The sequence below is a fragment of the Dermacentor silvarum genome, chromosome 9 (genome assembly GCF_013339745.2).
Source record: "Dermacentor silvarum isolate Dsil-2018 chromosome 9, BIME_Dsil_1.4, whole genome shotgun sequence".
NCBI lineage: Eukaryota > Metazoa > Arthropoda > Arachnida > Ixodida > Ixodidae > Dermacentor > Dermacentor silvarum.
In genome coordinates, this window is record NC_051162.1 from 82,522,830 (window position 1) to 82,589,188 (window position 66,359).

Below are 66,359 nucleotides of genomic sequence, written 5' to 3' on the forward strand. Positions count from 1 at the left end.
ACGAAAATCACTACCTTTGGTTGACAACAGCGCAAAAACTGTTCAGAGATCATGTGATCTCATAGACCTTCATACATTTTAGGCATGTTAGCCATGTCAATCCCATGATCAAAATAGGCTGAAATTCTTGCTGCTAACGGTCTTCCAGTTTCGCCATCAACTGCTCGTGTTCTCCGAAACTTCAAGGGATTTACACTCTCGCTAACTCACGAAAATCACTATCTTTGGTTGACAACAGCGCAAAAACTGTTCAGACGTCATGTGATCTCATAGACCTTCATACGTTTTAGGCATGTTAGCCATCTCAATCCCATGATCAAAATAGTCTGTATTTAGCTGGAGGATCTCACGCTGCCTCTCGTCAGCTAAGCGCGCTAATTCCGCAGCTTCCTTAATTGCCTCTCGCTCCGCAACTCTCTCGTTCCATTGTTTTGCCTGTTCAGCCTCAATCCATCTCAATTTCTGCGCCTGACAGTCCTAGTTGCAGTCCTATGGCGGCGAGTTTCGCTAAATCCCTGGTGCCGTCTACTAATGTGTCTGCGCTCAAGTGAAACTGCCCTCTTTCACTGAATTTACGAGTGAATCATGGCAGGCTCGCCAGTTTGTGATGTTATTGGGTGCAGGATCACTCCAGAAAGAGATTGAAGCAGCACGCAGCGCAAACAGACATCAGACTTGTATTCGACACACGTAATACGTTGAAACAGCACATACGCAACAGTTCCCCAAAATACGTTCTAGAAGATATGCAGCTAAGGTAGGTTAGTCAAATGTAGTCGGCCTACAGTTCATGTAGAAGCAGGTGTCGCCATGTCGGAGACGTCGGGGAACCGGTGTCGGACAGCAGTGTCAGACAGCTGTGTCGGACAATAGGGTCGGAAAGCAGGGTTGGTCAGCAGGGTCGAACTGCAGGGTCGGATCGCCTCGTGGAGCTCAGGAGGCCCTGTGCCACAGTCGATGTACCGGAGCCTCCGCATGCCCGGTTACCCGATGGCGGGGTTTGCGCCCCGAAGAACACTACGGCAGCCCGCTGGGTCACGTCCACAGCTGGCGTGGTAACCCTGTGGCCGCTCACCGGAACGCTCCATCAGCCAGGCTCAGGACCGCCAGCCCTCGTGAACCAGCTGCCCAGCGGAAGAACTCGACGACGTAGACCTGTGGCTGCTCACCCGAACGCTGGATCAGTCATGCTCAGGGCTGCCAGCCCTCCTGGACCAGTTGCCCAGCGAAAGACCTGGACGAGGTGACCTCTCAGCTAGTGATAGCTTTGATTCGGGTGCAGACGTAGTGAGGGGGTGGCCTATGGGCCGGACGCCCAGCGAGGACGCTCTGCCGTCGAACGCCGAACCTCGCGCACTGTTCACGCCACGAGCCACGCTTTTCGAGGCACCACTGTCGACGTTCAAAAATCGGTGTCGATGATGATGATGGCGACCCCAAAGGACATACCCACTCATGGGTATTGGCCAAGAATTGGTGTCCTCTTCGCCACCGCACGGCACACTGTCCTTCATCTCTTTGTTTGCCACTCCCGCGTGCAATATATTATCACAGGCCTCTACCTGCGATCTCCAATTACCACTGCCTTGCGCTAGCTGATTCCAGCTTGCGCCCGCAAATATCCTAAATTCATCACTCCACCTAGTTTTCTGCCGTCTTCGACTGCACTTCCCTTCTCTTGGTATCCATTCTGTAGCCATAATGGTCCACCCGTTATCCATCCTACACATTACATGGGCTGCCCAGCTACGTTTCTTCCTCTTAATGTCAACTAGAATATCAGGCTATCCCCGTGTGCTCTCTGATCCACACCGCTCTCTTCCTGTCTCTTAACGTTAGGCCTAACATTTTTCGTTCCATCGCTCTATGTGCGGACCTTATTATGTTCTAGAGATTCCTTACTAACTTCCAAGTTTCGGCACCTTTAGTTCGCACTGGTAGAATACAATGATTGTACAAATTTCCGGAGTCCTCCACTACGGCGTGCCTCATAATCAGATCGTGGTTTTGGCACGTGAAACCCCACAATTTTTGTATGCTTTTCTTTTCAACGACAGTGGTAAGCTCCCAGTCAGGATTTGGTAATGCCTGCAGTATGCACTCCAACCCAATTTTATTCTTCTGTAAATTTCCTTCTCATGATAAGGGTCCGCTGTGAGTAATTGGCCTAGATAAGCATACTCCTTCACAGATTCTAGAGGCTAACTGGCGATCCTGTATTCTTTTTCCCTTGCCAGGCTATTGAGGAATATCTTTGTTTTCTGTGTATTATACTTCAACCCCACTGCTTCTTCTAACCCTGAAGTGAATAGCACTGAAGAGGTTGTATCTGTTTGCCTGATCTCTTTCTTGATAGGCAACTTTCTACTTGTCTTGTAGTAATGGTTTTGGTGTTGCCCAAGGTTCCGGGATCCAACCTCGGCGGCGGCGACATCATGTTGATTGCGGCGAAATGCAAGAACACCCGTGTACCGTGCATCGGGTACATGCGCTTGGCGAATTGATCAGCATCACCATGCTGGTTGCCCATGCGTCAGGTTAAAGCGAAGCCAATTCTGTTGTGGTTTCATGCCGGAGAATCAAGCTAAAAAGACGAGAATCCTTGGGTTACTGAATGGTAATATTTTACGCGAACGTCATAAAGGGTGGGAATGTGTATAAGTTCATTTGATCATTTTCAACCTACATTGAAAACACATCAACAATGATCTAGAGTCTTTCTGTAGGACCATTTGGTTTAAATTGGTAAGCAGTCGTAAGGCCTTAAATACATTATCTGGGTGTCATGGCTTCTCGTACCAGCTGGGCAGCAAAGGCACCCAGGTAGCACTCAGTCTTCAAAACGTCTTATTAATGGATTTAACGTCTAAAACAGATTTTTGACCAAAATCGACGCTTTAAAAACGTCGCCGGCAGACAACTTAAAAACGAGGGGTGAATACGCCTTGAAAACGTTTTCATAAGACTAGCCGTATCTGTTCAATTACCTAGCGTACCGGGTTTTCGACGGCGCCGTATTTGGCGGGAGAATTCGTCATTTATCCAACCTTACGCAAGGTGGCAATACCGTCGGCAAATCGGTCACATGAACATGGCGTACATGTCCCTGCTTGTGGCCGTGGATGCCGGCTCCCGCGTGTAACCGGCCTGTGCATAGTTCCCTAATGGCGCTTCTGTTAGGCTGTCGTGTGTTTCTGCCTGTTTTCGGTTGTGCGGTCCTTTGTCATTGTGATGAGTGAAAGAAAACAATGACGACGAAGTGCGCCCGGGTTCTTTCGCGATTCGACCACGCTACCTACTGCCGCCCGATTCTTGGCCTATCCCCCTCAGTGGGTGCGAGCCATGATAAACGATCATCATCATCATAATCATCATCATCACGCATGTGAGTGATCTCGTCAAATCAGCGATGGCCCAGTGGTATTGGGCCATGTATGGCGAGCACGTGGCGAGACACGCCGCTAGTCAGCGGGAGACGGAAGGCAGCAGACCGACGTGTCGGACGCCGACAATCAAGGAACGCGGCCGTCCATGGAGTTGCCGCCCGACCGTTGCCCTTCGCCAAGGCGTTCGCCAGCGCGAGTACTGCAGCTCGGAGCGTGGCTTGGCCTGCTGTGCTACTACCTGCCGCGAGCATTGCGGATCGCGGGCAAGGAGCCTCCGTTGTCAGTTGTTCGCTGGAGCACCGTTCGTGGCCTAGCTAATGGCCGCATATGCACCGAGCACTGCGGCTCGGCGCAAGCTGTCCGCTGGGCAAGCTGACCATTCTTCCAACGTGTACTGCAGCTCGGATGCAGGCTGACCGATGAGCGCCAGTGAGCGGTCGTCTCCAGTTCGGTCGTCTCCGGTTCGGTCCGGTTCGGCTGCTCCGCATCGTCTCCAAAATCGAGGCGTGTCCGACGTCATCACATCATCGCCCCTCACTTCGGCAAGCCCTCGTCTGATGTACACCGTACCGTGTGCTCTCTTGACTGTTTCTTTCTCGGACTCCTATCAACCCTAGCTGTTCTAGCCTCGTATTTATGTCGTGTCATGTGGTGTAAGGTTCTGTGTGGTTGTAGTTTCATTTTATAGTTTTCGTAAATGTAGTTTTTTTTTAGTTTTCATATAGGTAGCTTGGATTTTGCCATCACGAGTTCGACTGTGTTGTTGCGTCCTTTTCCTCATCGCGCGGCACGACAAACAAGTGTAACGAATGTCCTCATGATTTCCTTTACACTCATGGAAGTATTGCAGTGTTGTGCTGTGTTATTCGACACTGCGTGTGCAGTGTTTTGTTTGTATTGTTTTAGTTTGTTGGGCAGCTTAGTTTTGCATTAAAGAGCGCCCAGTGAAGGGCACTAATTTGCTCTTCAATCTGATTCTCATGTCGCTATGGAGGAGCCTTTTCATTGATGTTGTATTTAAGGCGTCAAGCTCAGTATGAGGATATGAAGGTCAGAAGAAATGTTGCTTTTGTCTGCCTGGCATCGGGATCTGCCGTCAGGAGTGAAACTATCAAGTTTGGCAGGATGCAAAGAAAGGCAGCAATTGCTGTCCCTGCGCACTTTGCCTATATCTTCTAGACAGCTGTGATCGCGATATTTCAGTTCCCCATTTCGCAAGAATGTTGCAGACAAGAGAACTGATATACAGGCTCTTTTTTAATGATTCATTACGGGCATGGTAGCGCAATAGATTAGGTCAACTGCCCGTCCTATTCCCTTGCCTGTACCATGTGACATGCCCCCTTGAGCGCCGTGATTGCAGTGCACCCAAACGCTCCGCGTACAAACGAACATAGCATTTAGCGGGGTGTTGCCGCTTAAAAGGCGACAGGGCATTGACGCAGGCGTTGGCTGCGCGATTTACGCCAGCAACCGTTATCCCTTGCGCTGCGATAACGCTTGCCATGTCGCGTTTTAAGCGGCAGCACACCCTGCTAAATGTTATGTTCGTTTGTATGCGGAAAGTTTGGTAGCACTGCAACCACGGCGTGCATGCGAGCACGTCATGTGGTATTTTTTTTATTTCGCAGGCATCGGTAGTAAGAGGGATAAAAACTACTTAATAAATAGAAAGTTAGAAACTGTTCAATAGGATGGTTTGTAGACCGGTCTACAACTTAATAATTTGAATTTTGTTTGCTTCGTTGATTGAGAAGTTGATTATTTCATCATCATCATCATCAGCCTATATTCCAATTACCCCTGTCTTGCGCTAGCGTATTCCAACTTGCGCCTGCAAATTTCCTAACTTCATCATCCCATCTAGTTTTCTGCCGACCTCGACTGCGCTTCCCTTCTCTTGGTATCCATTCTGTAACCCTAATGGTCCACCGGTTATCCATCCTACGCATTACATGGCCTGCCCAGCTCCATTTCTTCGCTTAATGTCAAATAGAATATCGGCTATCCCCGTTTGTTCTCTGATCCACACCTTTTTCTTCCTGTCTCTTAACGTTAGTCCTAAGATTTTTCGTTCTATTGCTCTTTGTGCGGTCCTTAACTTGTTCTCGAGCTTCTTTGCTAACCTCCAAGTTTCTGCCCCATATGTTAGCACCGGTAGAGTGCAATGATTGTACACTTTTCTTTTCAATGTTGGTTATTTAATATCAGCTAATTATGCAATTGATCCGAATACAAAGGATAGTGTGATATACTGTAAACAATAGTCCGCAACATGCATTTGGTCGCGTCGTCTTAGTGTGCAGCGGCATATTTTTAACTCTAGCTAAAGTTAGCTGGGACACCCTGTATATGCCAGCGATAGTATGTGGGCAAGCCTTTCTGCAGAAGCCACTGCATTTGCATTCAAAACATTTCAACTACCAGCGTATTGCAGGATACGTGTCCACTTCGACAAAATGGAGCACCAGTGCAAATATGTGGGCGTACTTGTCCAGGGCAACAAGTTTGTCTACACATAAAACATTTCAAGTACCAGCATGTACACAGTTCCATTGCAAGAGGCACTGAATAATGTTAAGTGGTGCGCTCCCAAGCTGGTTATCAATGAAATTCTGCCTGGACTGTGTGCCAAATACTTTTGGATGTGAAAGTTGGGATTCTATCAACCATCGTCATCTTCCTCGGCCACATTTTATATATGGCGCGATCCGGCGCGTGCCTCGTGCGGCGAAGTTATAAAAAAAGGGAGGGAAATAAAAGCTTCTTCTGCTCCTGTCATCGGTCCGAACGGTTCTCAGATCTTCTGCTCGCTGACACACATTGTTGTAGTGGACCTAACTTCGGTCGCGATAACGTGGTCACCCGGACGTGAACGTACGACGAGCACCCCGTCATGGACGATGCAACTACCGAGAAACCAACGACCAGCGCAGAGGGCCTCGCCACGTTGGAGATTCACCTGCCATCCTTTTGGCCACAAAACCCTGCAACCAGATTAACTCAGGTGGAGGCCATATTCGACCTTCGGCACATTACCTCGCAGCGCGCATGGTTTTCTCCATGCTGTCTTGGTGCTCTCTACAGGCAGAGGTGGTTGAGGAGTTTCAAGAAGTTGTGTGACTCGCACCACGACACCACACCCTATTACCACTTCAAATCGACTATGGCGGATCGCAAGTCCGTGCCTGCACGCAGGCGGCTTCAGCAGCTTCTAAACCAACAGGAGCTTGTCGAGCGTCGGAACATCTATGTCATATACGGCGGCTTCTGAGTGACTAGGCTGGACGCAAACAGGCCGCTGCTGCGTGAACTGTTCCTTCAGCGCCTGCCGCAGAATCGGGTGGTAGCCTTGGCTTCCACACAAGAAGACTTGTCCGAGCTGGGCAACCGCATCGCTGACAATTCAGCAAGAGGTGCTGTAGCAACAACGACCATTCCGCTGTAGCACCTCGAAGATCGGCAGTCTCGCCTTCAGTAAAAGACCTGAGTACCGTTCGGACCGATGGCAGAAGCAGAAGGAGCTATCTTTGTTCTTCCTTTTTGAACCTTGCAGCACGAGACACACGCCCGAGTGCGCCGTATACAGACTCGACAGGGGAACAGCGCGAAAAGTCTAAGGACGAGAAAGCGAACACACATCAGCTCTGGTGTGTGTTCCTGTTTTTGTCCTTCGTCTTTTCGCGCTTTTCCTCTGTCGAGTATGTACCGACTAGCCCAAGCCTCTAGTTTCACTTAACTTGGGCCAAACTTCAAAAATGTGCAAAGGCTACGTAGCTGGACAGAACCAAGGTAATGTTTGCCGTCGCTTAGCGGTATTCAGATTATATTTTGCAGTCCGCCGAATTATATAATTGGTCTTGATTAATTATTCAACTGCTCAGTTACAGTTAAGTGTCAATGAGATAAGTGTCAAAATACACGCAAACTGGCTCGAGCGGCCAGTCGCGCGGCAGTTTTGAGTGTGTTCGGGGGCTTCTATCACATTCGGAAAAACGCTTTTAAGTAGCAGAATTGAGCAACAGAAAGCTGTATCGGGAGGTTTTCATGTTGCTCTACAATTTCCTCATTGACACTTATCTAATAAATGAAGACTAATTATCTAATTAGGAGGAATTCAAAAAATACTCTGATTATCTCCAAGCGGCGACAAACATTGCCTTGGTTCTATCCAGCTACGTGGTATTTGCATATTTAAAGTTTGGGCCAAGTTACGTGAAACACCCTGTATAAAAGCGGCTGAAGAAGATGACGATGGCTGCTAGAGGGCCAACTGGTAAAGCGTTTGCTCAGGGTTACATGTGCAAAAGCTTCTTGTCATTCAGAGTGCTTTTTTTACTTTAGGAAACAGGAGATGTGTGTTTTGGTTTGCAGATGATTCATTGCGACCTTATGATTGTTTTTTTTCCAAAGTGGCACATATGTGCCCCTTGTACAATGCATTTCATATAAACCAAGAATTACTTTCTTGGTTACTTGAATGAAGCTTCCAGTGCAATAGTTTTAATTTCCAGGTTTATATAAGTTTATAATATGAGGCTTATACATCCATCTCTCGTGTACTAGAATGCTAAGATTATTTTATTTATGTAGCATTTATTTATGTCTCATCGTACACTGCAATACAATGGTGCACACTTGTGACACTGATTTCCCCGTTTGAGTATTCTATACTATTTTTACATGATTATTGCTTTTTAGTTTTATGGTTAGCTTAATTGACACCACTACATTATTTGACGTATGCCAAAGGCAGTATTTTTTTATTTTAACACGTTCCCAGTGCTTGTTTTTGATACTAGGCGGCGCTAGTCCTTTTTGTGTTCTTTTCAAGCTTCTAGATTATTGGTAACATTTCTTGTAGGCAGCTACCATGCGATTGAATCTCACATTTCTCAGTGTGCTTCTTGCAGTTTCTGCGATATCAATCTCTAAATAACTCTAGTCTGTTCATCTGACTGCATGGGCTGTTTACTTTGCTAAATAAGAAACTTTACGAATTTTGTTTGTATATTGTAGTCATTGTTTATCAGTTTCTAGTTCATTAAGAATTGTATCTGCGAACTTTAATCATTGCTGGGGTACTTTTTATTTGATTTACTTTGTGTTTCTTATACATTTTGCTGAAATCTTGCACTTTTTTCAATAAACTTTTGCTTTGTCGTACTGTCCTCATTCCATGCGCACTTGGCGCAAGAGCCCTGGCCTGGACGCTCGGCAATACGCGCCCATTTTTTCTTAGCGGGATTTCATTCCCATTTTGGTTGTAAACATCGTTGCTGCATATCAAAGACAGTATTCTAGATTCATATTCGAAGACAGGTTCACTTTCATGTGACTTGGTAGAGTATGCGTCGGCGTCAATAGGCAACAGTGCTTGGCACTGCACCAGGAGCTCTTTTGCACTCGACACCGACGCTTCGACTCATCTGGAAATCCCGAAAATTAGCTTCACGTAATCGTAAACCTTTCCAGACCATTTCTAGATCAGATTTCTGATAACGTCTTAAAAGCGTTTAGAAATTGGATATGAATAGCTTTGGCAAAAGGCTTATTTGTTTCTTTCCCAATCCTATTTCTAGACGATCTTTTCGAATACCTCTTTAAGACATGTTACAGATGGTCTCCGAAAAGTAATTAAGCCGGACATTAGCCGATATATACGACGTTTTACCGACGAAGTTGTCTCACTGATGTCTTCTTTAAACCGCTTTTATCGTCTTGGAGAAACGCTACGAAAACGTTATGTATCTCTTTTGTGCTACATGGGCAGTAGACAGATGCACCGTGGTAGTGGAAAAAATCACGTACGAGTAAGCTAGAGAAGTTGCTAGCAGTAGCTCTTGAAGTGGCCTTATATTTCAGTGGCAGTTGAAATTGTCCATCGATGCTATAGGAGATACTTTTGGCAGCCGAAGACGTCGTACCAAGGATGACTATGCCAACCTGCTAATACGGTATCCCACCCGTATGGGTTTTCTATGCAGATTGTTGCTACAACAACGCAACAACCACTCTCCTCAGCTACATCACAGAATCTGTTATGAATTCTGTATACATGTATGATTTGAGTACCCATAATGAAAGTAAATTGGCACTGTGTGTACTAAAAAAGAAAGTATTGTTTTAGATTACGGAGCCTTTTCCAGGCCCCGTAACGCGAGATTTGTCCTTTCAGAAGCGGTCGAGGGAGCCTCGCCGCTCCTTAGGCGCTTGTTGCGCCGTCGGGATGGGTGTAGTGTCCATTGCCTCTTTTGAGGCGCCGGACACGCGCTCTTGCGAGCGAGAAATTTCGCGAGAAAGTCTCGCCGCGAAGGTCGAGACATTGGCGCCCACCAGCCCGGAGGTCGATGGGGCTGCCTTTGGGCCTGAGCTGCGCCGGCTGTTGCCAGCGGCAGCAGGGGCCGGTGAGGGTGAGACAGCCTTGACTGCATCCACCTTGGGAGCTGCTGGTCCCAAGGTCCCACTGCGAACCCACTGCGGGTTCGCTACGCGTAGCGCAGGCTGCCACCAAGGACTGTTGTGGTGCCGGCAACCCTAGGGTAACCGGGCCTGTTGGCTGGCTGGGTGGAGTAGACTTAGCTCCTTCCACCCTTGTGGCAGGAGCCACAAGTGACAGCTCGCTGCGCGCGGGCTGGGCAGGTGGCAGTAGCCGCTGCGACGCGGCCCCTTGACGCGCCGCATCAGCGTAGGTGCTGGTGTGGAATGGTGAGCACCTTTTGAGCGCTTCCCTGAACGATATGTTTTCACGGACTTTCAGTCTTATTATTTCTTTTTCTTTTTTCCAGCTTGGACAAGACCGGGCGTACGCTGGATGGTCACCATCGCAATTAACGAAGTGAGGTTTGGCCTCGCAATTGTCTGAGACATGACCTTGTTATCCACACTTAGCACAGGTGAGTCGACCACGGCAGCTCTGCGAGTCATGGCCGAATCTTTGACATTGGTAGCATCGCCTAGGATTAGGAATGTATGGTCTTATGGCTATCTTTGTGTAGCCTGTTTCAATGGTTTGTGGCAATACGCTCAATTCAAAGGTAAGTATCATGTGTTTCGTGGGAATTTCTTTGTTGTCCCGTCTCATAACAATGCGCTGCACATTCGTGACGTTTTGCTCCTTCCATGCTTCCAACAGTTCGGTTTCAGATAGGTCGATGAGGTCTGCTTCTGAAACTACCCCCCGTACTGTGTTCATGGACCGATGCGGTGAAACGGTAACTGGGACATCACCGAAAGTAACAACCTTACTGAGTCTATTGTATTGCTCCTTATCATGTAGCTCAAGGAGAAGGTCCCCGCTTGGCATTTTGTTGACCTTGTAGCGAGGGCCTAGCGTGTTGGTCAAGCTTTTTCCAACTACAAATGGGGATATGTTTCTTGCTAGTTTTTCGGTTCTTTCATTGTGGACTACTTGAAATCGTGGGAAAATGTCTTTAGGTCGGGTGAACAAATTTATAATCTCATTGGTGCGTCCCCTCTTCTGAGGGAGACGATCAAGAAGCCGAGGAAAAGCGGGTGTTCCCATAGCATTTTGGTGTAGTTCGGCAGCAATGGCAGCCGCCCACCACGGAGTCCAACATGGGGACGCTGCAGCACTTAATATGTAAGGGTGCAGGCGCCAGCCGTACATTGCCACTATAACCTTATAGATAAACCCAAGAGAGGGCACCTACACAAGGTTAACCCAAGCCGCCTATAAAGAGTGAGGAAGTAACAGAAGAGAAGAGGTGGCAGGACAGTGAGGACAGAAAAATAGAGAAGAAAAGATCAGAGAGGGGGACAGGAAAAAGTGACCGCCGATTTCCCCCGGGTGGGTCAGTTCCGGGGGTGCCGTCTATGTGAAGCAGAGGCCAAAGAGGTGTGTTGCCTCCGCCGGGGGGCCTTAAAGGTCCAAACACCTGGCATTAGCTCAACCTCCAGGATCATCCTTTTCCCAAACACGGCTAAGCCACGCACGGCAATGCGTGGGAGGGTCCAACCCCCCTGTGCTCAGGTACGTGGTGGCGCAACTCACCAAACGCCTGCTTGCGCAGACGCCCCTGTGGGGCCTCATAAAGTTATACAAAAGTCTAATATTATCACATCTTGACTACGGAGCAGTAGTCTATAATTCTGCAAAGCCTAGTGTTTTAATAATGTTAGATCCTATTCACCACTTAGGCATCCGCCTAACTACAGGTGCCTTCAGGACTAGTTCTGTACAAAGCCTGTACGTCGAATCAAACGTATGGTCTCTATTTTTCAAAAAGGACATATTTAAGCTTCTCCTATGCCTTGAAGGTAAAATCAGCAGTAGACCACCCATGTCACTTAATTATTCACGATTTGTCCACGGCCAGGCTCTTCCGTAACCGCACAGCCACTAGGCCTGCTTTGTCCCTCCGATTGGAAGCACTGTAAGAAGAAACAGGCGTCCCTCTTCTAGAAAATGTCCGAATTGTTCCTACTGGGATTTCACCGCCTTGGGAGTGGCAGACCATCCAGTACGATATCTCTTTCGTAGAAATATCAAAATGGGCACCTGAAGCACACATACATTCGCATATTCTTGAACTTCGGGAGTATTCTTGCAGTGAATTTTATACGGACGCCTGAAAATCGTTTACTGGTGTTGCTTACGCAGCTTTGGGACTGTCTTTTTCAGTGTCCAGGGCACTAAATCTGCATACAAGTATTTTTACAGCAGAAGCATACGCAATCCTTTTGGCACTCATACACATAAAACAAATAAATATTACAAAAGCAATTGTGTTCACTAACTCGTTGAGCGTCGTTAGAGCTCTAATGAGTCTAGAAAACACAAGAATTCAATTTATAACGAACTGTACAGCTTGCTATGCTCAGCTTACAAGGACAACCAAGTCGTGATAATATGCTCAGTACCTGGCCATAGAGGCAGTAAAGGCAACGTAGCTGCAGACGAAAGTGCCACTTCAGTAGTTTTAAACATACAAACACAAACATAGCCATCCCTTCGACTGATCTAAAGCCTTTCTTGCGACATGAATTACGGAAATATTCGCAAAGGCAGAGGGATAATGAAGTTTCAGATAAGTTACATGTAATCAAGCCAACAATTGGGAAATGTATATCTCAGAAAACAAAAGGACACAAGGAAGTGCTTCTTTGCAGGTTAAGGATAGGACATACCTGTGGAACACACTCATATCTCCATAGAGGAAATGATCCTCCTACATGTGATAGGTGTGGCGACATACTTACAGTTCTCTATGTTCTTATCCAGTGCCCTGAAATAGAAGCTCAGCGTAAAAAGTACTGTTATCCCGCGTATCGTGAGCACATCCCTCTTCACCCAGCATTCTTTCTTAGCCATGAGCCGCTTTTGGATTTTATAGCCGTCTTAAAGTTTTTAGCAGATGTAAACACATTACAAATCATCTGGCCAGGGTATCTGTAGCGCAGCCAAGACTTGCACGCTGCAGCTGCGGTGCAAAATCATTTTACAGCACGTGCCTCTCAGACCTTGATTTCAAGGACCTATTGAGGCAATTGTGCTATTGCATATACTTTTTTATGTCACTGCTTTGTAACGGAACTTTTATGCTCATAGCTCACATCATTAGTCTTTCTCATTATTTTAACACTCATATATTTTACGCAATTGATAGCGACTTGTTTAAGGCCTCTTTACAGCCACCTTTTATATACCACTTGATACCCACTGTCCACTCCATCCGTAACACATTCAGAACCCATCAATGTCATGGCGCTCTTTGGCCATAGCTGGCCCTTGCGCTATTAAACACTACACATCATGATCATCATCTTCATCATCATCTTGTTTTCTAATTCGGAACTCGAAACTCTCCAGTCAGATGTAAATAAATGCTCCGAATATTTAAAGACCTGGAGTGAGCTTAATTCATTGCAAATCAATGTCACTAAACCAAAAGCAGTGCTATCCTCACCAAAACGATATCGTGTGGTAATGACAAATAATGTCATTCTTGGTCACTCAACTATTCAGGTTTTAGATTTTATGAAACATTAGGCGTATATTTCCACAAATAGATCTTCTGGGGCCAACATATGAATCATGTAATCAAGAATCTTTCGAAATCAGTTGGTGACATGTCAAAACTTCATTCGTTGCTCCCGGCAAATATTAAAATGAAAATTTATAACACATTCTTCAATTCCAATTCATACCACTGTTCCTTAGTCTGGGGCACAACCACATTATCTAACCTGAATCTGTTGCACGTAATTAAAAAAAGACGGTTCTGCAAATATCTGGTGTACCTTACGAGTATAATGTGCACACAAAGGAGCTTTTCATTCCGTTAAATTTGCTTCAATTCCTAATCTTTACTCGTACATTCTGGGTATTAGGTATAAACAAAGCTTACAGAATAATGAACTGATGTTACTTTCTCTTGCAGAATTAAAAACCAGTACAGATGCAAGTGCATGCTACGCATGACACTGATTCTTGGGAAGTGCCTCTTTTTTCCATAAATAAATATCGCCAGCAGATCGTTCAATATAAGGTTCGAGTTTTGCCAAACTATTTTGTCAACAAGGCATTAACATTACTAACCTAAGAAAGATCAAAGTGCTCAATTAGTTTGCGTTGGTAAAATGAGAACACTTGATCAGCACTTTACGTTACATTGACCGGGATGGAATGCATTTTTATGCGTTCTGTTTGTTCCATTGTAATGTGGTATGTTTGCTTTTATGATTCTCATAGTAATGTTGTAGGACTGCTCTATGCAGTGGTTCGTTATATTTAACACATTGTGTGATCGGCGTACACTACATGTGTGTGTATGTATGGTATTATTGATATATACGTGTGCTTCTTATGTTTTTCTTTTTTATCGTTTGCTACTTCTGTAGCTTTTATTGTATGCACGGTATATATAAGATGCATGTACAAATATTCAATTAATTTTTTGTATATTCTGTGAAACTCTACACTGTATGACTCTGTAATTGGTGTACTTGCTGTATGCCTTGACAGGCATACAGCAATCTCTTTCAAGTGGAAATTTTTTCACTTTTTGTTCGGGCCTTCCTTCATTCGTATGGAAATAAAGTTAAACTGAAATAGATAATCGAGCATAATCTGAGCATCATGGAACATCGGTCATGAAAATGTTTCCAAGGGGGCCATGACAGGAATATTTCTGGTGTAGATTTTAGCCACTACTGGAATCATCGAGTCATAAACATATGGTTCCCAGCTCCGCAAGTATTGATTTTCACAAGTAATACATTTCAACGTACAAAAATGCCTGACATTTTCACTCACTTTCTCCACTACACATCTCGACGCTTCCGTTTTCTGCTGCTGTGATAATGGCCAGGAATGCTGCACAGAGGTTAGCGCTAAATATAACAACAATAAATTACCAAGGGCATATCAACGTTTCTTTACAAAGTTATAGCTTCTTGCATTCCTAAAGCAGATTTTGCAAGCCAATCAAACTGCTTCCTTTTGGGGAATATTGAAGCATACCCATTCGTGTGTGTGCATTTTGTGGGATCTCATAGTCACATTTGTACGTGCAGTTTGCATCAGAAAGTACTTGTCTAAGGAAATAGTGTATGCCAGCTGCTCCGTGCTCATGAGTGCGTGCTGCGTTTATATTGATAAATATTTCTTTTGAAATAATAAAGAGTGATGTGCCATTTTGTGCGACCCACTTGCCTGCTAGTACTGCAAGAGCAAGATGGCTGATTTGAACTTCATCTTAGCAAAGAATCTGACTTTGCTGCCCGCGTGGACGAGGGTAAATGTTCACATTCTATCCATTACAAAGCACAGTGTACAGACTAATCTTCTCCTCTGAACCTGCACTGTCACCTTATAAAATTAGCTGTGCTGTTCTAGGACGCGCTTTCAAGGTGGTGTTATCGCGGTTGCTTTTGTGCGGCATTCTGTATACAGGTCACTTGACGTAACGCATGCAGCTACCCCGTGTGGAACTATAGAGTTACACTGTGGGATGGTTACTAAGAGAGAATGGTAGTTTGACAAGGAAGTTCTGTACCATGGGGCTGTAAAACATAACTGCTTAAGCAATTCGTGTAGTGTGAAGAACCTTCATATTTGAAATAAGGCCGCAGATAAGGCGTTTCTCGCATAATGTAAACTGATGTAGGTTGCTCAGAACGATATTTCAGTATGTGTGTCATTCGCACAGCAGTCCTGATACATTGAGTAGCCTGCTATATTGAGCAGCGATATATTTCTGGATAGATCTATTTCGTACCATTGCTGTGAAGCTAGGTGAGGTACACTTCCCATTTACCATAATCATAAATGCAACACATTCTTTTTAACAATTAAGAACTCTCTCATTACAATATTCAAAGTAATGTGTTCACGCTATGCATAGATTTGGCACTCAATTAATTAAAACCTTGAGGGTAACACACCTATCTGAACCTAAAAAATATTTAAGGTAATACTAATAGCACAGTAACGCATCATACAGTGGATGCAGGAGTAAACATGTTGACTGCTCCGGAGATATAGGAACACCTACCCTAATTTACAGAAATTCCTGAATAAGGCCAAGTATGTGATCGCCCAACAGCAACAAGACTGATAAATACACAACAATGGTCCTTCTTTATATCTCTTCAGGCCGGAAGAAGAGGCGCACGTGGAGGAAAGGTCGACATAATTGGCAATGGGAGCAATGTGCCCGGGATAACGCTTATGCAGTGGGTGATCAAGGTATCTTACTTTGATTTAAAATGTAAAGTGATGCGTACGTACTTGCAGAAAAACATGCTCGTGAACAGGAAACCGGATAAATACTTTTTTTTCCTAAAGGCAAGCTAATTTTATATACAGGACACATTTGAAATGCACTCATGTTTTATGTAGCATTCGTCCGAGAAATACACATGGCATATCCGCTCGTGTGATTAGGCCTAGGGAGCATTTTATTGAAAATGCTGGGATAAGTGACGAAACTGTCTCAAGAAGCTGTGCTGCGATGCCAGAGAACTCCGACACAGAACTCACTCATGCCATAGCACACAGGAATGGAAATACGTTCCTCTTCACCGGTGCCCCGTACTACCCTTACAATACGTCATCCTCGAGCCGCTCAAGTAAACCTCTGAGGAACGTATAATCCTGGTTAAAACACTTTGCGTCGAACCTATAGCTCTTTAGAGCTCCTTTGTGAACATTAAAGGCAGAACGTCGTCGATCGGAGTTGCTGTTACTATCTGGACATGCTGGAGTTCAGCATCGCGTTGCCCTACTCAGACTTTATGTTCAGCAGAAAACAGCATGGCTTCGATTCTTGTGTGAATGGCATAGCAAAGACTGGAAGGGCCATGAAATTCCGATGCGAGTGTGGGTCGGAACAAACAGGCGGCGCATTGCTGCCCTGTGATAAAGAAATCAACGCTCTTGTGAGATTAGCGTTTGAATCGCTGTTTGTTTGGAGAAAACCACCACCCGGTGTTTCGCAGCAGAGATGCGCGGATTTTTCATACTCGATCCACCTGACTCGAGCGCAGCAAGTTCGCGAGAATCAGAGGTGAGAGTCGGAAAATGAATCTCGAATGCCGTCAATGCCGCGACCACAACGGCACCGCGAACCCGAGCATACGCCGAGATGATGATGAAGTAAACTTTAATTTACCAGACAGTGTACCCGAGCGTTTGACCTTTGGGTCACTCTAGGTGGGAGGGTATATCATTCCAGGAATCCTCTGGACGCGATAGTATCCCGGGCTCTGGAGACAAGATGTCGTTGGTCGTCCAGGGCCCAGCGGCATCGTTTTTTAGGAGAGGAAAGCAATGTTACGTAGCAAGCTAGCTAGCTAGAGGGACGGACGGACGGACAGAGGGAAAGATAGACAGATAGATAGATATATAGATAGATACGCTCAAATTGCCTGCAGTTGGCAAAAAGTGATTTACATTAGGATATTTCGTTTACCACTACAACAAATGCACATATTAAATCACCATTGAATCACAACGCATCACTTTGAAAACGTGTACATCACTTGTGCGTGCACTCACTCCGCTCATGGTAACGCGAGAAGGCGGTAAAATAAACATATATATATATATATATATATATATATATACTTGTAAGTATGTAAGAAACTTTTATGCTCAATTGACTTGCAAATTAGGGTACGCAAGTTGGCCCAAAAAATACCCGGCACCACGTTTGCTTTTTTTGCATGTTTCCTTTATATGATGGCGCTACGCAACGTCGTGCAGATCGTCAATGGACCTCTTGAATTATCCGTCCTTGACCGTCACGCTCTGGTTGGGACTGGCTTCCCGCGTTCCATTTTGTTCGTGCCACTTCGTCAGCTCCGTCCAACACTCCGAGAAATGTCAGAGCCCCCTTTGTTTTTCATGGACCATAAGTCCCGGAGCGCGCGCAGACTCTTGGAGCTGCCAGAAGATTTTTGCACGGACAGCTAGGCGACAACTCTGAGCTAGCAGACGATCAACCATGCGCATGAGCAGGTGGAGACTGCTGAGCGCTGACATTGAGGTCCACATGGAGAAAGTCAGTCAGTCGAAGGGCAAGAGAACCACGATCCTCTATCTTACGACGGCAGTGTGGCCATCTCGGAAGACCGCCTTCCTGTTTCAAGGGCAGAGCGCTTAAGGGGCCTGGGATGTCGTCCATCGTCGGTGGATGGAGATTAGATTATGGGGTTTTACGTGCCAAAACCACGATCTGATTATGAGGCACGCCGTAGTGGGGCACTACGGAAATGTGGACCACCTGGGGTTCTTTAACGTGCACCTAAACCCAAGTACACGGGTGTTTTCGCATTTCGCCCCCATAGAAATGCGGCCGCCCTGGCAGGGATTCGATCCCGCGACCTCTTGCTTAGCAGCCCAACACCATAGCCACTAAGCAACCACGGCGGCTTCTTCGTCGGTGGGTGCCACGCACAATACAAGGTCTACGTAACCATAAAATTCCCACAAAAAAGGATAAAAATAAACTACATCGTTATAAATTAGTATAAAACAAAGAAAACATGAATTAACGCATTCATTAACCCAAATCAACGAAAACTCTATCGAAAACGCCAACTAATAACGAAACTACTCAAGAAAGGGCGCCACAGCCTCACAAGTGGAAAGATTCCTCTAGGGCGCGCTGAAAGAGCCGTTCCCGCGCTCCGGGACGCTTTTTCCCGCCATAGACGCCAAGCCTTAAGCACGCTTGGAACGACAGCGGGCGCTCGCCTGTGACAGACAGCGCCGACGCCGGGCTGATAAGTGGTGCGCGCCCGAGAAGCTGAAATTGCTCGCCAGCGCAGGCAAACTAATCCGAACATTGTGAAAAGAATAGCTGAACACCAGATAAACACAGGATAAAACAAGATAAGCCCAAGGAAACACCGGCCAATCACTGGTCCGCACTTCACCAGCTTTCACGTTGAGTGCAACTGCATTACCGCCGAGTTTACCATTGCATTAGCGCCGAAATTTATAGCGTTACATCGCCGGCGCAGGCTAGTGTATACAAGCTTTGCTTGAAAAAGCAACGGAAGGAAATGCATTTCGTCGGCCACTTTCAAAATTAATACGTCAAAAGCGGTGCAGTCCTGAGAATTCGTTTCAAGTGGACATGCCTTGCGAAATCACTAGCTACAATTCGTAGATTAAAATCTATAACGTAATGAAATAATGAAGTTAGTTTTTGTATAGGAAGGAAGGTAAATTTTGTGAAAGGCGTTCGTTACCTATAAATTTGTGCATTTCCGAGATGCAATATGTCTTTTGAGCGGAATCCGCGCAAGCGTAATTTTTACTACGAAGAGTGTGCACTGTAAAGCTGACGCTGAACTGCTAGACGAAACAACTGAGGACCTCTCGCCTCGAAGCAAATTGCTGCGCCGGTAAAAGAGTACAAAAACTTCAAAGTTATTTTGCTGAAATCGGCTTCGGTGAATTGGTAACCTTGATGTGCATCACCAACGGTGAGATCCCGAGTCTCCCTGTAACATCTGTTCAAATCGAGCTGTGAAGCGTGCTTTAAAACGGCTTTTTATTAACCAGTCGAGCAGCAATGACGGCGGGTAACATGATCATGGGTGGGTTCCTGCGATTTTGTTATCACCTTTTGATAGGTATAAACGGACCGAATGAAAGGAGACATCGTGGTGCGTGTTCTTTTAAACAGTTACAACGTGTTCATGAAAAATTTCATTCCATTGCTTTTCCTTCAGTTACGTATTTTTTTTACATTTTTTAGGTAATGAACCATTTACAACTTCTTTGCGCAGCAACGATGACGTACAACCAACTCACAAGTGACATAACACAGCTGGTTGTACACCTTCGCGACCTTTGCCTCTGGCCAATCGGCGAGAAAAAGGAAACGCGCAGTAAATATCTCTCGTCGATTAGGTTCGTACAGCATGTTATTTTACAAGTGAACCTGCTGGATAGAGTACTCAAGAAACAAATCGGGAAAAGGCGAATAGACCATCAAGTGCACCTACCGCAGCATTATACAAGTACAACCGCAGAAAACGTTCGGCTTTCACTAAATCGTCAAAGTTTGTGATACCTTATAGCTCTTATTTTACGATTAGGCATAATCAGACTAAAGTGAGACACGAAAAATCAACTACTCGTAATCTCTTTATGATATGTAAAATTGTAAACACTGCTCACAACCTGTAAAACTTCAGACACTTTTTTACGTTGGCACCTGACACTGCAGATAGCGACTACACAGGATGCAATTATAGAGCACGTCTTCAGTTTCTCTGCCTCGAAAGCGACGGTTGAAACGCGAATTATTTTTAATGTTCTTATAATGGCATTCTCCAAATGCACACACTGTAGAAATGTGATATCTTGGCAACTCTAATAACTGGATTAAGATAATGCAGCCCTTAATTTTCAAGATCAGGTAATCCATTTTTCTGTGTATATGTTTCAATGAGGTGGGACGGCAGTACCGCGTTGTCCGTTCAAGATTAGCTTCGAATTCCATGTCGTTACGCCGTTCAATAAGAATGTAAGGGCTGTAAACTCAAATTTTGTAGGTGGCACTGCTGGTGAAAGATGTTGCCCCGGTTACCGGAGTTGCGCTGCTGATGGCGAAATCGAAATTCATCGAGCTAAGGAGCTTCATCGGCTCGCTTGGCAAATCGATCAGCATCGTCGGTGCTGGTCACCCATGCGTCAGGTTAAAGCATAGTCTATTGAAATGTGGTCTCACGCCAGAGAAGCAAGCCAAAAAGACGAGAACCCTGTGGTTCCTAAATGGCAGTATTTTACGCAAGTAGCAAAAAGCGTACCAGCGTGCGTCAGCTCATTTGATCATTCTCAATCTACATTGAAATCAGGTCAGCGGCGGTGTAGAGACTTTCTGTAGGAGCATTTGGTTTAAGTTGGCAAGCTGTTGTAAGGCCGCAAATACAGTATCTGAGTGTCATGGCTTCTCCTACAAGCCGGACAGCAAGGGCAGTAGCTCTCTCGTTAATAAGCATGACAGATGCACCGTGGCGGTGGAAAAAATCCCGTAGCAATAAGCTAGACAAGTTACTAGCAGTACCTATTTGAAGTCGACTTATATTTCAGTAGCGGTTGAAATTGTCCATAGCTGCTATACGACATACTTATTGCAGCCTAAGATGTCGAACCAAGGATGACTATGCCAACCTGCTAATACGGTATGCCACCCGTATGGGTTTTCTAAGCAGCTTATTGCTACAATAAGGCGAATCATAGTTTTACTCGTGCCACTGTCCTCAGCTACATCACAGCATCTGTTCTGGTTTATGTGTGTGTAGTTGCCAGGAAATGCAAGCATAGATAAGCGCGGTATTAACATGCTACATTAAATATTTGAAATATTGCTCGCTAAGCAGGATGGCAAGGGAGATTTCTATGTCACTGTGATAGTCTGAGATCAAGAAAGACCATTTTAAGAGCGTCGCTGCTCTGAAAGGAAAATACTTATTTCATAAATATTTAAAATCTTACTTCCTACTTTCGTTCTAACAAGTTCCTTATCCTGCATTTCCATATGCCACTTTACTAGATACCTCAAGTTTTACAGGTTATCATTAATTATTATCTTACTTTAGCCCTTTACTATGTCTCAATGAAAAAATGCATATCTAATACTTCGGCAATTTTCGAAATTCAGGAAAAGGGATTCATTGAAGGGTACTGAAAGAGAAAACTGAAAAAATTGGAGGAAGCAAGAGGACAGAAGAGAAAAATAAATAAGTTAGAAATGGTGATATGTCATTTGTTTGGTCTATTTGATATGTGCGAGGCTATTGGAATATTTTGGTGCAGCCCACCAGTGGGCGAAGATGTGGGGACTTTGTTCGTGAAGATGTACAACGACCGAGTGGTATTCAAAGGCTACCAAGTCCAGGATGATTCTTCGGTCGACCACCCTGTGGACCCAACAATGGGTGAGCTCCTAGGTCTTGTTCTGGATCGAGCTTCTAAGTCACCCGAAGAGCTTGTTAAACGAGGTTTGGCGAAGGTGAATACCCCAGTGGCCCTCTTTAACCAGCTGGTACTCGGAAGACCATTCGGTCGGGCAGCGTCATATGACGAGATATCAAACATTCTGCGAGCCATAGCGATGCAACAACCACAAATTACGCAACAGAATGCCTAGGCCTAAACTCTGTTGTCTGCTTTACGCCACAACAGAAACCACGCAGTTGAAATATTACGGCCTGAAACTTTTGACGGGTCTGCTGACAACCCAGAAAGATGGATCACTTTTTATGAGGCCGCAGCGAAATACAACGGCTGGCTGTCTGACCAAGACGGGGCCATAATCATGCGACAACTTCTCCGTGGTGTAGCGAGAAATTGGCATAAGTTGTGGTTCTTAGAGCATGTTTGCGAACCATGGTGCATGTGGAAAAAGAACTTCCTGTTTACATTCTAAACAAAATAACGTACAGCGATGGGACCAAGCACTCTTTAACCGTTTTCGGTCTGGTTCCCCGCTTGACTACTTTCTTGAAAAGCAGCAGTCATGTAGATCAGTCTTTGCGCTTGTAATTCGCGGTCTCCCAAGAGATTTACAACGGCATGCGCAAATAAAAGGGCCGGAAACTCTCGAAACCCTACTAGAGCTGCTACAAGTATACCCTCACTACTGGTCTGAGAGGAGCTGCAAGACACGGCCAGATCTTCACGAACAGCAGATTTTCAGTTCAGCAACTCGGATGCAAGGTCTCCACACCTTAGAGATAGTGAAAATGTTACACTTCATGCGGCCGACTAAGGACCCGCTGACGCCTTGCAGTCACCAGCTCTGTTCAAACAGAAACAAATGGCACGAAAACCTTGGTTTGTTCAAACGAAACGAAACAAAAGCATCTCACTGGTTATTTCAAGTTTACTTAACATACAACTTGAAGTGAACGGACAGAACATGCGAGCTCTTATCGACAGTGGAGCTTCAATATCAATACTCAAGAGAAGCATGGCAAATGCAGAAGATATATTGACAATCAGATCAGTCCTTGTACGGGGTTATAACGGTCGTGAAAAGGAGCACTGCGAATGGATAAGCTTAAGGTTAAAATATCAGTCGCAGTTCCCAGAAGTTCTTGCCTTGGTGATAGAAGGTGTTAAATGCCACTTCCTTCTCTATCGCCCGGACAAGAAATCGCTGAGGCTAAACATTAATTGGGACGACACTGTGTCTGTAGGCCCCGATGATGATAATTCCAAACCTTTTGACTAATGCAAACTGAATTCGCACGGCGTTAAAGGAGAGACTATTCCGAAAGTCTACCCAGAATTCTTCTGCTTGGGCGGCTAACTTCCTTGTATCACCAAGTTTGAAGTGACCTTTAAATTACGCGACACTACTATAGTCCGGCAAAAGGCCATAAATCTATCGAGAGAAAAGAAGATATGACTAAAAGAGGAGCTTTAAAAGCTGTTAGATGCTCGTATCATTCGTCCATCGCTATCGCTGTTTGCATCGCCAATCACCGTTGCCCCCCCAAAAAAAGAAGGTTGGCACTGACTATAGATTGAACAACCAGACGCATCTGATCTCATCTCCAATGCCTCGATTAGACAGCATCATTGACGAAACAGGCGGCTGTACCGGGATTTCCAGGATATATCTGTGCAGAGGCTTCTGGCAAATGCTATTTCAAGAGGAAACCAAGCAATATAGCGCCTTTGTAACTCCATTTGACATTTATGAATGTAATCGTCCTCGATTTAGTCGGAAAAAGTCATCCACTTGGTTTCAAATGATGGTGAATAAACTTCTAAACACTTTTATCGGTTGCTTCTGCAATGTATATGGAGACGAGGTCATTGTATACTCTAAGAGTAAGTATAAACATGAAGAATACCTTGGGCATGTTCTCACGGCCTTGTCCGAAGCCACGCTAAAGTGACATTTTGGGACGAGTATTGGATGGAACCACTAAGAATACCAAAGATGACTCCGTGGTGCGCATCGCTAAGGTCGTGAAGCCATGTGACGTCCATTTACTACGGGTGTTTTGGGGACTAGCCAGCCATTTCAAAGCATTTACTCGAGTCTATGCTATGAAGACATCGTGCTTAACAAGGTTGACTCAAGGAGATGTACCTTTTTAATGGACAGAAGAATGCGATTGTGCGTAAGAGCTGGTACAGATAGTTTCTTCTGGCCATATGCTTTGCCTTCTGGACTTTTCGCTTCCATTTGAACTAAATACAGATGCCTCGCATTCTGAAACGGCAGTAGTTGTTTATCAACCAGACTCTACCCTGGCAACCAATCAGAAAGTTCGCGTGGTGGGCTACAAAAGTTACACTTTCACCAAGATGGAAGTAAACTACACAACAACTGAGAAAGAAGCTCTCGCTGTCCTAAAGGTCATTGAGTACTTCGGCTCCTACATAAAAGGAAAAAGTCAAATTTTACACTGATGAAGCACTGAGACACTTTTTGAAGTTGGCGGACTTAAAAAAATAATCGCACGCTGGGTGAACAAGCTTCAGTAGTTTATTTTTGCAATTAGTTATCACCCGGGAGCTTCCATGAAAGACGTTGATAGTATGTCGAGGTTAGCAGTCATGCGTGTTGCATTTCACCAAGAAGCGATGAACACCGCAAAACTTTGGCAAGGAACTTAAACACTCCAACGAACAGTGACGGTGAAAGTTACAGTGCCTCCCACACTTGTGTCAAAAATCTTGCATTTCTATCATAATAGCCCTCATTCAGGCAGACATGATGAGTTTTGGAGAACCTACATGAAGCTCACAAGGCGATTTACACGTCCTCACAAGAAACCAGACGCGAAGATCTATGTGCAATCATGTTAAAAAAGTGAACTGATTAAGGTGAAATTCAAACATAGAACTCAACAAATGACATTGCCGAAACATTGAGGGACACCATTTCAAGTTGTCCACCTAGACTTCCCCGAACTCCGTAAGAAGTCGGAAGTTGTGAAGAAAACGCCAACGTTTGTTGTGTGCGTGGTTGAGTGGACAAGGATGCTGGTAGCGAAGCCAGGAAGAGAGGATGTCGACATCGTGATCTCATTGTTCAACCGCAAAATGTTTGACAAGGTGAGTTTTGGTATCGGGTAATGGTCCAGCTTTTCGAATACATAAACTGCAGGAATAGGCAGAACAACGTGGAGTTACACTGAGATTCACTGCCTCGTACCGTCCAGCAGATAATCGATTGGCGCAAAGAACTATTCGGGACCTGAAGCAATACATCACCATGTGCCCGAGTTTCCGAGGGGGATAGAAGTGCTGCCTTAAAGCAGCGGTATCTCACCATAACCAATCGCACACAACTGGTCTGGGATGTACACCACTCCTTGTTGTTACTGGATAACCAACTTATCTTTCCGCTGATGCATCCTTCGGAGTCGACAAAATGGTGCAGCTTACAGAAATAAGAAGGACAGAAGACAGCCATGAAAAATACCGGGAAAGAATGAAAAGAAACTTCGATATGAAGCAAAACACCACGTTACAGCCGTGGAGGTAGGAAGCAAGGCTCTCGTGAGAAGGGACTATCAAACACTGGCTCTGTCTACAAAGGACCATATCAAGTCTTGAAAAGCACAAGTCAGCAAGACACCTTAAAACGGTCAAGTATATCGGCATGAACAAAAATGAAGAATTGGCTTCCATAGCAAATTAGTTTAAATACCATCCCAGGAGGGATGAAGAAAAAAGGTGGGGGGATTGAAGCGTACCGAAAGAGAAGTCTGAGAACATCGGAGGGAGCGAAAAGATATAAGACAAGGACAAAGAAGTAAGAAATGCCAACATCACGGTTGTTTCATCTGTTTGATATGTGCGGGCTAATCAAATATTTTCTCTACTAATACTTATATAAAACGAGCATTTCATTCTGTACTGGTTCGGTTCAATTAAATGGGCTTGCCTAGGCAAAGAAATGGACTAGACAAAGGAAGCAACTCAGAATATGCATAACTGGTGTATGCTTTCTCAGAACAGTTTGTTGTCGATTCAATGGATTTATAATTCCTGCTTGCGATATGGTGGTAAATAAAATGTGTTTGAATAATATGCACGACAGTGATATGGTATCAATTAGTTGTCTGCTTGTGTTCTTTAGCACCTCGGAACAGTTTACAACAGTTTTAATACTGCACCCATATAGTTCCCATTAAATTCATTGTAGTCAATTTTATGAGAGGATCTGCCTTGCCATTTTTCCGGAAGCAGAGTCCATTGAACTTACACCACATTTATAACTTGTCATGCATATAAAAATAAATTAGCATTGAGAAAGATACTTACCCGTTTCCTGTTTTTGACAATGTGGTTCTTAAGCAGGTATCGCTTTAAAATTCAAATCACCATGACGTACCTTGCTCACCAAACAGCAAAAAAATATCCCGTGCACAGTGAATCCATTACCAACTGCGTATTCTCCACGTGCGTCTCTTCCGGACTAAGGGGAGATATAAAGAACACCCGTTGTGGTGCCTTAATCAGTCTTTTCAGCTGTTGCGCGTTCGAAGATTTAGCCCGATCCCTGCATTTCGTCTTTTCAGGTATAGTTTTCAAATCTCTCTGAGCAATTCACAAATTTTCTGGTGCATTCAATAGATAATTTACTACAAAGCATGTTTTTTCTATAATAAGTGTTTTATCTTCTGATATGTATGTTCCCCACAATGTTTTTGTTGCACGCACACAAAATGTTGGTATTGCTTCAAAACAATATTGAATATTTCAAAGAAAATGTTCTCAATTTGAAAAACAAGTATTGATTTCCTGATTATGATAGTTGGGAACAGTTCAATAATGAATGAGCTTGATGCGAAGTGTACGAAATAATCCTTGTCAGAAGTGTACGCATGAGATACGGCTGTTCCGTAAGCCACAAACCTATTACTTCTTGATTAAGCTGAATTGCCGCCCGATCATTTATATTTCCGGAATATATATCGTTCAAAACAACATTAAACAACACTGGCACACACCCTGATTAGTTCTTTACCGTCTAGCTTCCCATATAAAAGTAATTAGATTGCACAAATACCTTAAGCAATAGAGACTTTCCTTCGGAAGTTGCTGAACGCCAGTGTCGAACCACCATTCTTCGTCTTTTAACGATCGCACAGTATATTGCTACCTTTCGGCACGAGGTCGTTCCATTTCTCAAAGGCACGCTCCCGTAATTGGAATGCCCCTTATAAGCTACAGCGATGATGTAATTAGAAGTAGTGGCGGTGTAAAAAGACACACAGATTCCTAAAGTGGCAGCGCATGTTCGCATGGAAACTGAAGACGGAACTGGATCCTAAGTATTTTAACCCTTATAGAATTTTTAGACGCACATGACGTTCATTGCGTAGGGAATTTCTCTTTTTCATCACGGTACGCTTTGTTCTGTAAGGAACATAATATGAACATGTCTCTTCGTCCTCGCAGGAAACAAAGTCAGACTCATTAAGAATATGAAGTTTACCTCTGCCATTTTCATGATGGCGGTACTGGCAGGTAAGTGGTTTGCGTCAAGAGGCAATGCATTCCATATCTTTATAGCAATGCTGTTTTAATTATAAATTCAATACACCCTCTACAAAATGGGAGAGTGGGCACACACTACTGCCGCCTAGCACCACGTTCTGATAAAAATTCTAGCTACAAAAATTGCAATGAATGCGACTCTCTAAAGTACACACACACGATTGGAAATTGTCACTCCTCCTACGAAAGAATCGATTCCACAGGTTCGCAAAATATTCTTTAGCAATGGGTAAAATTATTGCTTCACAAAGAAACTTTGATATACCCTCGGTAATTTTTATGTTGTGCGTCTATCTGTGTGCAGTGTTCCTCGCCATGATGACTGCCGCGGAGGAGGGAACCGAGAACACGGGTGGTGGAGGCAGTAAGTGCAAACGTTACGCATGTTTGGGTGTTGTAATGAATGCTTTTCAAATCAATTCTTGCGCAGCGGACAGCTGTTGTTTCATGAAATGCTAAGTGTCATGGTGTCTATAACATACTCTAGAAAAGTCCCTGTCTTATCCGCCCCTATTACATTTTATATTACCCTTTTTGCCACGATTTGCACGTTGTGTCCGAGACTCAATGTCGGTTTTCAAGCCCTGGCATGATGAGCTATTGCAGAATGAAATACATGTGCGTCTTTCACATAACGTATAGCAGCAGAATGCATAAAATAACAGATACAGATGCTATCCACCCAATTCCTATGGTATTGGCACTCAGTGAAATGATACTTGCTGAAACATTTTTCTCGGAACAATGTATGATGTTTGCGGTAACGAGCCGTCACCATGTTATCGCGGACAATTGAAAATGTGTGATAGTGATGCTATTTTTTGCCTAAGTATAATCAAATCGATATGGACGGCAAATATTCCTCTACTAACATGAAGGACAGTTGTGCGAAAAATACCCTAAACATCGTTACATTTTTGTTTTTGTGTTACAAACTTGCACAGTAGTATTTATTATTTCTAGTATGCAAATAATATGGAATTTCGATAATGTGAAGATATTTTCAAGCAGACTTGTGGCTCTTCCTGGCCTTAGTCAAGAAGAGCCTTGTGGCTCTTCCTGATTGTGAGAACGTATGCAGTCTGCGCGAACATATATGCATTTTGGCTTATCTAAAAGAGCCATGGTAAATCAGTTTTAGAGAAACGCTGATTAGCTGCACCCTTCAAGCTGTTTTATTGCTATAGCAATTATATGGACACTCAAAAGCAGATTTCTGCCGTCGGCGTCGCCGTCGCCGTGAGGTTCCGTATGACGTCAATGGAGATGAAATCGTCGCGGCGCCGAACACTGTATGTGCCGTGAAAGGGCGCGAGGGACGCGCGCTTTCACGGGGAGTGAACCCACGGCGGAGAACAAACGCGCGTTGTGCGCTGTTCTGCGCGTTAAGGGCTGCAGAAGTAGGCGTCTCTTTCCTCCTTTACAATCACCATATGTGTAGAGCAAACGCGCCTTCTTCCGACGCGCGAAACGCCTGGGGGAGGGGGGGGGGGAAGGGAGGCGACGTTTAGCTGCGGCACCAAGTGCCTATTTATATCAGAGGCTCCGGCAACAGTCACCAACGCCGCACGCATTTTGTGCGAACGCGGGCAAAAAGCTGACGGCGTCGACAACAGTTCTGCGCGTTGCTGGTGCTGCTGCATGTCCAAATTTATACAGCTGATAAAACTACTATCCTCACTCCGTATAGCTCTCTACAAATTTGCTATCGCAATTGATGCTTCGCCTTTCAGGTGAAACTGCGACAACTTTTTTTTTTAAATCAGGGTGCATTGTCTGTAATATGTTTGATAGCGTCCCAATATGACAAAATATACCCACCGCGTTTTAAATCAATCACATTGTCTATGCATCCTGGATTAAATTAGGAAATGCTGAGCCTGCGATCAGAACACCCGCTGACACCGCGAAGCGTCGCGCCAGGTGCCACGTCACGCAGAATGGACTTCAGATTAAACAGAGCCAACTGAAAACATTCTACAATTGTTTCTTTTCAAGTCATTCTCTTGCATCGCATGATGGTTTTTGATATGTCTCCCAAAGCTCGTAAGGCTGTGACCTTATTTCGACCTATTAAACCAATTAGTTGTGACAGAGGCACAGAATTATACCCCAACCTTCACATCGAACGTTATCATGGATGTTCATAATCTGCGCTTTTTAACACGAAAGTGTTCTATGCCGGGGTCCACCAAGACTTCACTGACGTATTTCCGTCACGGAAATACGTCATACGGAAATACGGAATGACGTTCTTACAATGTACACGAACATAATACAAAGAAAGAAACTAGAAGAAAAAGTTCCACAAACATGCAAAATTTGGAAATCGAACCCACGACCTCTCGGTCCGCGACGATAGATCGCCGAGCGTTTAACCCATTGCGCCACAAACGCATTTGCAGAGAGCTACACAGACGCGCCTTATATATCTAACACTCCTCCGTGTACCCGCGCTCTTGCTCGGGGCGGTGCCGCCGCCTACGAGCAGAAAAGAGAAGTACTGCATTATGACACTAACGCGCACCGACAGTGAACGCTTCGGTGGTCTCAGCACTACGACGCCTCGATGCCAGCATTCGAAGGGACGCTGGCATCAAGAAGCACTACCAACGCCACCTAGGTGGCGTTCACCGTACTCAGCACAGCGGAGCGTGGCCTCCGAAATTAGCTCTGAAAATGTTTCTGAAGTTGATCGCGGAGGCTGCAATTACGACGCGCTGTACGCGCTGATTTGACTCGGTGACGATTCAGTTACGTGCTTTGTCTTGCGCGTTGTATTAGTGTGTCAGTTACGTGCTTCGTCTTTCGCGTTGTGCTAGCGTGTGCAGCGTAGTGCAGCTTCCATATGCACGACGGTTGCTCATGGTCATCGACGTTGGTAGTCGTGATGGAGGAGACGTGCCACCAGGCGTCAGCGTGGGTGCATCAACGCCTAAGGGCGCTTTAGCCACAAAACACCAATAGACATTATATATCAATGTGCAATAAACATTACACTACTTCTGTGAAGACACGTTTCACTTTCGTGTTCTATACCGATTCCTATATAAGAGGGATCAACCACATTTTTTTTGAGCCTTTAGAGCATACTCAGGGGGGTTGCTTTGTATCCCGCACTGTCAGGAAGTAGCGGTGTCTATGCGTGTTTTCTGGAGGCCGGAACAAACAGTATTATCGTGTGCAGGACGAGTTTGTGCGATTCACTAAGCATTTGTAAGTACAAATGTGGTATCTCGGCCTCAAGAACCTGTTACTGTTATGGTTAATAAGCACATAGCTAGGGTACTTTCTTACGTACCGAGGTTGCTCTTTCATAAGTTAGATATATTTTTGTGTCTATTAGCAATCTCTATGCACACATATTGAATAACATTTGGTTTTCACGAATAAGTTATTTGAGTGTGTTAGTTCATGATGCCTCCAAATTGCATTCCCGCTTTTTTTTTTCAGATCATGGCAGCGGATGCCCAGACGCCGATGAATGCACCAAAAGCTGCAAGAAAATGGGTTTCAGCGCAGGCATATGCCTCGAACCTCTGCTGGAGGTTTGCCTGTGCCTCTAATTTTCATTGAAGTCCATTATTGGCTGGCAATAAACCTCGGGTAGACGAGTGATCAATATATGTGTCATATTTACTACCTCACAATCAAACTTTTGTTCTCTCATTCTAATTATGCTCATAGACTGTAAGCATCTCTGCTTCCCCGCAAGGAACGATGCTGTAGTGCAACTGCTGAAGAATTATCAGACGCTTCTTTTACACGGTCTCAAACGTTTCGCTGAATATGATCCCATGCATCACACGTGGATATGAGACAGCACTAATAAATGTTACATTTAAAATCACAAATTACAATTTTTAGCATGCACGTCTGTTAATCGCTCCGATAGTGAACTCCAGATTTTAAGCTGAACGATACCAGAGCATACTGTATGAATATATTCTGTATGCTTCTCTCTGTTGCTTAATAGCGTCTATATAAAATATCGGATAAACTACAGCAGAGGAAGTCAACGTGAACCAAACTGTCGAACTATTGCGGACGATAACTTGCGGAGTCGGCATCTGTCGGATGCGCCTCGCTTGCGTTGTATGTGGGATAACGCGGTGCGCTACTCATAGGTTTGGCTGTCGGCGCTCAATAAATACAGCACGCGAGAGCCCTCCTGGCCATTTCCGTAAGTTCTTTCCAAACGAGGAATTGTCTTACGTTCAAAATAATATTCTTTGGCAAATCGAAAGCAGAGAATAGTTTACAGACGCGATCTCCTTACTTAATACCTACTGTGAAACCTCACTGCGCTTGGCCGCCGCGATGGATCTAGCGAACCGGCTAAATGCGTGAAATGTAGGCAACCGTTGAGAGTAACCTATGTGCAATATGTTCTTACACTGGGCTGTCTGTATAACCAAATTGAGCATAACAGAACGAAGCCTCAGTCCAGCGATCACACCGGTTCGCAGCGATCGACTGCGCATCTGCAATTAGGGCCGTGCACAATGTTTCGCTTTTGCTGCGAGCGCGTTTTCCCACCCTGGCGGAGGCTTCTGATGTGCCATCGCGATCATTTATTCTTTTTTTTTATGATAAGTTTTTGGGCGTTTCAACGTCGTTATTTCACAAGCTGCGTCGCACCGTATGTTTACCGGTCTCCTCAGCCAGCAATCTCCCGCTGCTTCTTTTTACTGCGTAAGCTGTTGTGGACTCATTCCAATAGCCGTTCTCGTTCACGATGGTGTACGCCTCCACCGCCGCCTCCGCGGCCGGTGGCTTGTGTCAGCTATCGCCGGAAATGCGAAAAATTTACCCGGTTCCCGCCGGTATCGATCCTGCGGCCACTGCACGGGAGAAATATACTCTGCCACTGAGCCACGCAAGCGCTTGGTATCAGGAAGCGGGAAAATTTCCTATAAATGCGCCATAGGCAAGCGCGCAGGCGCAGAAGACCAGATACGATTAAGACGAGGCGCGCAATCAACGCGATCCGAGCCTTCGCCAGTATGGAGGCGCCATTCAGTTAAGGCGCCTGCACACGCAGTGTGCTTGACATGCATGTCGCATATAGCAGTTGCATGGTGCATGTAACTGGACATAGTTAATTCAAGCAGGCTAGGTGACTATTTGTCACCAGTCCGTTTTGAAGATTCCAATAAAGGTTCATCATCATCATCAACAACAACAATGCACCGTGCCACAGGTCAAGGGATGTGAAATGTGCGCCACGTATTCTGGATACCTCTTCGGTACACGTTATGGCGTCTCCTCGCAAGGTACGAACCGTTGCTGAAGCAGCGAATCATAGAGCTATGTGCACGGCTACAACCAGGCATCATCGGGCTCAGCAAACTGCTCTGCAGAGAGCAATATAGGTCCCAGCTCGCTGTCGACGCCGGGCGGCAAGTCTCTTCGCCTCGTCAAAACGAGGCCGAGAAACTTTGCCGCGAAGACCCTGTTGAGCGTGCACGGTGCCTAAATTGGAGCTACCCTTGAACCACTCCACCAGCTTACGCTGCGTGCGCCGAGCAGGCCTGTGACTTTTCTTAGTCCAGTACATTCATTGCTTGGTGCTAATACAAACATGAGCAAATATCATGCCTTTTTTATTGTGCTACTTTCCCTTTCTTTTCCAATCCAGTGAACTTGCCAGTACGTAGCATGAACAAATTCATAGAACAAATCTTCATGACATTAGCTTGGCAGTGCGTTGGGCGAGCTTCTCAGTGCTCGCTTTCTGCTATTTGCCGAACATCGCAGCCGCGTAGCCATAGAAGAAATCTTCCCAGCGGAAGTACTTGCTACGCACCCGAGATGTAGCCGATGGCTGCTTGCCGGTTCTAAGTTGCGCGATCGAAGCTTCACACAGCTTCTTGTCCTGCTGGTACATGTGAAAGCTGACACAGGGATCCGCTGCGTACGCGTCCGGCACTGCGGCAACGAGCAGTAGAACCATGTTGGACGCCTACAAATGCGGCCACAACCTGTTATAGTGCTTTTAGGTGTGACAATTGTCAAGCAGACACCCGAAGCGGGAAAACCTCTGCATTTAATCAGAACCGCAGCGCAGGTGGGACATTAAACTTTCGCTTCCAGCTCGCTTTGGCGATTTCGAAGCAGTTGACGTCGCCGCTCTGTAAACGTGATCACTCATACCACGTCAAGCTGAAGGTTGCGCCAGCCTTTCCAGTGGTGGAGCTCGCCCCCAATAACCATAAGTGAACCAACCTTTGCAACAACTGAAATATACCCATAACATGCAGCGTAATATTCGAACTGTATCGCAAAGTGGGAAGCCGTGTAAAAATCTCAATTTTAACCACAAAATTCTGCAGATCCGTCGAGGTGTGGGAATCAATGTTATGCGAGATATTTAGCAGAAATATGGCGAAACTAGGGCACTATAACGTAAAATGATTCCAAACTTTTTCGATTCCGAACTCCTGGTGTCAAGTTTACGTAACCACCGACGCAAGCATCGGGCGGTAACCCGCAGCGCTGTCTGAACCATCCAATCAAACACAGTTCTCGTTTACAGGAGGTCACCTTTGTTCGTTTTCAAAAGCAATAACATTGTCTACACTCAGCGGTTTTTCTTATCTAATTGGCTGACAAAAGGAGAGGAGCACGCTCTAGTGGAGAAGGTTTCGTTGGGGCCGAGCCAGCACAGTGAAAATAGATAACCGCATAAAGAGGGTGGTGCATAAAGAGGTGGTGCCGGCTTCTCCGATTGGTCCGCTTCGTCTAACTTAGCTCGCGGTGGCTGGTCGAAAATCGCGGCGGCGTACAACGGAAGTACAAGAATGCCGCTAAAACGGATCCTCAGCAAGAAAGAGTTGGCAGAGCTATGTCGTATTCGTGCCGAAAAGGATCGATGACGTTTTACTGCCACGGAAAAAGGTTTATCATGCGCAAATAAATACATGATCACCGGCAGGTGCGAGTAAGAGGGCCTGAGCGATCGGCGGCAGTCATATTCTATTCATTTCGGAACGGGGCAGTCTGTGGCTATTCAGACAAAATTTCCGTTTTCTTCGGCATATTAATGCAATTTTTTTCGCGTACAGGTCACTTTGTCTTATACTTAATAGCGTATGAAAAGGGACGAGGCACGGATGGACGACGCGGACATAGTTCTTTGTCCGCGTCGTTAATCCGTGCCTCGTTACTTTTCATGCGCTATTAAGTATAAGACATGGAATACGAACTCGCCCAATCATACGCTCTTTCAGGTCACTTTGAGGTGGTGAGTTTTCGAGGTTTCGTGAGATCGCGTGACAGACAGGCGAAGTAGGCGTAACCAGAAAACATTGAACCAATACCAGAGGGCTAATGGTGAAAAGGCGTCGAATCAGGAATGATTATTTTCTTTTGTTCCTTTTACCTTGCATAATCCGTGTGTACACGTTATATCAGATGGGCAGCTGTCGCGGTTTTCGCGACGTCACGTGACCGACAGACGAGGTTGGGAGTGGCCCGAAAATGTTTTGCCTAATCGTGGAGGCTGATTGCAGAAATATCAATCAAAACAGTTTGGAATCATTTTACGGTATAGCGTTCGTAGAGTGTACTATATGGGAGGAGTGATTCCAACTCGTTCTGCACGCTAAGGCTTTTCTTAGTGAAAAGTTGGTGACGCCACCGTCGCCTTCTCCTGAATTAGCGGCCCCGCGCTCCGGCCGGACGCTTGTCCCATCGGAGATCACGCCGCAGCTGTATATAGTTTTCATACTCGGTGGCGGCAACACTGATATTATTCGTCATCAATCTGTAGTAAATAAAATAGAAAGAGAGCGACGGAAAGAACACAAACGGCGCAACAACGGCGGTGCGACGAGCAGACGCCAGTCACTAAGCCAGTGAGCTCGCTTTAGCCAATGGGCGCGGCCGAAACAGCCGGTGCCAGCCTTTATTGGCCGCAGCTTCAGCTAAGGTGAAGGCAGCGCCGCCGCAATTTTAACTCTTTTTGCATCACCCCCGGCGCTTGCCAAGGCGTCCGCTGTACCCACTTCACCTTTCTAGTACAATCTACCAATAGACCATTGCATGGACTTGTCAAAACGATAAGAGGTGTAAAAGCGTGTTCGGGAAAATAAAGTTGTGTTTGTGAGTCGCGATCGAGCGTACGTGCTTGTCATGACAAATGCACGTCGACGACATAGTTGTACACTATTGTATGGTTAGAACGGCGGGATTTCTATACACCGACCTTTTCACGCGAGCCTATGACATGGCGATTATTGGTTTCTACATAGAGGGCGGACGAGCGTGAGCGAGATATACATGTATGGCGACGTCACCAGCTGCTACGCTTTATCAAGTCGTACATCTATAGCTATGGCTATAGATGTAGTTTGCATCTAGAGGCAGTTTGCATCACAAAGTGCTTGTCTGAAAAAATAGTGTATGCCAGCTGCTCCGTGCTCATGAGTGTGTGCTGCGTTTATATTGATAAATGCTTTATTTTTGAAATATAAAGATTGATGTGCCATTTGGCGCGACCCACTTGCCTGTTAGTACTGCAAGAGCAAGGTGGCTGACAAGAACTTCATGTCAGCAATGAGTCCGACTTTGTTGCCCACGTAGACGAATGGAAATGCTCACAGTGTGTTCATTACAAAGCACATTGTAAAGAGTAATGTTCTCCGCTGAACCTGCACTGTCACCTTACAAAATTAGGTGCGCTGTTCTCCGAGGCTGCTTCAAGTTGGTGTTATCGCGGTTGCTTTTGTGCGGCATTCCGTATACAGGTCACTTGACATAACGCATGCAGCTGCCCCGTGTGGAACTATAGCGTTTCGCTGTGGGATGGTTACAAAGGGAGAATGGTAGTTTGACAAGGAATTTCTGTACCATGCGGCTGTGAAACATAAGTGCCTAATTAAGCAATTCGTGTTGTGTGAAGTACCTCCATATGTGAAATAAGGCCGCAGATAAGGGCTTTCTCGCATAGTGTACACTCATATAAGGTGGCTCTGAACGATATTTCAGTATGTTGTCATTCGCGCAGCAGTCCTGCTGCATTTAGCAGCAATATATTTCTTGGTAGATTTATTTCGTACCATTCCTTTGAAGCTAGGTGAGCTACACAACTCGTTTATCATATCAGAAGTGCAACACATTTTTAACAAATAAAAACTCTCTCATTAAAATATTCAAACTAATTGTGTTCACGTACGCCTAGATTTGGCGCTCATTAAATTAAAAACTTGAGGGCAACACACCTATGTGAAGCTAAAACACTATTATAGGTAATACGAATGGTAAACTAATACTAAAGTAACGCATTATGCAGTGGATGCGAGAGAAAACATGTTGACTGCTCCGGAGATATAAGAACACGTACCCTATTTTACGGAATTCCTGAATAAGGCCAAGTCTGCGATCGCAAAACAGCTACAAGACTGATAAATACACAACAATGGTCCTTCTTTATATCTCTTCAGGCCGGAAGAAGAGGCGCACGTGGAGCAAATGGTCGACGCAGTTGGCAATTTTGAACCCACTGGTTCAAAAGGGTAAAAGCGTACCCCGGCCTGGCGTTCGGCTTCCTTCAGGGGTGATACGCTTGGGAAAGGAGCCTGCGCCCTGAATTCCCGTCGAAACCAACGTGAGCACGTGAGCGTGCCCGGGATAACGCTTATGCAGTGGGGTGACCAAGGTATCTTAGTTTGATTTAAAATTTAAAGCAATGCGTACTTGCACAAAAACATGCTCGTGAACAGGAAACCGGATAAATTCTTTTTTTTTCCTAACGGCAAGCAAATTTTATATACAGGACATATTTGAAATGCGCTCATGTTTTATGTAGCATTCGTGCGGAAAAATTACTTGGCATATCCTCTCGTGTGATTAGGCCTAGGGAGAATTCTATGAAATATGCTGGGATACGGTGATGAAAATGTCTTGAGAAGTTGTGCTGCGATGCCAGAGAACTTCAACACAGAACTCACTCAAGCCATATGCCAACAAAAATGGGTGTCGTACTCTAAGAAAACAAAACATGAATAGCTCAAGTACTGTGGTAATCGAAGTTAGGAGAAGCATTTGGCAGGGAGGTGGCAACGGCGTAATTTGCGCTGCGGTGTGCCTCGACCACCTCCTTCTGATTCACTCGATGAGTTCGAGCATGTGCTTATTGTGGAGTACGGACATGCTCAGAGTCAAAACCAACGTGGGCTCTCCTAGCTGCTAGATCATTGCGAACACGTTCCTCTTCACCGGCGCCCAGTACTACCCTTGTAATACGCCATCCTCGAGACGCTAAAGTAAACCTGTCAGGAACTTCAAATCCTGGTTAAAACACTTTGCGTCGAACCTTAGCTCATTAGAGCACTTTTGTGAACATTAAAGGCAGGACGTCGTCGATCGGAGTTGCTGTTACGATCTGGACATGCTGGAGTTCCGCATCGCGTTGCCCTACTCAGACTTTATGTTCAGCAGAAAACAGCAGGCTTCGATTACTGTCTGAATGGCCTAGCAAAGACTATAAGGGCCATGAAATTCCGGTGAGAGTGTGAGTAGGAACAAGGAGGCGGCGCATTGCTGCCCTGCGATAAAAAATCAACGCTCGTGTGAGATTTGCGCTTGAATCGCTGTTTGTTTAGAGGAAACCACCACCCGGTGTTTCGCAGCCGAGATGCACGGATTTTCTTACTCGCACCACCAGACTCGAGCGCAGCTAGTTCGCGAGAATCAGAGGCGAGAGTCGGAAAATGAATCTCGAATGCCGTCAATGCCGCGACCACAACGGCACCGCGAACCCGAGCATATGCCGAGATGATGATGTAGTAAACTTTAACCTACCAGGCAGTGTTCCCGAGCGTTTGAGCTTTGGATCACTTTAGGTGGGAGGGTCCATCATTCCAGAAATGCTCTGGTGGCGATAGTATCCTGGGCTCTGGAGACAAGACGTCGTTGGTCGTCCAGGGCCCAGAGGCACCGTTTTTTTTTTTTTTTGGAGGGGAAAGCAATGTTACGTAGCAAGCTAGCTAGCTATAGGGACGGACGGACAGAGGGACAGACAGATAGATAGATAGATAGATAGATAGATAGATAGATAGATATATAGATAGATACGCTCAACTTGGCTGCAGTTGCCAAAAGTGCTTTACATTAGAATATTTCGTTTACCACTACAACACATGCACATATTAAATCACCATTGAAGCACAACGCATTACTTTGAGAACGAGTACATCACTTGTGCGTGTACTCACTCCGCTCATGGTAACGCGACAAGGCGGTAACAGTAAACACACACACACACACACACACATATATATATATATATATATATATATATATATATATATATATATATACTTGTAAGTATGTAAGAAACCTTTATGCTCAATTGACTTGCAAATTAGGGTACGCAAGATGGCCCCGAAAATACCCGGCACCACGTTTGCTTTTTTGCATGTTTCCTTTATATGATGGCGCTACGCAATGTCGTGCAGATTGTCAATGGACCTCTTGAATTATCCGTCCTTGACAGTCACGCTCTGGCTGGGACTGCCTTCCCGCGTTCCATTTTGTTCGTGCCACTTCGTCAGCTCCGTCCAACTCTCCGAGAAATGTCAGAGCCCCGTTTGTTTTTCATGGACCAGAAGTCCCGGAGCGCGCGCAGACTCTTGGAGCTGCCAGAAGATTTTTGCACGGACAGCTAGCCGACAACTCTGAGCTAGCAGACGACCAACCATGCGCATGAGCAGGTGGAGACTGCTGAGCGCTGACATTGAGGTCCACATGGAGAAAGTCACGTCAGTCGACGGGCAAGAGACCCACGATCCTCTATCTTACGACGGCAGTGTGGCCATCACGGAAGACAGCCTTCCTGTTTCAAGTGCAGAGTGCTTAAGGGGCCTGGGATGTCGTCCTTCGTCGGTGGATAGAGATTAGATTATGGGGTTTTACGTGCCAAAACCACGATCTGATTTTGAGGCACGCCATAGCGGGGGACTACGGAAATTTCGACCACCTGGGGTTCCTTAACGTGCACCTAAATCTAAGTACACGGGTGTTTTCGCATTTCACCCCCATAGAAATGCGGCCGCCCTGGCAGGGATTTGATCCCGCGACCTCTTGCTTAGCAGCCCAACACCATAGCCACTAAGCAACCACGGCGGCTTCCTTCGTCGGTGGGTGCCACGCACAATACAAGGTCTACGTAACCATAAAATTCCCATAAAAAGGATAAAAATAAACTACATCGGTATAAATTAGTATAAAACAAAGAAAACATGAATTAACGCATTCATTAACCCAAATCAATGAAAACTCTATCGAAAACGCCAACTAATAACGAAACTACTCAAGAGAGGGCGCCACAGCCTCACAAGTGGAAAGACTGCTCTAGGCCGCGCTGAAAGAGCCGTTCCCGCGCTCCGGGACGCTCTTTCCCGCCATAGACGCCGAGCAGCAAGCACGCTTGAAACGACAGCGGGCGCTCGCCTGTGACAGACAGCGCCGACGCCGGGCTGATAAGTGGTGCGAGCCCGAGAAGCTGAAATTGCTCTCCAGCGCAGGCAAACTAATCCCAACATTGTGAAAAGAATATCTGAACACCAGATAAACACAGCATAAACAAGATAAGCCCAAGGAAACATCACTGCTCCGCACTTCACCAGCTTTCAAGTTGAGTGCAACTGCATTACCGCCAAGTTTACCATTGCATTAGCGCCGAGTTTTATAGCGTTACATCGCCGGCGCAGGCTAGTGTATACATGGTTTGCTTGAAAAAGCAACGGAAGCAAATGCATTTCGTCGGACACATTCAAAATTAGTACGTCAAAAGCGGTGCTGTCCTGAGAATTCATTTCAAGTGGACATGCCTTGCGAAATCACTAGCTACAATTCGTAGATTAAAATGTATAACCTAATGAAATAATGAAGTTAGTTTTTGTATAGGAAGGAAAGTAAATTTTGTGAAAGGCGTTCGTTACCTATAAATTTCTGCATTACCGAGATGCAATATGTCTTTTGAGCGGAATCCGCGCAAGCGTAATTTTTACTACGAAGAGTGTGCACTTTAAAGCTGACGCTGAACTGCTCGACGAAACAACTGAGGACCTCTCGCCTCGAAGCAAATTGCTGCGCCGGTAAAAGAGTACAAAAACTTCAAAGTTATTTTGCAACCTGACTGAAATCGGCTTCGGTGCATTGCTAACCGTTATGTGCATCACCAACGATGAGATTCCGAGTCTCCCCGTAACATCTGTTCAAATCGAGCTGTGAAGCGTGCTTTAAAACGGCTTTTTATTAACCAGTCGAGCAGCAATGACGGCGGGTAACATGATCATGCGTGGGTTTCTGCGATTTTATTATCACCTTTTGATAGGTATAAACAGACCGAATGAAAGGGGACATCGTGGTGCGTGTTCTTTTAAAACAGTTACAACGTGGTCATGAAAAATTTCATTCCATTGCTTTTCCTTCAGTTACGTATTTTTTAACATTTTTTAGGTAAAGAACCATTTACAACTGCTTTGCGCAGCAACGATGATGTACAACCAACTCGCAAGTGATATAACACAGCTGGTTGTACACCTTCGCGACCTTTGCTTCTCGCCAAGCGGCGAGAAAAAAGAAACGCGCAGTAAATATCTCTCGTCGATTAGGTTAGTACAGCGTGTTATTTTACAAGTGAACCTGCTGGATCGAGTTCTCAAGAAGCACATCGGGAAAAGGCGAACAGACCATCAAGTGCACCTACCGCAGTTATACAAGTACAACAGCAGAAAACGTTCGGCTTTCACTAAAACATCAAAATTTGTGATACATTATAGCTCTTATTTTACGATTAGGCATAATCAGACTAAAGTGAGACACGAAAAATCAACTGCTCGTAATCTCTTTATGATATGTAAAACTGTAAACACTGCTCACAATCTGTAAAACTTGAGACACTTTTTTACGTTGTCACCTGACACTGCAGATAGCGACTACACAGGATGCATTTACACAGCACGTCTTCAGTGTCTCTGCCTCGAGAGCGACGGTTGAAAGGCGAATTATTTTTCATGTTCTTATAATGGCATTCTCCAAATGCACACACTGTAGAAATTTAATATCTTAGCAACTCTAATAAGTGGTTTAAGATAATGCAGCCCTTAGTTTTCAAGATCAGGTAATCCATTTTTCTGTGTATATGTTTCAATGAAGTGGGACGACAGTACCGCGTTGTCCGTTCAAGATTAGCTTCGAAATTCATGTCGTTCAGCCGTTCAATAAGAATGTAAGGGCTGTAAACTCAAATTTTGAAGGTGGCACTGCTGGTGAAAGATGTTGCCCCGGTTACCGGAGTTGCGCTGCTGATGGCGCAATCGAAATTCATCGAGCTAAGGAGCTTCATCGGCGCGCTTGGCAAATCGATCAGCATCGTCGGTGCTGGTCACCCATGCGTCAGTTAAAAGCATAGTCTATTAAAATGTTGTCTCACGCCAGAGAAGCAAGCCGAAAAGACGAGAACCCTGTGGTTACTGAACGGCAGTATTTTATGCAAGTATCAAAAAGCGTACCAGCGTGCATCAGCTCATTTGATCATTCTCAATCTACATTGAAATCACGTCAGCAGCGGTGTAGTGACTTTCTGTAGAACATTTGGTTTGAGATGGTAAGCTGTCGTAAGGCCGCAAATACAGTATCTGAGTGTCATGGCTTCTCCTACAACCTCGACAGCAAGGGCAGTAGCTCTCTCGTTAATAAGCATGACAGATGCACCGTGGCGGTCTAAAAAATCCCGTAGGAATAAGCAAGACAAGTTGCTAGCAGTACCTCTTTGAAGTCGACTTATATTTCAGTAGCGGTTGAAATTGTCCATCGCTGCTATACGATATACTTTTTGCAGCCGAAGATGTCGAACCAAGGATGACTATGTCAACCTGCTAATACCGTATCCCACCCGTATGGGTTTTCTAAGCAGCTCATTGCTACAATAACGCGAATGATAGTTTTACTCGTGCCACTCTCCTCAGCTACATCACAGCATCTGTTCTGGTTTATGTGTGTGTAGTTGCCAGGAAATGCAAGCATAGATAAGAGCGGTATTACCATGCTACGTTAAATATTTGAAATATTGTTCACTAAGCAGGATGGCAAGGGAGATTTCTATGTCACTGTGATAGTCTGAGATCAAGAAAGACCATTTTAAGAGCGTCGCTGCTCTGAAAGGAAAATTCTTATTTCATAATTATTTAAAATGTTACTATCTACTTTCGGCCTAACAAGTTAATCATCCTGCAATGCCATATGCCACTTTACAAGATACCTCATGTTTTACAGGTTATCATTAATTATTATCTTACTTTAGCCCTTTACTATGTCTCAATGAAAAAATGTATATCTAATACTTCGGCAATTTTCAAAATTCAGAAAAAGGGATTCATTGAAGATTACTGAAAGAGAAAACTGAGAACATTGGAGGGAGCAAGATGACAGAAGAGGAAAATAAATAAGTTAGAAAGGGTGATATGTCATTTGTTTGGTCTATTTGATATGTGCGGGGCTATTGGAATATTTTGGTGCAGCCCACCAGTGGGCGAAGATGTGGGTGACTTTGTTCGTGAAGATGTACAACGACCGAGTGCTATTCAAAGGCTACCAAGTCCAGGATGATTCTTCGGTCGACCTCCCTGTGGACCCAACAATGGGTGAGCTCCTAGATCTTGTTCTGGATCGAGCTTCTATGTCACCCGAAGACCTTGTTAAACGAGGTTTCGCGAAGGTGAACACCCCAGTGGCCCTCTTTAACCACTGGTACTCGAAAGACCATTCGGTCGGGCAGCGTCATATGACGAGATATCAAACATTTTGCGAGCCATAGCGATGCAACAACAACAAATTACGCAACAGAATGCCATGGCCTAAACTCTGTTGTCTGCTTTACGCAACAACAGAAACCACGCAGTTGAAATTTTACGGCTTCAAACTTTTGACGGGTCTGCTGACAACCCTGAAGGATGGATCACTTTTTATGAGGCCGCAGCGAAATACAACGGCTGGCTATCTGACCAAGACGGGGCCACAATCATGCGACAACTTCTCCGTGGTGTAGCGAGAGATTGGCATGAGTTGCGGTTCTTAGAGCATGTTTGCGAACCATGGTGCATGTGGAAAAAGAACTTCCTGTCTACATTCTAAACAAAATAACGTACAGCGATGGGACCAAGCGCTGTTTACCCGTTTTCGGTCTGGTTCCCCGCTTGACTACTTTTTTGAAAAGCAGCAGCCATTAAGATCAGTCTTTGCGCTTGTAATTCGCGGTCTCCCAAGAGATTTGCAGCGGCATGCGCAAATAAAAGGGCCGGAAACACTCGAAACTCTACTAGAGCTACTACAAGTATTCCATCACTACTGGTCTGAGAGGAGCTGCAAGACACAGCCAGATCTTCATGAACAGCCAGATTTTCTGTCCAGCAACTCGGATGCAAGGTCTCCACACCTTAGAGATAGTGAAAATGTTAGACTTCATGCGACCGACTAAGGTCCCGCTGACGCCTTGCAGTCACCAGCTCTGTTAAAGCAGAAACAAATGGCACGAAAGAAACAAATGGCACGAAAGTTTGTTCAAACGAAACGAAACAAGACCATCTTACTTAGCATTTCAAGTTTACTTCACATACAACTTGAAGTGAATGGACAGAACTTGCGAGCTCTCGTCGACAGTGGAGCTTCAAAATCAATACTCAAGAGAAGCATAGCAAATGCAGAAGATATATTCACAGGCATATCAGTCCTTGTACGGGGTTATGACGGTCGTCAAAAGGAGCGGATGAGCTAAAGGCTAAAATATCAGTCGCAGTTCGCTGAAGTTATTGCCTTGGTGATAGGAGGTGTCAAATACGACTTCTTTCTCTCTCGCCCGGACATGAAATCGTTGAGGCTAAACATTAATTGGGGCGATACTGTGTCTGTAGGTCCCGACGAAGATAATTCCAAACCTTTTGACTGATGCAAACTGAATTCGCAGGCCGATAAAAGGAGAGACTATTCAGAAACTCTACCCGGAATTGCTCTGCTTGGTCGGCTAACCTCCTTGTACCACCAAGTTTGAAGTGACCTTAAAATTACACGACATTACTATAGTCCGGCAAAAGGCCATACAATCTATCGAGAGAAAAGAAGATATGACTAAAAGAGGTGCTTCGAAAGCTGTTAGATGCTGGTATCATTCGTCCATCTGTATCGCTGTTTGCATTGCCAATCACCATTGCCCCCCCCCCAAAAAAGAAGGTTGTGCACTGACTACAGATTGAACAACCAGACGCATCTGATCTCATCTCCAATGCCTCGATTAGACACCATCATTGACGAAACAGGCGGCTGTAACTGGTTTTTCAGGATATATTTGTGCAGAGGCTTCTGGCAAACGCTATTTCAAGAGGAAACCGAGCAATATATCGCCTTTGTAACTCCATATGACATTTATGAATATAATCGTCCTTGATTAAACCGGAAAATGTGATCCACTTGGTTTCAAATGATGGTGAATAAAGTTTTGAACCCTTTTATCGGTTGCTTCTGCAATGTATATGCAGACGACGTCATTGTATACTCTAAGAGTAAGTATAAACATGAAGAATACCTTGGGCATGTTCTCACTGCCTTGTCCGAAGCCACGCTAAAGTGACTTTTTGGGACGAGTATTGGATGGAACCACTAAGAATACCAAAGATGACTCCGTGGTGCGCATCGCTAAGGTGGTGAAGCCATGTGACGTCCATTCACTACGGGTGTTTTGGGGACTAGCCGGCCATTTCAGAGCGTTTACTCGAGACTATGCTATGAAGACATCGTGCTTAACAAGGTTGGCGCGAAGAGATGTACCTTTTCAATGGGCAGAAGAATACGATTATGCGTAAGAGCTGGTACTGATAGTTTCTTCTGGCCGTATGCTTAGCCTTCTGGACTTTTCGCTTCCATTTGAACTAAATACAGATGCGTCGCATTCTGGAACGGCAGCGGTTGTTTATCAACCAGACTCTACCCTAGCAACCAATCAGAAAGTTCGCGTGGTGGGCTACTAAAGTTACACTTTCACCAAGATGGAAATAAATTACACAACTGAGAAAGAAGCTCTCGCGGTCCTAAAGGCCATTGACTACTTCGGCTTCTACATAGAAGGAAAAAAAATCAAGGTTTACACTGATAATGAAGCACTGACACACCTTTTGAAGTTGGCGGACTTAAAGGAATAATCGCACGCTGGGTGAACACGCTTCAGTAGTTTGATTTTGCAATTAGTTGTCTCCCGGGAGCTTCCATGAAAGACGTTGATAGTATGTCGAGGTTAGCAGTCATGCATGTTGCATTTCACCAAGAAGCGATGAACACCGCAAAACTTTGGCAAGGAACTGAAACACCGCCAACCAACAGTGACGGTGAAAGTTACAGTGCCTGCCACACTTGTGTCAAAAATCTTGGATCTCTATCATATTAGCCCTCATTCAGGCGGACATGATGAGTTTTGGAGAACCTACATGAAGCTCACGAAGCGATTTACATGGCCTCACAAGAAACGAGACGCGAAGACCTATGTACAATCATGTTACAAAACTCAACTGATTAAGGTGAAATTCAAACATAGAACTCCACAAATGACATTGCCGAAACATTGAGGGACAACATTTTAACTTGTCCACCTAGACTCCCCTGAACTCCGTAAGAAGTCGGAAGTTGTGAAGAAAAGGCCAGCGTTTGTTGTGTGCGTGGTTGAGTGGACAAGCGAAGCCAGGAAGAGAGGATGTCAACAGCGTGATCTCATTGTTCCACCGCAAAATGTTTGACAAGGTGAGTTTTGGTATCGGATAATGGTCCAGCTTTTCGAATCTATAAACTGCAGGAATGGGCAGAACAACGTGGAGTTACACTGAGATTCACTGCCTCGTACCGTCCAGCAGAAGATCGATTGGCGCAAAGAACTATTCGGGACCTGAAGCAATACATCACCATGTGCCCGAGTTTCCGAGGGGGAAGGAAGTGCTGCCTTAAAGCAGCGGTATCTCACCATAACGAATCGCACACAACTGGTCTGGGATGTACACCACTCCGTGTTGTTACTGGATAACCAACTTATCTTTCCGCTGATGCATCCTTCGGAGTCGACAAAATGGTGTACCTTACAGAAATAAGAAGGGCAGAAGACAGCCAAGAAACATAGCTGGAAAGAATGAAAAGAAACCTCGAGATGAAGCAAAACACCAAGTTACAGCCGTGGAGGTAGGAGGCAAGGCTCTCGTGAGAAGGGACTATCAAACACTGGCTCTGTCTACAAAGGACCGTATCCTGTCGTGAAAAGCGCAAGTCAGCAAGACACCTTAAGACTGTCAAGTATATCGGCATGAACGAAAATGAGGAATTGGCTTCCACAGCAAATTAGTTTAAGTACCATCCCAGGAGGGATGAAGAAAAAAGGTGGGGGGATTGAAGCGTACCGAAAGACAAGAAGTCTGAGAACATCGGAGGGAGCGGAAAGATATGAGAAGGATAAAGAAGTAAGAAATGCCAACATGACGGTTGTTTTATCTGTTTGATATGTTGAAGTTGAAGTTGAATTTATTTTCATCAGTAGTACGAAAAATATAACAGGTGAAGTATAATTGCACAATCGGAGGTCCCGAAGTAAAAACTGTCGGGGGGACCTCCTAAACAGGAAACAAATGCGGGTTAATAGAATTGTGGCAACAGTAGCAGGCTACATCATACAAAGGTTGTGTTTGTCAGCGAAAACAAAAAGAAAACAAACAAAAAAAACAGGATAAAAAAAGAAGAAACAGAGCTTTGAGTACAAAAATGTGGTTGTAGTGTGTAGAACATGCAACACAGAAAAGTCCTCATCGGGAAGAAAAAACAAAAACAAAACAGCGTTATAATACGAAACTGGGTGGTGGTAGCATGGGGAACAAGCAATGCTGTAATGTAATTGATAGGGACAAAAAACAATTGAAAATATAAAAAGAAAATTAGGAACAGTGCAATACAAATATAATTAATAACGTTTACATCGCACAATAAAAATACTAGGAGTTCTGTATTGAGTTAATATAATATGCCTTAGTTTCATGCTTGAAGGCTTCAAATGCACATGATTTGATATCGGACGGAATCGAATTTCACAATGATATACCTGAAAACATGACAGTAAATTTCCCATAGTTAGTTCGAATTTTAGGAAGGAGAAAATTGCGACGTGCGGAAAACCTTGTGTTATTAATATTAGTGAGGTCAGTACGGGTAAAAATTTCAATACCTAACTCCGTATTTATGAGGCGGAACATTATTAGCAACAGTTTATGATTGAGTAGCATGCGCAAGGGGAGAAGATTTAGGGAATGCGGGCTAATTAAATATTTTCTGTACTAATACTTATATAAAACGAGCATTTCATTCTGTACTGGTTCTGTTCAATTAAATGGACTTGCCTAGGCAAAGAAATGGTAGACAAAGGAAGCGATTCAGAATATGCATAACTGGTGTATGCTCTCTCAGAACAGTTTGTTGTCCATTCAATGGATTTATAATTCCTGCTTGCGATATGGCGGTAAATAAAATGTGTTTGAATAATATGCACGACAGTGATATGGTATCAATGAGTTGTCTGCTTGTGTTCTTTAGCACCTCGGAACAGTTTACAACAGTTTTAATCACTGCACCCATATATAGTTCATATTAAATTCATTGTAGTCAATTTTATGAGAGGATCTGCCTTGCCATTTTTCCGGAAGCAGAGTACAATAACCTTATACCACATTTATAACTTGTCATGCATATAAAAATAAATTAGCATTGAGAAAGATACGTTATCGTTTCCTGTTTTTGACAATGTGGTTCTTAAGCAGGTATCGCTTTAAAATTCAAATCACCATGACGTACCTAGTTCACCAAACTGCAAAAAAAAAAAATATCCCGTCCACAGTGAATCCACTACCAACTACGTATTCTCCACGTGCGTCTCTTCCGGCCTAAGGGGAGGTATAAAGCACACCCGTTGTCGTGCCTTAATCAGTCTTTTCAGCTGTTGCGCATTCGAAGATTTAGCCTGATCCCCGCGTTTCGTCTTTTCAGGTATATTTTTCAATTCTCTCTGAGCAATTCACAAATGTTCTGGTGCATTCAATAGATAATTTACTACAAAGCATATGTTCTTTCTATTATTAGTGTTTTATCTGCTGATATGTATGTTCCCCGCAAAGTTTTTACTGCATGCGCACAAACTGTTGATACTGCTTAAAAACAATATTGAATATTTCAAAGAAAATGTTCTCAATTTGAAAAACAAGTATTGATTACCTGTTTATGATAGTTGGGAACAGTTCAATAATGAATGAGCTTGATGCGAAGTGTACGAAATAATCCTTGTCAGAAGTATACGCTTGAGATATGGCTCTTCCATAAGCCACAAATCTATTACTTCTTAATTAAACTGAATTGCCGCACGATCATTTATAGTTCCTGAATATATATCGTTCCAAACAACATTAAACAACACTGGCACACACCCTGATTAGTTCTTTACCGTCTAGCTTCCCATATAAAAGTAATTAGATTGCACAAATACCTTAAGCAATAGAGACTTTCCTTCGCAAGTTGCTGAACGCCAGTGCCGAACCAGCATTCTTTGTCTTTTAACGATCGCACAGTATATTGCTGTCTTTCCGCACGAGGTCGTTCCATTCGTCAAAGGAAACGCTCCCGTAATTGGAATGCCCCTTATAAGCTACAGCGATGATGTAATTAGAAGTAGTGGCTCTGTAAAAAGACACACAGGTTCCTAAAGTGGCAGCGCATGTTCGCATGGAAACTGAAGACGGAACTGGATCCTAAGTATTTTAACCCTTATAGAATTTTTAAACGCACATAACGTTCATTGCGTAGGGAATTTCTCTTTTTCATCACGGTACGCTTTGTTGTGTAAGGAACATAACATGAACATGTCCCTTCGTCCTCGCAGGAAACAAAGTCAGGCTCATTAAGATTATGAAGTTCAGCTCTGCCATATTCCTGATTGCGGTGCTGGCAGGTAAGTGGTTTGCGCCAAGAGGCAGTGCATTCTATATATTTATAGCGACGCTGTTTTTATTATAAACGTAATTCGCAAACTTGAAAATGGGAGAGTGTACACACACTACTGCCGCATAGCAGCACGTTCTGATAAAAATTCTAGCTACAAAAATTGCAATGAATGCGAATCTCTAATATACAGACACACGATTGGAAATTCTCACGCCTCCTACGAAAGAATCGATTCCACAGGTTGGCGAAATATTCTTGAGCAATGGGTAAAATTATTGCTTCACAAAGAAACTTTGATATACGCTCGGTAATTTTTACGTTGTGCGTCTACCTGTGTGCAGTGTTCCTGGCCATGATGACTGCCGCGGAGGAGGGAGCCGAGAACACGGGTGGTGGAGGCAGTAAGTGCAAACGTTACGCATGTTTGTGTGTTGTAACGAATGCTTTTCAAATCCACTCTTTTGCAGCGGACAGCTGTTGTTTCATGAAATGCTAAGTGTCATAGTGTCTATAACATACTCTCGAAAAGTCCCTGTCTTAGCCGCCCCTATTACATTTTATGTTACCCTTATTGCAACGATTTGCACGTTGTATCCGAGACTCAATGTTGATTTTGAAGCCCTCGCATGATGAGCTATTGCAGAATGAAATACATGTGCGTCTTTGACATAACGTATAGCAGCAGAATGCATAACATAACAGATACAGATGCTATCCACCTAATTCCTATGGTATTGATACTTTGTGAAACGATACTTGCTGAAACATTTTTCCATGAATAATGTATGATGTTTGGGCGGTAACGATCCGTCACCACGTTATTGCGGACAATTGAAACTGTCTGATAGTGATGCTATTTTTGTAGCGTTAGCTACACTGGCCTAGCCAAGCCCGTTTCGCGCCGCACATCAAGAGCCGTGCTGCGCATGCGCAAGGGTCAGTGATGTCACATGGCATGCGCGCCGGAGCCACCGGACCCGGCACCTCTCGCGCACTCCGCCGCCGCCGCGCGCGGATCACCGGCGCCGGTCTGCGCATTCCAGAGGAGTGACGTCGTAGCCGTGGTAGACGCACTGGCGCCGGCGCGCGCTCGCTGTGCAGTCGCCGTCTCACACTGCGCTGGAGCCGCTGCGCTTCAGACTGGCGTTTGCCAGTGTGGTATAGCCATGGAGAAGGAGAGCGCAAATGCTGCTCAACAGCGCAGAAGAACGGAGAAGCTTGACTCATAAGAATAATCTTATCTTAAGAATAATCTTAAGAATAAGCTAAAAATAATCAGCTGAACCTTTGCTAACGCTACGTATATCCTGGCATAGCCGAGCTAAGCCACTGCAACTTTTCTTCTTCTCTCTCTCATTTTTTGCCTAAGTATAATCAAATCAATATGGACGGCAAATATTACTCTACTAACATGAAGGACAGTTGTGCGAAAAATGCCCTAAACATTGTTACATTTTTGTTTTTGTGTTACTACCTTGCACAGTAGTATTTATTATTTTTAGTATGCAAATAATATGGAATTTCTATAATGTGAAGATATTTTCAAGCGGACTTGTGGCTCTTCCTGATTGTGAGAACGTATGCAGTCTGCGCGAACATATATGCATTTTGGCTTATCTAAAAGCGATATGTTAAATCAGTTTTAGTGAAACGCTGATTAGCTGCACCCATCAAGCTGTTTTTTACACATTTACGTCATTGGGTTAATAGAAGTATAATTTTTTCCTCATTTAATTTAACGTACTTGAACAATACAGAGAACAAAAGTCTAAACTTAATTTGATACCTGGAACATTGGTATAAATCAATACTTTCACGATTATGTTTTTTTAATCAGGGTGCATTGTCTATAATATGTTTATTAGCGTCCCAATATGACAAGATATACCCACCGCGTTTTAAATCAACCACATTGCCATGCATCCTGGATTAAATTAGGAAATGCTGAGCCTGGATCAGAACACCCGCAGACACCGCGAAGCGTCGCGCCAGGTGCCACGTCATGTAGAATGGACTCCAGATTGAACAGAGCCAACTGAAAACATTCTACCATTGTTTCTTTTCAAGTGATTCTCTTGCTTCGCATGATGGTTTTTGATATATGTCTCACAAAGCTCGTAAGGCTGTCACCTTATTTCGACCTATTAAACCAATTAGTTGTGAGAGAGGCACAAAATTATACCCCAACCTTCACATCGAACGTTATCATGGATGTTCATAATAACAATTCGTCGTTCTGATAAGTGCGCTATGTGGAGCCTTTAGAGCTTACTCAGGGAGGTTGCTTTGTATCCCGCACTGTCAGCAAGTGGCGGTGTCTGTGCGTGTTTTCTGGAGGCTGGAACAAACAGTATTATCGTGTGCAGGACGAGGTTGTGCGATTCACTAAGCATTTCTAAGTACAAATCTGGTTTCTCGGCCTCAAGAGCCTGTTACTGTTATGGTTAATAAGCACATAGCTAGGGTACTTTCTTACGTACCGAGGTTGCTGTTTCATAAGTTAGACATATTTTTGTGTCTATTAGCAATCTCTATGCACAGATTTTGAATAACATTTGGTTTTCACGAATAAGTTATTTGAGTGTGTTAGTTCATGGTGCCTGGTATAATTTTTTAACTGCGCTAACACACACTGACAAGGACGAGGCAGACAAGACGTGCGCAGTTAGCGTAGTTAAAAAATTATACCATGCATGTCAACCAACTAGCCCGACTTGGGGCTCTACTTCATGGTGCCTCCAAATCGCATTTTCGCTTTTTTTTTTCAGATCATGGCAGCGGATGCCCAGACGCCGATGAATGCACCAAAAGCTGCAAAAAAATGGGTTTCAGCGCAGGCATATGCCTCGAACCTCTGCTGGAGATCTGCCTGTGCCTCTAATTTTCATTTAAGTCCATTATTGGCTGGCAATAAACCTCGGGTACACGAGTGATCAATATATGTGTCATATTTACTGCCTCACAATCAAACTTTGGTTCTCTCATTCTAATTATGCTCATAGACTGTAAGCTTCTCTACATCGCCGCAAGGAACGATGCTGTAGTGCAACTGCTGAATAATTATCAGACGCTTATTTTACACGGTCTCAAACGTTTCGCTGAATATGATCCCATGCATTACACGTGGATATGAGACAGCACTAATAAATGTTACATTGAAAATCACAAATTACAATTTTTAGCATGCACGTGTGTTAATCGCTCCGATAGTGAAGTCCAGATTTTAAGCTGAACGATACCAGAGCATACTGTATGAATATATTCTGTATGCTTCTCTCTGTTGCTTAATAGCGTCTATATAAAATATCGGATAAACTACAGCAGAGGAAGTCAACGTGAACCAAACTGTCGAACTATTGCGGACGATAACTTGCGGAGTCGGCATCTGTCGGATGCGCCTCGCTTGCGTAGTATGTGGGATAATGCGGTGCGCTCCTCATAGGTTTGGCGGTCGGCGCTCAATAAATACAGCACGCGAGAGCCCTCCTGGCCATTTCCGTAAGTTCTTTCCAAACGAGGAATTGTCTTACGTTCAAAATAATAATGTTTGGCAAAGCGAAAGCACAGAATAGTTTACAGACGCGATCTCCTTACTTAATACGTACTGTGAAACCTCACTGCGCTTGGCCGCCGCGATGGATCTAGCGAACCGGCTAAATGCGTGAAATGTAGGCAACCGTTGAGAGTAACCTATGTGCAATATGTTCTTACACTGGGCTGTCTGTATAACCAAATTGAGCATAACAGAATGAAGCCTCAATCCAGCGATCACACGGGTTCGCAGCGACCGACTGCGAATCTGCTATTAGGGCCGCGCACTATGTTTCGCTTTCGCTGCGAGCGCGTTTCCCACCCTGGCGGCGGCGTCTGATGTGCCATCGCGATTATTCTTTCTTTCTTTTTTTATGCTAAGTTCTTGGGAGTTTCAATATCGTTATTTATCAAGGCACATCGCACTGTATGTTTAACGGTCTTCTCAGCGAGCAATCTCCTTCTGCTTCTTTTTAGTGCGTAAGCTGTTGTGGGCTCATTCCAATAGCCGTTCTCGTTCGCAAAGGTGTCCGCCTCGACCGCCGTGTCCGCGGCCGGCGGCCTGTGTCAGCTATCGCCGGAAATGCGAAAAATGTACCCTGTTCCCGCCAGTATCGATCCCGCGGCCTCTGCGCGGGAGAAATATACTCTGCCACTGAGCCACGCAAGCGCTTGCTATCAGGAAGCGCAAAAATTTCCTATAAATGCGCTCTAGGAAAGCGCGCAGGCGCAGAAGTCCAGATGCGATTGAGAGGAGGCGCGCAATCAGCGCGATCCCTAGCCTTCACCAGTATGGAGGCGCCATCCAGTTAAGGCGCCTGCACACGCAGTGTGCCCGGCATGCAAGTGGCATATAGCAGTTGCATGGTGCATGTAACAGACATGGTTAACTCAAGCAGGCTAGGTGACTATTTGTCACCAGCCCGTTTTGAAGATTCCACTAAACATTCATCATCATCATCATCAACAACAACGTACCGTGCCACGAGTCAAGGGATGTGAGATGTGCGCCACGTATTCTTGATACCTTTTCGGTAAATGTTATGGCGTCTCCTTGCAAGGTATGAACCGCTCCTGAAGAAGCGAATCATAGAGCTACGTGCGCGGCCACAACCAGGCATGATCGGCCTCAGCAGACTGCTGTGCAGAGAGCATTACAAGTCCCAGCTCGCTGTCAACGCCGGGCGGCAAGTCTCTTCGCCTCGTCAAAATGAGGCCGAGAAACTTTGCCGCGAAGACCCTGTTGTGCGTGGTGCCCAAATTGGGGCTACCCTTGAGCCGGTCCACGAGCTTACGCTGCGCGTGCCGCGCAGGCCAGCGACTTTTCTTAATCCAGTACATTCATTGTTTGGTGCTAATACAAACATAAGCAAATGTCATGCCTTTGTTTTAATGTGCTTCTTTTTCTTTTCCATTCCAGCGAACTTGCCAGTATGTAGCAAGAACAAATTCATAGAACAAATCTTCATGACATTAGCTTGGCAATGCGTAAGGGCGAGCTTCTCAGTGCGCGCTTTCTGCTATTTTCCGAACATCGCGGCCACGGTGCCATAGAAGACATCTTCCTAGCAGAATTACCTGCTACACACCCGAGATGTAGCCGATGGCTGCTTGCCGGTTCTAAATTTCGCGATCGAAGCTTCACGCAGCTTCTTGTCCTGCGGGTACGTGTGAAGGCTGACACCGGGATCCGCTGCGTAGGCGCCTGGCACTGCGGCACCGAGCAGTAGCCTACCATGTTGGAGGCCTTCAAATGCGGCCACTACCCAATATAGTGCTTCCAAGTGTGACAATTGTCAAGCAGACACCAGAAGCGGGAAAAACCACTTAATCAGAACCGCAGCGCAGGTGGGACAATAAAAAATGACAGCAGATCCACGAGGTGAATGATGATGAGTGGGCGAAGCTTCGGAGGGAATCATCGGATCTCCCGCTTAAGGGGACGCTAGCACAAACGCGTTAGAAACGTGCAGTACTCTCTAGTAAGGGGGAGCGGCCACAGCGTCTTACGCAGCCATTTACACATACCGGAACGTGCACCGCGTTTGCCGACGCCATCACATGACTGCTGAGAGAGTATACCCCCCTGATTCATAAACGCTCCTCGACTTGAACTTGACTTGCCACCGCTTTGGGCAGCGCGTTCGAAACGCGTTGAAGGTAAGGTGGAGAGGCCACAGCGTCTTACACCAGCTTCTTACACGGGCCGTAACGCGCTAGCACAAACGCGTTAGAAACGCGCTAGAAACGCGGCCTTTCGTTAATGTTGGGTATTTATAGCCATCGTGGTGCGTGTGTCCATGTCCGCTTCGTGGCGTAGTGGGCTAACGCCGCGCGCTCGGAAGCGAGGGGTCCCTGGTTAGATTCCGCGCTACGGACACAACTTCGGAATTTTTTTCTCATTTTTCTCAGACTGGTTACACACTACTACTACTACTACGACGGGGACGGAACGGGTGCCGCCATAAGGAGCTTCGCCCCTAAAACATTCCTTCCAGCTCGCTTTGGCGATTTCGAAGCAGTTGACGTGGCCGCTCTGTACGCGTGATCACTCATACCACGTCAAGCTCAAGCTGGCGCCAGCCTTTCCAGTGGTGCAGCTCGCGCCCAATAACCATAAGTTTATCACCCTTTGCCCCAAGTGAAATACAACCATAACATGCAGTGCAATATTAGAACTGAATCTCAAAGTGTGAAGCCGTGTTGAAATCTCAATTTTAACCACAAAATTCTCGAGATCCGTCGATCTGTGGTAATCAATGTTATGCGAAATATTTAGCAGAAACATGGCGAAACTAGAGTGTACTATATGGGAGGAGTGGGTCCAATGCGGGCTCCACGCTAAGGCTTTTCTTAGTGAAAAGATGGTGTCGCCACCGTCCCCTTCTTCTGAATTAGCGGCCCCACGCTAGAGCCGGACGCTTGTCGCGTCGGAGATCCTGCCGCAGCTGTATGGAACTTCAACCGGCGTTTCACTCGCTGCATATAGTTTGGATACTCGGTGGCGGAAACACTAATGTTATTCCCTACCAATGTGTAGTAAAAAAATAGAAAAAGAGCGGCGGAAAGAACACAAACGGCGCATCAACCGTGGTGCGACGAGCAGACGCTAGGTACTCAGCCAGTGAGCTCGCTTTAGCCAATGGTCGCGGCCGAAACAGTGGGAGCTTCAGCTAAGTCGATGGCAGCGCCGGCGCAATTTTAACGCTTTTTGCATCACACTCGGCGCTTGCCAAGGCGTCCGCTGAACCCACTCTGCCTTTCTAGTACACTGTACCGATAGACCATTGTATGGGCTCCTCAAAACGATAAGAGTTGTAAAAACTTGTTCGGGAAAATAAAGTTATGTTTGTGAGTCGCGATCGAGCGTACGTGTTTGTCACGACAAATGCACGACGACGACATAGTTGTAGACTATTGTATGGTAACAATGGCGGGATTTCTACGCCGGCCTTTTTACGCGAGCCTATGATTATTGGTTGCTACATAGGGGGCGGACGAGCGTTAGCTAGATATACATGGATGTCAATATCACCAGCTACTACGTTTTATCAAGTCGTATATCTACAGCTAGGGCTATTTTACCGGCAGTTTGCATCACAAAGTACTTGTCTGAGGAAATCGTGTATGCCAGATGCTCCGTGCTCATGAGTGCGTGCTGCGTTTATATTGATAAATGTTGTATTTTTGAAATAATAAAGGTGCATGTGCCATTTCGCGCGACCCACTTGCCTTGAGCAGGGTGGCTGATGTGAACTTCATCTTAGCAATGAATCTGACTTTGTTGGCCACGTGGACGAAGGGAAATGCTCACATTCTATCCATTGCGAAGCACAGTGTAAAGACTAATGTTCTCCGCTGAACCTGCGCTGTCACCTTACAAAATTAGGTGTGCTGTTCCCCGACGCTCTTTCAAAGTAGTGTTATCGCGGTTGCTTTTGTGCGACATTCTGTACGCAGGTAACTTGACATAACGCATGCAGCTGCCCCATGTGGAACTACAGCGTTGTACTGTGGGATGGCTACGAAGGGAGAATGGTAGTTTGACCAGGAATTTCTGTACCATGCGGCTGTAAAACATAACTGCTTAAGCAATTCATTTAGTGTGAAGTACCTCCATATGTGAGATGAGGCCGCAGATAAGGCCTTTCTCGCATAATGTACATTGATGTAAGGATGCTCAGAACGATATTTAAGTATGTCTGTCATTCGTACAGCCGTTATGCTGCGTTGAGCAGCAAAATATTTCTTGGTAGATTTATTTCGTACCATTCCTGTGAAGCTAGGTCAGGTACTCTTCTCATTTATCATAATCAGAAGTGCAACACATTTTTAACAAATAAAAACTCTCTCATTAAAATATCCAAACTATTTGTGTTCACGCAACGCCTAATGAGCCTGGCACTCATTAAATTGAATTGAAATCTTGAGGGCAACACACCTATCTGAAGCTAAAACAATATTTAAGGTAATACTAATGGCACAGTAAGGCATTATGCAGTGGATGCGGGAGAAAACATGTTGACTGCTCGGGAGATTAAGAACAGCTACCATAATTTACTAAATTCCTGAATAATTCCAAGTCTGCGATCACACAACAGCTACAAGACTGATATACAACAATGGTCCTACTTCATAGCTCTTCAGGGAGGAAGAAGGGGTGCACGTGGAGGAAATGGTCGACGTAGTTGGCAATGCGCGTACTGTGCCCGGGATAACGCTTATGCAGTGGCGTGACCAAGGTATCTTAGTTTGATTTAAAATTTAAAGCAATGCGTACTTGCACAAAAACATGCTCATGAACTGGAAACCGGATAAATCTTTTTTTTCTAACGGCAAGCAAATTTATATACAGGACACATTTCAAATGCGCTCATGTTTATGTAGCATTCGTGCGGAAAAATTACGTGGCATATCCTATCGTGTGATTAGGCCTAGGGAGAATTCTATGGAAAATGCTGGGATACGGTGATCAAAGTGTCTTAGGAAGTTTTGCTGCGATGCCAGAGAACTTCGACACAACTGACTCATGCCACATGCTCAAAGGAATGGCTGTCGTATTCTTCATAAAACAAAATATTGTCACGCAACGTGCACGTTGCAACGCCTTCAACCTGCACAATAGCAGAGGGCGGTGGCGTAGACGGCGCTGGTGCGGTCACTGGCTCGATCTCATACGTAACGTCGGTGACTTGACGTAAGGACCATCGTAGCGGGACGATAGCTTTTCGGAGAGACCGATGCGGCGGGACGGAGATCACAGAAGCACGAGGGCACCTGGGGAGTAAGAAACGTCTCTGTGGCGACTATCAAAGGTTTTTTTGGGGAAGCCTGAGACACTGTGAGCCGTTCATGAGCGATCTGGCGAGCTGTGTCGGCGTGCGCTATGGCTTCGCGAACGTACGTGGTGGGTGAGCTGATAGGAAGTAAAGTATCCAGAGGCAGAGAAGGTTCGCGTCCATACAGGATATAAAACGGGGAAGAGCCAGTGGTGTCATGTCGTGAAGAGTTGTAGGCGAAAGTAACGTATGGCAAAGTAGCGTCCCAATCGCGGTGATCGGCGGAGACGTACATTGAAAGCATATCGGTCAGATTTCGGTTCAGGCGCTCTGTGAGCCCATTCGTTTGCGGGTTATAAGCAGTTGTAAGCTTGTGGTAGGTAGAGCAGGAACGATGGATGTCATCGATGACGCGAGACAAAAAGTGTCGGCCTTGATCGGACGGAAGCTGTGGAGGAGTACCATGATGCAGGGTGATGTAATGGAGGAGAAAGTCGGCGATATCCGTAGCGCAGCTGGTTGGGAGGGCACGGTTAATGGCGTATCACGTCGCGTAGTCGGTCGCCACGGCGACTCACTTGTTGCCTGATGTCGAGGTTGGAAATGGGCCAAGAAGGTCGAGCCCAACACGAAAGAACGGTTCGGCGGGAATATCTATTGGATGAAGGAGGCAGGCAGGTAACATAGCTGGCCTCTTGCGGCGCTGGCATTTGTCGCAGTATGCGACATATCGTTGAACGGAGGGATAGAGACCAGGCCAGAAGAAACGGTGCCTGACGCGATCAAAAGTGCGGGTGACACCAAGGTGACCAGCAGGTGCTCATCGTGAAGCTGGCGAAGGACAGATGACTGCAGCTGGGCAGGCACGACAAGGGGGCGTTCAGGGCCCTCAGGATGCATATTGTGGGTGTATAAGGTACCCTCCTAAAGGAAGAACAAGTGGAGTGAAGGGTCGGGTGTGGCGGAGTTGAGACGGTTGATGATAGAGCGTAAAGCCGAGCCGCGGCGTTGTTCCTCCCGTATAGTAACGAGGTCCGAGATAGACAGGACGCTGGCGTCGGTGTCTTGCTCGGTGACGTCAGGGGAATCCACGGGATGCCGTGATAGACAATCGGCATCTTGATGAAGCTGGCCGGACTTGTGCACCACTGAAAACGAGTATTCTTGGAGGCGCAGAGCCCAGCGACCAAGGCGGCCTGTAGGGTCTTCGAGCGAAGAAAGCCAACAGAGGGCATGATGATCAGTTACGACGGTAAAGGTGCGGCCAAACAGGTAGGGACGAAATTTTGCGACAGCCCAGACAAGAGCAAGACACTCTCGTTCCGTGGTGGAGTAATTCTTCTCCGGAGCGGACAGGAGGCGGCTAGCGTACGCAATAACACAGTCGTGTCCACTGTCACGCTGAGCGAGGACGGCCCCGATTCCATGGCCGCTGGCATCTGTGCGAAGTTCCGTCGGTGCAGTCGGATCAAAATGCGCTAAAATAGGGGAAGTCGTGAGGGCATCGATAAGCGCCGAAAAGGCACCAGCTTGGGGTGAGCCCCCATGTAAAAGGAACGTCTCTCTTGAGGATCGCAGTACGGGGACACGCAATGTCGGCGAAATTCGGGAAAGGGATAGACGTCCTTTTTCGTGATCTTGTTGAGGTGTCGATAATCAACACAAAATCGCCAGGTGTTGTCCTTTTCTTGACCAGCACAACAGGGGCAGCCCAAGGACTCGACGATGGTTCGACGATGTTCTTGGCCAGCATTTTACCGACTTCCTTTTGGATTATGGCGCGTTCCGCAGCGGAAACACAATAAGAGCGCCGGTGAACCGATGGAGCATCACCGGTGTGGAAGGAGTGCTGAACAACTGTGGTTTGGCCTAAAGGGCGATTACTTAGATCAAAGATATCGGAATACGACAGCAAGACCCGACGAAGATCTTCTGCTTGCGTGTGTGGGAGGTCGGCTGATATCATTTTTTCGAAATTGGCACATAGCGACGACGTGGCACGTGGCTGTCAGAGAGCCGGAAACAGTTCGAGGGCCGTCGACGGCTAACACAGAAATCGCGCATTCCTGCAACCACGACACGGTGGCAAGCGTGATACCAGCAGGTAGCACCTGGGTAGAAAGGCCAAAGCTCGAAAGAGGCAGGCAGGTTTTTTGTCGCATATGGTAACCACAGTGTGCGGGAGGACGACAGAGAGCATCAGGACCCCGTCGAGAATCGGGGCAACAATGTATTCACCATTGCACACAGGAGGAGAGGGACTTAATGGGACGCACGTGGAGGCTTGCGGTTGCATGTGGAGGAACTCGACGGAACGGCTGGGAGTGTCCGATAGTACGTGGGCGTCAAGGGGAGTTCCAGTTCAAGGACACCTGTGGAGCAGTCGATAAGGGCTGAGTGCGTCGAGAGAAAGTCTAGACCGAGGATCACGTCGTGAGGACACTGCGCAAGTACAGCGAACAAACCAATGGTCTCATGGCCAGCAATGCACACTCGGGCAGTGCACATTCCAAGAACGGCAGACGAGCTGCCATCAGCGACCCGTACTGTGCTCTGAATTGCGGGCGTAATCACTTTGCGGAGCAGAGTACGGAGAGCAGCGCTCATTATTGAAATCAGCGCTCCGGTGTCTATGAGGGCCGTAACGGGGACGTCGTCCACTCTAATGTCCAGAAGGTTTCGGTGCGTAGGTACACTCAACAGATGATTTGTATATCGGGTCACTGATGCAGCGTCACCTCCGGGAGCTGCACGGCTTAGTTTTCCGGAGCGTAGGTGCCAGGCCGTGGAGGGTACGATGACCGGTATGGTCGTGGCGATCGAGATCGACGTCCTTGTGGGGACTGTGACCGGCTAGACCTGTAGTGTGGAACGGCGGCATCGGAAGCATCGGAAGCATGTGGATCAGAGCGAGGGGAAAACCGTCGAATGTTGCCTCCAGGACGACACCAAGATCCAGTGCTCCAGTTTGAAGGCGACGACCAGCCACTGCGGCAGTGACGGGCAATGTGTCCAACGCGAGAGCAGTTGAACATATGTGTCGGTCGTCTGCCGTCCTCCAGTCAGCCGTGTTTCTGTAGCGCGAAGGGTAGACCTCGTTCTGGGTGAAATTTGCAGGGCTACGGTCGAGTGCACGGATAGAACAGACGGCCGACGATAATCCCATGTTCGCGAACTCCTAGCGGACGACTGCTAGTACGAGCGACACGGTGGGCAGGTTGGCTGACTGAACGTCTGGAAGAACGGCCGTAAGAGCTAGTGCTTCGAGTTCGCGGCGGACAATGCGCGTTACATCTTCTGACGCTGTGTAGGCGTCGTTGGGTCTTCTCATGATGATGTAGTGGCGGTGTTAGGTAGCCTAAGGAACTAGCGAGTGATGAGGCGACTCTTCGCTTGTCCAAAGCGCTGGAATTCCTTAACTATGGAGTCGACCGTCGTACAGTCCTTACATACAAGTATATTAAACGTGTCGCCGGCTATTCCTTTCAAAATATGCGATATCTTGGCATCTTCGGCCATTCTTGCGTCAACTTTTCGACAAAGGCCCAGTACGTGCTCTACGTACGAAATGTATGATTCAGTGGTCGTCTGGACAAGAGATCCCAGCTCCTTTTTAGCGGCCTGCTGTCGGCCAAATGATCTGCCGAACAGCTCACGCAGCTTCGCCTTGCAAGCGTCCCAACTTCTAAGCAGTGTTGCGAGGTGCGACGAGGTGGCGTAGTCAAAAGCTAGAGAATTTGTAGCCCAAATGTAGCCAAACCCCCAACAGTGCAAAAAATTTCCTAGCCAAATATAGCCATTTTTATTTGCAGTTTTCTTTGTGCATACATTTTCACATTAGAGTGTGCCAATACTTTATTGCACATAACAAAATGTCCGGGCCGCCATGACGGTCGGCCCTTGACGTCAACAACAGCGACATCATGATTGTACAAAACACTTTTTGGTTGGGCCCGCAAGTTCTTAAGTTCTAGTGAATCGCTGCAGAGGGTGAAAGTGCATTTATTTTGACGTATAGTACTAAGATATTATTTTTAGTTATTTACAGTAATATTAACTACGAACTATGCTTTTTAGCTGTCGTGAACGCAAAATAATGTTTAGCTAGCATCGTCGATCTCACGTCATCTCTGCCTACGGCGTAGAGTTCTGCTGTCCAGCGATCTGCGACGTGATCGCGGCTTCTTTTTTTATAAGATAAAACAAGTCTTTAGTGCAATGATATCTCGTGTTATAAATTTGTCTCATCGTGCTATCTTGTTTTCTCGTTGTTTTTTCAATTAGCATGGCCCAGCTTAGCTGATACATGCTCTATATAATGTCCATTTACATCAACCTGGCCGCCAGTTGAGGTCTCTAGCACGGCAAGAGCATGCGTTAAAATAAATTGATGTACAACAGATGCCACTCACTGCTGAATCGGTGTAATCGAAGCTTCAAAAGATTACTGCGCAAAACGGCACACCAGTGTCAGAAGCGTGCAGTCGTTTTCTTCAACGAGCGCGTCCCAAACGTAACTCACTCGAAATGGTAAAAGTCACGACGGCGCACAAAGGGCAAAGGTATACAATAAATTGATAACAGTGCTTATTCTATGAAAACTGGTTACTGTAAAAAAACATGTTGATGTGCTAATAAAGTTTTTGAATAGGGGTCCCCAAAAATTTGGGCCCCAAAGAGCTTTGCGGGTGTTAGCGTTGGGGCATGCAGGAGTGATGAGTTTTTAGAATAGGCGTTTTGCGTCTGCGGATAGCGTGTTGCGCTTGCAGCGTCACAACGGCGTCAAGGCAAAGCTGTTATAAATATTAACATAAAATATACCGTTTGATAATAATAAGCACATTGGTATAAATGAATACTTTCACGAATACTGTTTTTTTAAACAGGGTGCATTGTCTATAATATGTTTGATAGAGTCCCCTTTCAACCACAGACCTAAAGCACAATTAGTCGCAGACATCCGACTACTTCACCATCACACAACCGACAAGGGGCACAACATCATCTACCACTGGATACGGCGTCACTGCGGAATTTCGGGAAATCACAGTGCGGATGACGCTGCCCGATCGGCCCACGATGGTGCTCCTGTTGTATCGATACCACTGTCGAAAACAGACGCAGCCACAAAACTTCGTTCCCTCGCACGCGAGCTTACGCAGACTCTGTGGAACACCAGTGACTTCAGCAACGCACGCCTCCACAGATTGGATCCACGTCTGCAACTCCGTCTTCCACCAGGGTTACCACGAGCGGAAGCAACACTTCTGTGCCGCCTGTGGCTCGGCGTGGCATTCACGAACGCCTATTCCTTCCGCATTGGAATGGCCGACAGCCCTGCTTGCAACAACTGTGGCTGCGAGGAGACAATCACGCACCTACTCTGTGACTGTCCCCGCTACAATGTGGCAAGAAAAGCGCTCGCGACTGCGCTTGAAAAACTGGACAATCGCCCCTTCACAGAGGAAAAAGGTTTAGGACACTGGTCTAGACGGGCTTCGGCACTGAAGTCCTTAAGGGCTCTGCTGAAGTTCTTAAGGGCTTGTGAATTGTGCGACCGGCTTGGAACGTTGTTCGCGCAGGGTCTCGTTACTGCGCGAATTTTATTTAATTTTATTTATTTATGTTATTTTTTATTAATTTTTTGTTTGTTTCTTCTATCATCTTTCATTCCCTTTACCCCTTTCCCCAGTACAGGGTAGCAAGCCGGTATTTACACTGGCTAACCTCCTTGTCTTTCTTTCACTTTCTTTCTCTCTCTCTCTCTCTTGATAGAGTCCCAATATGACAAAATATACCCACCGCGTTTTAAATCAATCACATTGTCTATGCATCCTGGATTAAATTAGGAAAGGCTGAGCCTGCGATCAGAACAGTCGCTGACACCGCGAAGCGTCGCGCCAGGTGCCACGTCACGCAGAAAGGACTTCAGATTGAATAGAGCCAACTGAAAACATTCTACCATTGTTTCTTTTCAAGTCATTCTCTTGCTTCGCATGATGGTTTTTGATATATGGCTCACAAAGCTCGTGAGTCTGTGACCTTATTTCGACCTATTAAACAGATTAGTTGTGACAGAGGCACGAAATTATACCCCTACCTTCACATCGAACGTTATCATGGATGTTCATAATCACAACTCGTCGTTCTGATAACTGCGCTATGTTGAGCCTTTAAAGCTCACTCAGGTGGGTTGCTTTGTATCCCGCACTGTCAGCTAGTGGCGGTCTCTGTGTGTGTTTTCTGGAGGCTGGAAGAAACAATATTATCGTGTGCAGGACGAGTGTGTGCGATTCACTAAGCAGTTATAATTACAAACCTGGTTTCTCGGCCTCAAGAGCCTGTTACTGTTATGGTTAATAAGCACATAATAAGCACATAAAAAGAAACGGAAGCAAATGCATTTCGTCGGACACTTTCAAAATTAATACGTCAAAAGCGGTGCAGTCCTGAGAATTCCTTCCAAGTGGACATGCCTTGCGATATCACTAGCTACAATTGGTAGATTAAAATATATAACGTAATGAAATAATTAAGTTAGTTTTTGTATAGGAATGAAGGTAAATTTTGTGAAAGGCGTTCGTTACCTATAAATACGTGTATTACCGAGACGCAATATGTCTTTTCAGCGGAATCCGCGCAAGCGTAATTTTTCCTACGCAGAGTGTGCACTGTAAAGCTGACGCTGAACTGCTAGACGAAACAACTGAGGACCTCTCGCCTCGAAGCAAATTGCTGCGCCTGTAAAAGTGTACAACAACTTCAAAGTTATTTTGCAAGCTGACTGAAATCATCTTCGGCGCATTGGTAACCGTGATGTGCATCACCAACGGTGAGTTCCCGAGTCTCCCTGTAACGTCTGTTCAAATCGAGCTGTGAAGCGTGCTTTAAAACGGCTTTTTATTAACCATTCGAGCAGCAATGACGGCGGGTAACATGATCATGGGTGAGTTTCTGCGATTTTTTATCTCCTGTCATCAACGTGGTCATGAAAAATTTCATTCCATTGCTTTTCCTTCAGTTACGTATTTTTTAAACATTTTTTAGGTAATGAACCATTTACAACTTCTTTGAGCAGCAACGATGATGTACAACCAACTCGCTAGTGATATAACACAGCGGGTTGTACACCTTCGCGGCCTTTCCTTCTCGCCAAGAGGCGAGAAAAAAGAAACGCGATGTAAATATCTCTCGTCGATTAGGTTCGTACAGCATGTTATCTTACAAGTGAACCTGCTGGATCGAGTACTCAAGAAACACATCGGGAAAAGGCGAACAGACCATCAAGTGCACCTACCGCAGCATTATACAAGTACAACAGCAGAAAACGTTCGGCTTTCACTAAAACGTCAAAATTTGTGTTGCATTATAGCTCTTATTTTACGATTAGGCATAATCAGACTAAAGTGAGACACGAAAAATCAACTGCTCCTAATCTCTTTATGATATGTAAAACTGTAAACACTGCATACAATCTGTAAAACTTGAGACACTTTTTTAGGTTGGCACCTGACACTGCAGATAGCGACTACACAGCATGCATTTATACAGCACGTCTTCAGTTTCTCTGCCTCGAGAGCGACGGCTGAAAGGCGAATTATTTTTAATGTTCTTATAATGGCATTCTCCAATGCACACACTGTAGAAATTTAATATCTTAGCAACTCTAATAACTGGTTTAAGATAATGCAGCCCTTAGTTTTCAAGATCAGGTAACCCATTTTTTTATGTATATGTTTCAATGAAGTGGGACGACAGTACCGCGTTGTCCGTTCAAGATTATCTTCGAATTCCATGTCGTTCAGCCATTCAATAAGAATGTAAGGGCTGTAAACTCAAATTTTGTAGGTGGCACTGCTGGTGGCAGATGTTGCCCCGGTTACCGGAGTTGCGCTGCTGATGGTGAAATCGAAATTCATCGAGCTAAGGAGCTTCATCGGCGCGCTTGGCAAATCGATCAGCATCGTCGGTGCTGGTCACCCATGCGCCAGTTAAAAGCATAGTCAATTCAAATGTTGTCTCACGCCAGAGAAGCTAGCCAAAAAGACGAGAACCCTGTGGTTCCAGAACGGCAGTATTTTACGCAAGTATCAAAAAGCGTACCAGCGTGCATCAGCTCATTTCATCATTCTC

The 66,359-nt window shown here is 45.4% G+C and overlaps 1 long non-coding RNA gene across 1 annotated transcript; it reads left to right on the forward strand.

Moving 5' to 3' along the window:
- The first annotated feature begins 27,288 nt into the window (after positions 1–27,288).
- On the forward strand, positions 27,289–52,383 carry LOC125940218 (uncharacterized). Its single transcript, XR_007463444.1, has 3 exons — positions 27,289–27,372; positions 27,707–27,766; positions 52,185–52,383. It is a non-coding gene; the product is annotated as an uncharacterized LOC125940218 (long non-coding RNA).
- The last annotated feature ends 13,976 nt before the right edge of the window (positions 52,384–66,359 follow it).